Here is a 72089-nt window from a genome sequence, read left to right as displayed (position 1 = left end):
TTTGGAGGTGTGCGCCAAATTTCAAGCCTCTATAAACTTTCCAAGCCCCTCAAAAGCCACTTCATCTTTCATGATGAACCGCGTTGCCACCAGGGTGCGCCGTTCAGTTTAAAGTCACAATTTTTGCACTGAAGCATCACGAGGGACTGATGGTGATATTCACCGCTTTTGAGGTGGCCACGATGAACCTGTGAAAATCAGTACAACAAAGTTAAAGCCATGACATTTCCTGTTGCCACTAGGTGGCGCTGTCCGTATTTCCGACAATGGGCACATCAATCTGTTCAGGGCGGGTCTGACATCATGCCTGTAAAGTCTGGTACTGATCAGACTGGATTTCATTGAGTTATACTAATTTGTTTCTTCATGGCGTGACATCAAAGTTCGCCATGCTGCTGGGGTCACACCCTTTCGTGAAAAGTCACAGTTTTCACTGTAACCCAAGACCAACTCCTTAAGGCTTTCCTGGAGAAATTTGAGGCTGCAGATGTCACCCATCACAATACTGTACCCCAAAGTGTAAAACATGACATTTCCTGTTCCCACTAGGTGGCGCTGTCCCTGGTGTCAAATATGGCAGTTGAAATATGTTCAGGGGTGGAGCCTTATCATATGTGTTCACTTTGGTCAAGGTCAGAAAATGTATGACAAAATGAGAGGCAATAAGATTTTCATGGCGAGTCATCAAAATTCGCCATGGCGCCACGGCCTCATAGTATTGTGAAAACTCAAAAGCTCCGCAATTTAACATGGCACAAGGGTGTAGTTGACACTGTCCAAATTTGAAGCTTATACGCCCAAATCCCAAGGAGGAGTTCGCAAAAGTTCGAGGCATGGAAATGGCAAAATTAGAGCCAAAATGTCACCTTCTCTTCCAAATGGCGGACTTCCTGTTGGGTTTGCGTCAATGGGCCCACTGACTTTTTTGTTCGTCTTGGCATGATACACATGTGTGCCAAATTTCATACATGTAGCCCAAAGGATGTGGTCGTAGGGCTGCATTTAACAAGGCATAGGTGGCGCTGTAGAGCCATTTCCCAGTGCTCATATGTAAAACCATTAAAATACAAAATTTTTCACCAGACCTGGCATGTGTGCAAAATTTCATGAGTTTTTGAGCATGTTTAGGCCCTCAAAAAGGTCCTTGTTTGGGGTGAATAATAATAATAATAATAATAATAATTAAAGCTGCAAGCAGCGTTATGAGGGCCCTCGCACCCCCGGCACGTCGAGCCACTGCCAACACCTCAAACCGGCACGTCCGATGTGATGTCACATTGATGGATTTCATGCTTTTAATCACCAGCTAACATTTCATCTTATTCAACCAGGATTATAGTCATGCCACTAGGTGGCGCTCTAACCATTATTGACAAATAGCATAACAAACATTTCCAAGCTCGAGTCTCATCACACCTGCGACCTTTGGGAGAGATTGGACATTGTGTTTTTTAGTGACAGCAGATTACTGCTTTTTGCGAGTGATTGAAACTCTACGTGCCGCCATGACCACCCCGTTTCCCTGAACGGAAAAAGCTTCGCAATTTAACATCACAAAGGTCTTTAGATTCTACACCCTGAAGAATGCTTCAATATGATGAAATCCCTTGGAGGAGTTCGTCAAAGTATGAGGCCTGAAAAGGGGGGAAAATGTCATCAAAATTACACATTAATTTTAAAATGGCTGACTTCCTGTTGGATTTGGGATATTGCTCCAAGAGACTTTTTTGTACATCTTGATATCTTACACAAGCTTACCAAGTGTCAGACTCATAGATGAAACACAGAGCAGGGGCTGATGTTTTGAAATATTGTAGGGGGCGCTGTGGAGCCATTTTGCGCTATTCAAGGAAAATGGTTACATAACAACAATGCCTTCATCCATTTGGAGGTGTGTGCCAAATTTCAAGCCTCTATAAACTTTCCAAGCCCCTCAAAAGCCACTTCATCTTTCATGGTGAACCGCATTGCCACCAGGGTGCGCCGTTCAGTGTAAAGTCACAATTTTTGCACTGAAGCATCACGAGGGACTGATGGTGATATTCACCGCTTTTGAGGTGGCCACGATCAACCTGTGAAAATCAGTACAACAAAGTTAAAGCCATGACATTTCCTGTTGCCACTAGGTGGCGCTGTCCGTATTTCCGACAATGGGCACGTCAATCTGTTCAGGGCGGGTCTGACATCATGCCTGTAAAGTCTGGTACTGATCAGACTGGATTTCATTGAGTTATACTAATTTGTTTCTTCATGGCGTGACATCAAAGTTCGCCATGCTGCTGGGGTCACACCCTTTCGCGAAAACTCACAGTTTTCACTGTAACCCAAGACCAACTCCTTAAGGCTTTCCTGGAGAAATTTGAGGCTGCAGATGTCACCCATCACTATACTGTACCCCAAAGTGTAAAACATGACATTTCCTGTTCCCACTAGGTGGCGCTGTCCTTGAGGTCAAATATGGCAGTTGAAATATGTTCAGGGGTGGAGCCTTATCATATGTGTTCACTTTGGTCAAGGTCAGAAGATGTATGACAAAATGAGAGGCAATAAGATTTTCATGGCGAGTCATCGAAATTCGCCATGGCGCCACGGCCTCATAGTATTGTGAAAACTCAAAAGCTCCGCAATTTAACATGGCACAAGGGTGTAGTTGACACTGTCCAAATTTGAAGTTTATAGGACCAAATCCCAAGGAGGAGTTCGTTAAAGTTCGAGGCATGGAAATGGCAAAATTAGAGCCAAAATGTCACCTTCTCTTCCAAATGGCGGACTTCCTGTTGGGTTTGCGTCAATGGGCCCACTGACTTTTTTGTTCGTCGTGGCATGATACACATGTGTGCCAAATTTCATACATGTAGCTCAAACGATGTGGTCGTAGGGCTGCATTTAACAAGGCATAGGTGGCGCTGTAGAGCCATTTCCCAGTGCTCATATGTAAAACCATTAAAATACAAAATTTTTCACCAAACCTGGCATGTGTGCAAAATTTCATGAGTTTTTGAGCATGTTTAGGCCCTCAAAAAGGCCCTTGTTTGGGGTGAATAATAATAATAATAATAATAATAATAATAATAATAATAATAATAATAATAATAATAAGAAACGGAGCAGATACAATAGGGCCTTCGCACTCTCGGTGCTCGGGCCCTAATAATAATAATAAGAAACGGAGCAGATACAATAGGGCCTTCGCACTCTCAGTGCTCGGGCCCTAATTAAAGCTGCAAGCAGCGTTATGAGGGCCCTCGCACCCCGGCGTGTCGAGCCACGCCCAACACCTAAAACCAGCACGTCCGATCTCATGTCACATTGATGGAATTCATGCATTTAACCACCAGCTAACATTTCAACTCATTCATTCATGATTAGTTAGTCGTTCCACTAGGTGGCGCTCTAACCATTATGTACAAATGGCATAACAAACACTTCTGAGCTCGAGTCTCATCACACCTGAGACGTTTGGGAGAGATTGGACATTGTGTTTTTGAGTGACAGCAGATTACTGCTTTTTGGCGAGTGATTCAAACTCTAAGTGCCGCCATAACCACCCCGTTTCACTGAACGTAAAAAGCTTCGCAATTTAACATCACAAAGGTCTTTAGATTCCACACACTGGAGATTGGTTCAATATGATGAAATCCCTTGGAGGAGTTCGTCAAAGAACGGTGCCTGGAAAGAGGGGAAAATGTTGCCAAAATTACACATTAATTTTAAAATGGCTGACTTCCTGTTGGATTTGGGATATTGCTCCAAGAGACTTTTTTGTACATCTTGATACTTTCCATAAGCTTACCAGGTTTCAGACTCATAGATGAAACACAGAGCTGGGGCTGATGTTTTGAAATTTTGTAGGGGGCGCTGTGGAGCAATTTCGCGCTATTCAATGAAAATGATCACATGACAACAAAGCCTACATCCATTTGGAGGTGTGTGCCTAATTTCAAGCCTCTATAAACTTTCCAAGCCCCTCAAAAGCCACTTCATCTTTCATGGTGAACCGCGTTGCCACCAGGGTGCGCCGTTCAGTTTAAAGTCACAATTTTTGCACTGAAGCATCACGAGGGACTGATGTTGATATTCACCGTTTTTGAGGTGGCCACGATGAACCTGTGAACATCAGTACAACAAAATTAAAGCCATGACATTTCCTGTTGCCACTAGGTGGCGCTGTCCGTATTTCCGACAATGGGCACATCAATCTGTTCAGGGCGGGTCTGACATCATGCCTGTAAAGTCTGGTACTGATCAGACTGGATTTCATTGAGTTATACTAATTTGTTTCTTCATGGCGTGACATCAAAGTTCGCCATGCTGCTGGGGTCACACCCTTTGGCAAAAACTCACAGTTTTCACTGTAACCCAAGACCAACTCCTTAAGGCTTTCCTGGAGAAATTTGAGGCTGCAGATGTCACCCTTCACTATACTGTACCCCAAAGTGTAAAACATGACATTTCCTGTTCCCACTAGGTGGCGCTGTCCTTGATGTCAAATATGGCAGTTGAAATATGTTCAGGGGTGGAGCCTTATCATATGTGTGCTCTTTGGTCCAGATCGGAACATGTATGACAGAATGAGAGGAAATAAGATTTTCATGGCGAGTCATCGAAATTCGCCATGGCGCCACGGCCTCATAGTATTGTGAAAACTCAAAAGCTCCGCAATTTAACATGGCACAAGGGTGTAGTTGACACTGTCCAAATTTGAAGCTTATACGACCAAATCCCAAGGAGGAGTTCGTTAAAGTTCGAGGCATGGAAATGGCAAAATTAGAGCCAAAATGTCACCTTCTCTTCCAAATGGCGGACTTCCTGTTGGGTTTGCGTCAATGGGCCCACAGACTTTTTTGTTCGTCTTGGCATGATACACATGTGTGCCAAATTTCATACATGTAGCTCAAACGATGTGGTCGTAGGGCTGCATTTAACAAGGCATAGGTGGCGCTCTAGAGCCATTTCCCAGTGCTCATATGTAAAACCATTAAAATACGTAAATTTTCACCAGACCTGACGCGTGCGCAAAATTTCAAGAGTTTTCGAGCATGTTTAGGCCCTCAAAAGGCCGATTCATTTGCCGGAATAATAATAATAATAATAATAATTAAAGCTGCAAGCAGCGTTATGAGGGCCCTCGCACCCCCGGCGCGTCGAGCCACGCCCAACACCTAAAACCAGCACGTCCGATCGATGTCACATTGATGGAATTCATGCATTTAACCACCAGCTAACATTTCAACTCATTCATTCATGATTAGCTAGTCGTTCCACTAGGTGGCACTCTAACCATTATGTACAAATGGCATAACAAACATTTCCGAACTCGAGTCTCATTATGCCTGCGACCTTTGGGTGAGATTGGACATTGTGTTTTTGAGTAACAGCAGATTACTGCGTTTTGGCGAGTGATTGAGAGTCTACGTGCCGCCATAACCACCCCGTTTCCCTGAACGTAAAAAGCTTCGCAATTTAACAACACAAAGGTCTTTGGATTCCACACACTGAAGAATAGTGCAATATGATGAAATCCCTTGGAGGAGTTCGTCAAAGAACGATGCCTGAAAAGAGGGGAAAATGTTGCCAAAATTGCACATTAATTTTAAAATGGCTGACTTCCTGTTGGATTTGGGATATTGCTCCAAGAGACTTTTTTGTACATCTTGATATCTCCTATAAGCTTACCAGGTTTCAGACTCATACATAAAACACAGAGCAGGGGCTGTGATTTTGAAATTTTGTAGGGGGCGCTGTGGAGCCATTTTGGGATATTCAATGAAAATGATCACATAACAACAAAGCCTTATCCACATTGGAGGTGTGCGCCAAATTTCAAGACTTTTTAAACTTTCCAAGCCCCTCAAAAGCCACTTCATCTTTCATGGTGAACCGCGTTGCCACCAGGGTGCGGCGTTCAGTTTAAAGTCACAATTTTTGCACTGAAGCATCACAAGGGACTGATGGTGATATTCACCGCTTTTGAGGTGGCCACGATGAACCTGTGAAAATCAGTACAACAAAATTAAAGCCATGACATTTCCTGTTGCCACTAGGTGGCGCTGTACGTATTCCCGACAATGGGCACATCAATCTGTTCAGGGCGGGTCTGACATCATGCCTGTAAAGTCTGGTACTGAACAGACTGGATTTCATTGAGTTATACTAATTTGTTTCTTCATGGCGTGACATCAAAGTTCGCCATGCTGCTGGGGTCACACCCTTTTGCGAAAAGTCACAGTTTTCACTGTAACCCAAGACCAACTCCTTAAGGCTTTCCTGGAGAAATTTGAGGCTGCAGGTGTCACCCATCACTATACTGTACCCCAAAGTGTAAAACATGACATTTCCTGTTCCCACTAGGTGGCGCTGTCCCTGGTGTCAAATATGGCAGTTGAAATATGTTCAGGGGTGGAGCCTTATCATATGTGTTCACTTTGGTCAAGGTCAGAAAATGTATGACAAAATGAGAGGCAATAAGATTTTCATGGCGAGTCATCGAAATTCGCCATGGCGCCACGGCCTCATAGTATTGTGAAAACTCAAAAGCTCCGCAATTTAACATGGCCCAGGTGTGTAGTTGACACTGACCAAAGATGAAGCTTATACAACCAAATCCCAAGGAGGAGTTCGCAAAAGTTCGAGGCATGGAAATGGCAAAATTAGAGCCAAAATGTCACCTTCTCTTCCAAATGGCGGACTTCCTGTTGGGTTTGCATCAATGGGCCCACTGACTTTTTTGTTCGTCTTGGCATGATACACATGTGTGCCAAATTTCATACATGTAGCTCAAACCATGTGGTCGTAGGGCTGCATTTTACAAGGCATAGGTGGCGCTGTAGAGCCATTTCCCAGTGCTCATATGTAAAACCATTAAAATACAAAATTTTTCACCAGACCTGGCATGTGTGCAAAATTTCATGAGTTTTTGAGCATGTTTAGGCCCTCAAAAAGGCCCTTGTTTGGGGTGAATAATAATAATAATAATAATAATAAGAAACGGAGCAGATACAATAGGGCCTTCGCACTCTCAGTGCTCGGGCCCTAATTAAAGCTGCAAGCAGCGTTATGAGGGCCCTCGCACCCCCGGCGCGTCGAGCCACGCCCAACACCTAAAACCAGCACGTCCGATCTGATGTCACATTGATGGAATTCATGCATTTAACCACCAGCTAACATTTCAACTCATTCATTCATGATTAGTTAGTCGTTCCACTAGGTGGCGCTCTAACCATTATGTACAAATGGCATAACAAACACTTCCAAGCTCGAGTCTCATCACACCTGAGACGTTTGGGAGAGATTGGACATTGTGTTTTTGAGTGACAGCAGATTACTGCTTTTTGGCGAGTGATTGAAACTCCACGTGCCGCCATAACCACCCCGTTTCCCTGGACGTAAAAAGCTTCGCAATTTAACATCACAAAGGTCTTTAGATTCCACAAACTGCAGATCGGTCCAATCTGATGAAATCCCTTGGAGGAGTTCGTCAAAGAACGATGCCTGAAAAGAGGGGAAAATGTTGCCAAAATTGCACATTAATTTTAAAATGGCTGACTTCCTGTTGGATTTGGGATATTGCTCCAAGAGACTTTTTTGTACATCTTGATATCTCCTATAAGCTTACTAGGTTTCAGACTCATACATAAAACACAGAGCAGGGGCTGTGATTTTGAAATTTTGTAGGGGGCGCTGTGGAGCCATTTTGGGATATTCAATGAAAATGATCACATAACAAGAAAGCCTTAACCACATTGGAGGTGTGCGCCAAATTTCAAGCCTCTATAAACTTTCCAAGCCCCTCAAAAGCCACTTCATCTTTCATGGTGAACCGCGTTGCCACCAGGGTGCGCCGTTCAGTTTAAAGTCACAATTTTTGCACTGAAGCATCACGAGGGACTGATGTTGATATTCACCGCTTTTGAGGTGGCCACGATGAACCTGTGAAAATCAGTACAACAAAATTAAAGCCATGACATTTCCTGTTGCCACTAGGTGGCGCTGTCCGTATTTCCGACAATGGGCACATCAATCTGTTCAGGGCGGGTCTGACATCATGCCTGTAAAGTCTGGTACTGATCAGACTGGATTTCATTGAGTTATACTAATTTCTTTCTTCATGGCGTGACATCAAAGTTCGCCATGCTGCTGGGGTCACACCCTTTCGCGAAAACTCACAGTTTTCACTGTAACCCAAGACCAACTCCTTAAGGCTTTTCTGGAGAAATTTGAGGCTGCAGATGTCACCCATCACTATACTGTACCCCAAAGTTTAAAACATGACATTTCCTGTTCCCACTAGGTGGCGCTGTCCTTGATGTCAAATATGGCAGTTGAAATATGTTCAGGGGTGGAGCCTTATCATATGTGTGCTCTTTGGTCCAGATCGGAACATGTATGAAAGAATGAGAGGCAATAAGATTTTCATGGCGAGTCATCAAAATTCGCCATGGCGCCACGGCCTCATACTATTGTGAAAACTCAAAAGCTCCGCAATTTAACATGGCACAAGGGTGTAGTTGACACTGTCCAAATTTGAAGTTTATAGGACCAAATCCCAAGGAGGAGTTCGTTAAAGTACAAGGCATGGAAACGGTAAAATCAGACCCAAAATGTCACCTTCAATCCAAAATGGCGGACTTCCTGTTGGGTTTAGGACATTGCCATAATAGACTTTTTTGTTCGACTCTGAACGTTATATAGGTGTACCGACTTTCAAACATGTAGGTCATACCCATACCGGGGGCTCGCGTTTTTCATTTTTCTAGGTGGCGCTACTGAGCTAATTTTCCCTGGCCATGTCTGAGAACATTAAAATACGTAAATTTTCACCAGACCTGACGCGTGTGCAAAATTTCATGAGTTTTCGAGCATGTTTAGGCCCTCAAACGGCCAATTCATTTGCCGGAATAATAATAATAATAATAATAATAATAATTAAAGCTGCAAGCAGCGTTATGAGGGCCCTCGCACCCCATTGCGTCGAGCTACGCCCAAAACCTACAACCAGCACCTCCGATCTGATGTCACATTGATGAAATTCATGCATTCAACCACCAGCTAACATTTCATCTCATTCAATCATGATTATAGTCGTCCCACTAGGTGGCGCTCTAACCATTACTGACAAATGGCATAACAAACATTTCCGAGCTCGAGTCTCATCACGCCTGCGACCTTTGGGACATATTGGACATTTTGATTTTGAGTGACAGCAGATTCCTGCTTTTTGGCGAGTGACTGAAACTCCACGTGCCGCCATGACCACCCCGTTTCCCTGAACGTAAAAGCCTTCGCAATTTAACATCACAAAGGTCTTTAGATTCCACACACTGGAGATTGGTTCAATATGATGAAATCCCTTGGAGGAGTTCGTCAAAGAACGATGCCTGGAAAGAGGGGAAAATGTCACAAAAATTACACATTAATTTTAAAATGGCTGACTTCCTGTTGGATTTGGGATATTGCTCCAAGAGACTTTTTTGTACATCTTGATATCTCCTATAAGCTTACCAGGTTTAAGACTCATACATAAAACACAGAGCTGGGGCTGATGTTTTGAAATATTGTAGGGGGCGCTGTGGAGCCATTTTGCGCTATTCAATGAAAATGATCACATCACAACAAAGCCTTCATATATTTGGAGGTGTGTGCCAACTTTCAAGCCTCTATAAACTTTCCAAGCCCCTCAAAAGCCACTTCATCTTTCATGGTGAACCGCGTTACCACCAGGGTGCGCCGTTCAGTTTAAAGTCACAATTTTTGCACTGAAGCATCACGAGGGACTGATGTTGATATTCACCGCTTTTGAGGTGGCCACGATGAACCTGTGAAAATCAGTACAACAAAATTAAAGCCATGACATTTCCTGTTGCCACTAGGTGGCGCTGTCCGTATTTCCGACAATGGGCACATCAATCTGTTCAGGGCGGGTCTGACATCATGCCTGTAAAGTCTGGTACTGATCAGACTGGATTTCATTGAGTTATACTAATTTGTTTCTTCATGGCGTGACATCAAAGTTCGCCATGCTGCTGGGGTCACACCCTTTCGTGAAAAGTCACAGTTTTCACTGTAACCCAAGACCAACTCCTTAAGGCTTTCCTGGAGAAATTTGAGGCTGCAGATGTCACCCATCACAATACTGTACCCCAAAGTGTAAAACATGACATTTCCTGTTCCCACTAGGTGGCGCTGTCCCTGGTGTCAAATATGGCAGTTGAAATATGTTCAGGGGTGGAGCCTTATCATATGTGTTCACTTTGGTCAAGGTCAGAAAATGTATGACAAAATGAGAGGCAATAAGATTTTCATGGCGAGTCATCGAAATTCGCCATGGCGCCACGGCCTCATAGTATTGTGAAAACTCAAAAGCTCCGCAATTTAACATGGCACAAGGGTGTAGTTGACACTGTCCAAATTTGAAGGTTATGAAATCAAACCCCAAGGAGGAGTTCGCAAAAGTTCGAGGCATGGAAATGGCAAAATTAGAGCCAAAATGTCACCTTCTCTTCCAAATGGCGGACTTCCTGTTGGGTTTGCGTCAATGGGCCCACAGACTTTTTTGTTCGTCTTGGCATGATACATATGTGTGCCAAATTTCATACATGTAGGTCATACTCATACCGGGGGCTCGCGTTTTTCATTTTTCTAGGTGGCGCTACTGAGCTAATTTTCCCTGGTCATGTCTGAGAACATTAAAATACGTAAATTTTCACCAGACCTGACGCGTGTGCAAAATTTCATGAGTTTTAGAGCATGTTTAGGTCCTCAAAAGGCCGATTCATTTGCCGAAATAATAATAATAATAATAAGAAACAGAGCAATTACAATAGGGCCTTCGCACTCTCAGTGCTCGGGCCCTAATAATAATAATAATAATAATAATAATAATAATAATAATAATAAACAGAGCAATTACAATAGGGCCTTCGCACTGTCAGTGCTCGGGCCCTAATAAACAGAGCAATTACAATAGGGCCTTCGCACTGTCAGTGCTCGGGCCCTAATTAAAGCTGCAAGCAGCGTTATGAGGGCCCTCGCACCCCCGGCACGTCGAGCCACTGCCAACACCTCAAACCGGCACGTCCGATGTGATGTCACATTGATGGATTTCATGCTTTTAATCACCAGCTAACATTTCATCTTATTCAACCAGGATTATAGTCATGCCACTAGGTGGCGCTCTAACCATTATTGACAAATAGCATAACAAACATTTCCAAGCTCGAGTCTCATCACACCTGCGACCTTTGGGAGAGATTGGACATTGTGTTTTTTAGTGACAACAGATTACTGCTTTTTGCGAGTGATTGAAACTCTACGTGCCGCCATGACCACCCCGTTTCCCTGAACGGAAAAACCTTCGCAATTTAACATCACAAAGGTCTTTAGATTCTACACACTGAAGAATGCTTCAATATGATGAAATCCCTTGGAGGAGTTCGTCAAAGTATGAGGCCTGAAAAGGGGGGAAAATGTCATCAAAATTACACATTAATTTTAAAATGGCTGACTTCCTGTTGGATTTGGGATATTGCTCCAAGAGACTTTTTTGTACATCTTGATATCTTACACAAGCTTACCAAGTGTCAGACTCATAGATGAAACACAGAGCAGGGGCTGATGTTTTGAAATATTGTAGGGGGCGCTGTGGAGCCATTTTGCGCTATTCAAGGAAAATGGTTACATAACAACAATGCCTTCATCCATTTGGAGGTGTGTGCCAAATTTCAAGCCTCTATAAACTTTCCAAGCCCCTCAAAAGCCACTTCATCTTTCATGATGAACCGCGTTGCCACCAGGGTGCGCCGTTCAGTTTAAAGTCACAATTTTTGCACTGAAGCATCACGAGGGACTGATGGTGATATTCACCGCTTTTGAGGTGGCCACGATCAACCTGTGAAAATCAGTACAACAAAGTTAAAGCCATGACATTTCCTGTTGCCACTAGGTGGCGCTGTCCGTATTTCCGACAATGGGCATATCAATCTGTTCAGGGCGGGTCTGACATCATGCCTGTAAAGTCTGGTACTGATCAGACTGGATTTCATTGAGTTATACTAATTTGTTTCTTCATGGCGTGACATCAAAGTTCGCCATGCTGCTGGGGTCACACCCTTTCGTGAAAAGTCACAGTTTTCACTGTAACCCAAGACCAACTCCTTAAGGCTTTCCTGGAGAAATTTGAGGCTGCAGATGTCACCCATCACAATACTGTACCCCAAAGTGTAAAACATGACATTTCCTGTTCCCACTAGGTGGCGCTGTCCCTGGTGTCAAATATGGCAGTTGAAATATGTTCAGGGGTGGAGCCTTATCATATGTGTTCACTTTGGTCAAGGTCAGAAAATGTATGACAAAATGAGAGGCAATAAGATTTTGATGGCGAGTCATCGAAATTCGCCATGGCGCCACGGCCTCATAGTATTGTGAAAACTCAAAAGCTCCGCAATTTAACATGGCACAAGGGTGTAGTTGACACTGTCCAAATTTGAAGCTTATACGCCCAAATCCCAAGGAGGAGTTCGAAAAAGTTCGAGGCATGGAAATGGCAAAATTAGAGCCAAAATGTCACCTTCACGTCCAAATGGCGGACTTCCTGTTGGGTTTGCGTCAATGGGCCCCCAGACTTTTTTGTTCGTCTTGGCATGATACACATGTGTGCCAAATTTCATACATGTAGCTCAAACGATGTGGTCGTAGGGCTGCATTTAACAAGGCATAGGTGGCGCTCTAGAGCCATTTCCCAGTGCTCATATGTAAAACCATTAAAATACAAAATTTTTCACCAGACCTGGCATGTGTGCAAAATTTCATGAGTTTTTGAGCATGTTTAGGCCCTCAAAAAGGCCCTTGTTTTGCCTGAATAATAATAATAATAATTAAAGCTGCAAGCAGCGTTATGAGGGCCCTCGCACCCCCGGCGTGTCGAGCCACGCCCAACACCTAAAACCAGCACCTCCGATCTGATGTCACATTAATGGAATTCATGCATTTAACCACCAGCTAACATTTCAACTCATTCATTCATGATTAGTTAGTCGTCCCACTAGGTGGCGCTCTAACCATTACTGACAAATGGCATAACAAACATTTCCAAGCTCGAGTCTCATCACGCCTGCGACCTTTGGGAGAATTTGGACATTTAGATTTTGAGTGACAGCAGATTACTGCTTTTTGGCGAGTGATTGAAATTCCACGTGCCACCATGACCACCCCGTTTCCCTGAACGTAAAAAGCTTCGCAATTTAACATCACAAAGGTCTTTAGATTCCACAAACTTCAGATCGGTCCAATCTGATGAAATCCCTTGGAGGAGTTCGTCAAAGTATGAAGCCTGAAAAGAGGGGAAAATGTCGCCAAAATTACACATTAATTTTAAAATGGCTGACTTCCTGTTGGATTTGGGATATTGCTCCAAGAGACTTTTTTGTACATCTTGATATCTCCTATAAGCCTACCAGGTTTCAGATTCATACATAAAACACAGAGCTGGGGCTGTGGTTTTGAAATTTTGTAGGGGGCGCTGTGGAGCCATTTTGGGATATTCAATGAAAATTATCACATGACAACAAAGCCTTCGTCACATTGGAGGTGTGTGCCAAATTTCAAGCCTCTATACACTTGCCAAGACCCTCAAAAGCCACTTCATCTTTCATGGTGAACTGCGCTGCCACCAGGGTGCGCCATTCAGTTTAAAGTCACAATTTTCGCACTGAACCATCACGAAGGACTGATGGTGATATTCACCGCTTTTGAGGTGGCCACAATGAACCTGTGAAAATCAGTACAACAAAATTAAAGCCATGACATTTCCTGTTGCCACTAGGTGGCGCTGTCCGTATTTCCGACAATGGGCACATCAATCTGTTCAGGGCGGGTCTGACATCATGCCTGTAAAGTCTGGTACTGATCAGACTGGATTTCATTGAGTTATACTAATTTGTTTCTTCATGGCGTGACATCAAAGTTCGCCATGCTGCTGGGGTCACACCCTTTCGCGAAAAGTCACAATTTTCACTGTAACCCAAGACCAACTCCTTAAGGCTTTCCTGGAGAAATTTGAGGCTGCAGATGTCACCCATCACTATACTGTACCCCAAAGTGTAAAACATGACATTTCCTGTTCCCACTAGGTGGCGCTGGCCCTTATGTCAAATATGGCAGTTGAAATATGTTCAGGGGTGGAGCCTTATCATATGTCTTCACTTTGGTCAAGGTCAGAAAATGTATGACAAAATGAGAGGCAATAAGATTTTCATGGCGAGTCATCGAAATTCGCCATGGCGCCACGGCCTCATAGTATTGTGAAAACTCAAAAGCTCCGCAATTTAACATGGCACAAGGGTGTAGTTGACACTGACCAAATATGAAGCTTATACAACCAAATCCCAAGGAGGAGTTCGTTAAAGTTCGAGGCATGGAAATGGCAAAATTAGAGCCAAAATGTCACCTTCACTTCCAAATGGCGGACTTCCTGTTGGGTTTAGGACATTGCCATAATAGACTTTTTTGTTCGTCTTGGCATGATACACATGTGTGCCAAATTTCATACATGTAGCTGAAACGATGTGGTCGTAGGGCTGCATTTAACAAGGCATAGGTGGCGCTGTAGAGCCATTTCCCAGTGCTCATATGTAAAACCATTAAAATACAAAATTTTTCACCAAACCTGGCATGTCTGCAAAATTTCATGAGTTTTTGAGCATGTTTAGGCCCTCAAAAAGGCCCTTGTTTGGGGTGAATAATAATAATAATAATAATAATTAAAGCTGCAAGCAGCGTTATGAGGGCCCTCGCACCCCCAGCGCGTCGAGCCACGCCCAACACCTAAAACCAGCTCATCTGATCTGATGTCACATTGATGGAATTCATGCATTTAACCACCAGCTAACATTTCAACTCATTCATTCATGATTAGTTAGTCGTTCCACTAGGTGGCGCTCTAACCATTATGTACAAATGACATAATAAACATTTCTGAGCTCGAGTCTCATCACTCCTATGAGCTTTGGGAGAGATTGGACATTGTGTCTTTGAGTGACAGCAGATTACTGCTTTTTGGCGAGTGATTCAAACTCCACGTGCCGCCATAACCACCCCGTTTCCCTGAATGTAAAAAGCTTCGCAATTTAACATCACAAAGGTCTTTAGATTCCACACACAGGAGATCGCTTCAATCTGATGAAATCCCTTGGAGGAGTTCGTCAAAGAACGGTGCCTGGAAAGAGGGGAAAATGTTGCTAAAATTGCACATTAATTTTAAAATGGCTGACTTTCTGTTGGATTTTGGATATTGCTCCAAGAGACTTTTTTGTACATCTTGATATCTCCTATAAGCTTACCAGGTTTCAGACTCATACATAAAACACAGAGCTGGGGCTGTGGTTTTGAAATTTTGTAGGGGGCGCTGTGGAGCCATTTCGCGCTATTCAATAAAAATGATCACATGACAACAAAGCCTTCACCCATTTGGAGGGGTGTGCTAAATTTAAAGCCTCTATATACTTTCCAAGCCCCTCAAAAGCCACTTCATCTTTCATGGTGGACCGCGTTGCCACCAGGGTGCGCCGTTCAGTTTAAAGTCACAATTTTTGCACTGAAGCATCACGAGGGACTGATGTTGATATTCACCGCTTTTGAGGTGGCCACGATGAACCTGTGAAAATCAGTACAACAAAATTAAAGCCATGACATTTCCTGTTGCCACTAGGTGGCGCTGTACGTATTTCCGACAATGGGCACATCAATCTGTTCAGGGCGGGTCTGACATCATGCCTGTAAAGTCTGGTACTGAACAGACTGGATTTCATTGAGTTATACTAATTTGTTTCTTCATGGCGTGACATCAAAGTTCGCCATGATGCTGGGGTCACACCCTTTTGCGAAAAGTCACAGTTTTCACTGTAACCCAAGACCAACTCCTTAAGGCTTTCCTGGAGAAATTTGAGGCTGCAGATGTCACCCATCACTATACTGTACCCCAAAGTGTAAAACATGACATTTCCTGTTCCCACTAGGTGGCGCTGTCCTTGATGTCAAATATGGCAGTTGAAATATGTTCAGGGGTGGAGCCTTATCATATGTGTGCTCTTTGGTCCAGATCGGAACATGTATGACAGAATGAGAGGCAATAAGATTTTCATGGCGAGTCATCGAAATTCGCCATGGCGCCACGGCCTCATAGTATTGTGAAAACTCAAAAGCTCCGCAATTTAACATGGCACAAGGGTGTAGTTGAGACTGTCCAAATTTGAAGTTTATAGGACCAAATCCCAAGGAGGAGTTCGTTAAAGTACAAGGCATGGAAACGGTAAAATCAGACCCAAAATGTCACCTTCAATCCAAAATGGCGGACTTCCTGTTGGGTTTAGGACATTGCCATAATAGACTTTTTTGTTCGACTCTGAACGTTATATAGGTGTACCGACTTTCAAACATGTAGGTCATACCCATACCGGGGGCTCGCGTTTTTCATTTTTCTAGGTGGCGCTACTGAGCTAATTTTCCCTGGCCATGTCTGGGAACATTAAAATACGTAAATTTTCACCAGACCTGACGCGTGTGCAAAATTTCATGAGTTTTCGAGCATGTTTAGGCCCTAAAACGGCCAATTCATTTGCCGGAATAATAATAATAATAATAATAATAATAATAATAAACAGAGCAATTACAATAGGGCCTTCGCACTGTCAGTGCTCGGGCCCTAATAATAATAATAATAATAATAATAATAATAATAATAATAATAATAATAAGAAACGGAGCAGATACAATAGGGCCTTCGCACTCTCGGTGCTCGGGCCCTAATAATAATAATAATAATAATAATAATAATAATAATAATAAACAGAGCAATTACAATAGGGCCTTCGCACTGTCAGTGCTCGGGCCCTAATTAAAGCTGCAAGCAGCGTTATGAGGGCCCTCGCACCCCCGGCGCGTTGAGCCACGCCCAACACCTAAAACCAGCACGTCCGATCTGATGTCACATTGATGGAATTCATGCATTTAACCACCAGCTAACATTTCAACTCATTCATTCATGATTAGTTAGTCGTTCCACTAGGTGGGGCTCTAACCATTATGTAAAAATGGCATAACAAACATTTCCGAGCTCGAGTCTCATCACGCCTATGAGCTTTGGGAGAGATTGGACATTGTGTTTTTGAGTGACAGCAGATTACTGCTTTTTGGCGAGTGATTGAAACTATACGTGCCGCCATGACCACCCCGTTTCCCTGAACGTAAAAAGCTTCGCAATTTAACATCACAAAGGTCTTTAGATTCCACACACTGGAGAATGGTTCAATATGATGAAATCCCTTGGAGGAGTTCGTCAAAGTATGAAGCCTGAAAAGAGGGGAAAATGTTGCCAAAATTACACATTAATTTTAAAATGGCTGACTTCCTGTTGGATTTGGGATATTGCTCCAAGAGACTTTTTTGTACATCTTGATATTTTCCATAAGTTTACCAGGTTTCAGACTCATAGATGAAACACAGAGCAGGGGCTGTTGTTTTGAAATTTTGTAGGGGGCGCTGTGGAGCAATTTCGTGCTATTCAATGAAAATGATCACATGACAACAAAGCCTACATCCATTTGGAGGTGTGTGCCAAATTTCAAGCCTCTATAAACTTTCCAAGCCCCTCAAAAGCCACTTCATCTTTCATGGTGAACCGCGTTACCACCAGGGTGCGCCGTTCAGTTTAAAGTCACAATTTTTGCACTGAAGCATCACGAGGGACTGATGTTGATATTCACCGCTTTTGAGGTGGCCACGATGAACCTGTGAAAATCAGTACAACAAAATTAAAGCCATGACATTTCCTGTTGCCACTAGGTGGCGCTGTCCGTATTTCCGACAATGGGCACATCAATCTGTTCAGGGTGGGTCTGACATCATGCCTGTAAAGTCTGGTACTGATCAGACTGGATTTCATTGAGTTATACTAATTTGTTTCTTCATGGCGTGACATCAAAGTTCGCCATGCTGCTGGGGTCACACCCTTTCGCGAAAAGTCACAGTTTTCACTGTAACCCAAGACCAACTCCTTAAGGCTTTCCTGGAGAAATTTGAGGCTGCAGATGTCACCCATCACAATACTGTACCCCAAAGTGTAAAACATGACATTTCCTGTTCCCACTAGGTGGCGCTGTCCCTGATGTAAAATATGGCAGTTGTAATATGTTCAGGGGTGGAGCCTTATCATATGTGTTCACTTTGGTCAAGGTCAGAAAATGTATGACAGAATGAGAGGCAATAAGATTTTCATGGCGAGTCATCGAAATTCGCCGTGGCGCCACGGCCTCATGGTATTGTGAAAACTCAAAAGCTCCGCAATTTAACATGGCATAAGGGTGTAGTTGGCACTGACCAAATATGAAGGTTATGAAATCAAACCCCAAGGAGGAGTTCGTTAAAGTTCGAGGCATGGAAACGGTAAAATCAGAGCCAAAATGTCACATTCAATCCAAAATGGCGGACTTCCTGTTGGGTTTAGGACATTGCCATAATAGACTTTTTTGTTCGACTCTGAACGTTATATAGGTGTACCGACTTTCAAACATGTAGGTGATACCCCACTGAAGCATCACGAGGGACTGATGTTGATATTCACCGCTTTTGAGGTGGCCACGATGAACCTGTGAAAATCAGTACAACAAAATTAAAGCCATGACATTTCCTGTTGCCACTAGGTGGCGCTGTCCGTATTTCCGACAATGGGCACATCAATCTGTTCAGGGTGGGTCTGACATCATGCCTGTAAAGTCTGGTACTGATCAGACTGGATTTCATTGAGTTATACTAATTTGTTTCTTCATGGCGTGACATCAAAGTTCGCCATGCTGCTGGGGTCACACCCTTTCGCGAAAAGTCACAGTTTTCACTGTAACCCAAGACCAACTCCTTAAGGCTTTCCTGGAGAAATTTGAGGCTGCAGATGTCACCCATCACAATACTGTACCCCAAAGTGTAAAACATGACATTTCCTGTTCCCACTAGGTGGCGCTGTCCCTGATGTAAAATATGGCAGTTGTAATATGTTCAGGGGTGGAGCCTTATCATATGTGTTCACTTTGGTCAAGGTCAGAAAATGTATGACAGAATGAGAGGCAATAAGATTTTCATGGCGAGTCATCGAAATTCGCCGTGGCGCCACGGCCTCATGGTATTGTGAAAACTCAAAAGCTCCGCAATTTAACATGGCATAAGGGTGTAGTTGGCACTGACCAAATATGAAGGTTATGAAATCAAACCCCAAGGAGGAGTTCGTTAAAGTTCGAGGCATGGAAACGGTAAAATCAGAGCCAAAATGTCACATTCAATCCAAAATGGCGGACTTCCTGTTGGGTTTAGGACATTGCCATAATAGACTTTTTTGTTCGACTCTGAACGTTATATAGGTGTACCGACTTTCAAACATGTAGGTGATACCCATACCGGGGGCTCGCATTTTTCATTTTTCTAGGTGGCGCTACTGAGCTAATTTTCCCTGGCCATGTCTGAGAACATTAAAATACGTAAATTTTCACCAGACCTGACGCGTGTGCAAAATTTCATGAGTTTTCGAGCATGTTTAGGTCCTCAAAAGGCCGATTCATTTGCCGAAATAATAATAATAATAATAATAATAATAATAATAAACGGAGCAATTACAATAGGGCCTTCGCACTGTCAGTGCTCGGGCCCTAATAATAATAATAATAAACAGAGCAATTACAATAGGGCCTTCGCACTGTCAGTGCTCGGGCCCTAATAATAAACGGAGCAATTACAATAGGGCCTTCGCACTGTCAGTGCTCGGGCCCTAATAATAATAATTAAAGCTGCAAGCAGCGTTATGAGGGCCCTCGCACCCCATCGCGTCGAGCTACGCCCAACACCTACAACCAGCACCTCCGATCTGATGTCACATTGATGAAATTCATGCATTCAACCACCAGCTAACATTTCATCTCATTCAATCATTATTATAGTCGTCCCACTAGGTGGCGCTCTAACCATTACTGACAAATGGCATAACAAACATTTCCGAGCTCGAGTCTCATCACGCCTGCGACCTTTGGGACATATTGGACATTTTGATTTTGAGTGACAGCAGATTACTGCTTTTTGGCGAGTGACTGAAACTCCACATGCCGCCATGACCACCCCGTTTCCCTGAACGTAAAAAGCTTCGCAATTTAACATCACAAAGGTCTTTAGATTCCACACACTGGAGATTGGTTCAATATGATGAAATCCCTTGGAGGAGTTCGTCAAAGAACGGTGCCTGGAAAGAGTGGAAAATATCACAAAAATTACACATTAATTTTAAAATGGCTGACTTCCTGTTGGATTTGGGATATTGCTCCAAGAGACTTTTTTGTACATCTTGATATCTCCTATAAGCTTACCAGGTTTCAGACTCATAGATAAAACACAGAGCTGGGGCTGATGTTTTGAAATTTTGTAGGGGGCGCTGTGGAGCCATTTTGCGCTATTCAATGAAAATGATCACATAACAACAAAGCCTGAAGCACAATGGAGGTGTGCGCCAAATTTCAAGCCTCTATAAACTTTCCAAGCCCCTCAAAAGCCACTTCATTTTTCACGGTGAACAGCGTTGCCACCAGGGTGCGCCGTTCAGTTTAAAGTCAAAATTTTTGCACTAAAGCATCATCAAGGACTGATGGTGATATTCACCGCTTTTGAGGTGGCCACGATGAACCTGTGAAAATCAGTACAACAAAGTGTAAGACATGACATTTCCTCTTCCCACTAGGTGGCGCTCTTCATATTCCTGACAATGGGCACATCAATCTGTTCAGGGCGGGTGTGACATCATGCCTGTAAAGTCTGGTACTAATCAGACTGGATTTCATTGAGTTATACTAATTTGTTTCTTCATGGCGTGACATCAAAGTTCGCCATGCTGCTGGTGTCACACCCTTTGGCGAAAAGTCACAGTTTTCACTGTAACCCAAGACCAACTCCTTAAGGCTTTCCTGGAGAAATTTGAGGCTGCAGATGTCACCCATCACAATACTGTACCCCAAAGTGTAAAACATGACATTTCCTGTTCCCACTAGGTGGCGCTGTCCTTGATGTCAAATATGGCAGTTGAAATATGTTCAGGGGTGGAGCCTTATCATATGTGTTCACTTTGGTCAAGGTCAGAAAATGTATGACAAAATGAGAGGCAATAAGATTTTCATGGCGAGTCATCGAAATTCGCCATGGCGCCACGGCCTCATAGTATTGTGAAAACTCAAAAGCTCCGCAATTTAACATGGCACAAGGGTGTAGTTGACACTGTCCAAATTTGAAGCTTATAGGACCAAATGCCAAGGAGGAGTTCGTTAAAGTTCGAGGCATGGAAACGGTAAAATCAGAGCCAAAATGTCACATTCAATCCAAAATGGCGGACTTCCTGTTGGGCTTAGGACATTGCCATAATAGACTTTTTTGTCCGACTCTGAACGTTATATTGGTGTACCGACTTTCAAACATGTAGGTCATACCCATACCGGGGGCTCGCGTTTTTCATTTTTCTAGGTGGCGCTACTGAGCTAATTTTCCCAGGCCATGTCTGAGAACATTAAAATACGTAAATTTTCACCAGACCTGACGCGTGTGCAAAATTTCATGAGTTTTCGAGCATGTTTAGGCCCTCAAACGGCCAATTCATTTGCCGAAATAATAATAATAATAATAATTAAAGCTGCAAGCAGCGTTATGAGGGCCCTCGCACCCCCGGCGCGTCGAGCCACGCCCAACACCTAAAACCAGCACGTCCGATCGATGTCACATTGATGGAATTCATGCATTTAACCACCAGCTAACATTTCAACTCATTCATTCATGATTAGCTAGTCGTTCCACTAGGTGGCGCTCTAACCATTATGTACAAATGGCATAACAAACATTTCCGAACTCGAGTCTCATTATGCCTGCGACCTTTGGGTGAGATTGGACATTGTGTTTTTGAGTGACAGCATATTACTGCGTTTTGGCGAGTGATTGAGAGTCTACGTGCCGCCATAACCACCCCGTTTCCCTGAACGTAAAAAGCTTCGCAATTTAACAACACAAAGGTCTTTAGATTCCACACACTGAAGAATAGTGCAATATGATGAAATCCCTTGGAGGAGTTCGTCAAAGAACGATGCCTGGAAAGAGGGGAAAATGTTGCCAAAATTGCACATTAATTTTAAAATGGCTGACTTCCTGTTGGATTTGGGATATTGCTCCAAGAGACTTTTTTGTACATCTTGATATCTCCTATAAGCTTACCAGGTTTCAGACTCATACATAAAACACAGAGCAGGGGCTGTGATTTTGAAACTTTGTAGGGGGCGCTGTGGAGAAATTTCGCGCTATTCAATGAAAATGATCACATGACAACAAAGCCTTCATCCATTTGGGGGTGTGTGCCAAATTTAAAGCCTCTATAAACTTTCCAAGCCCCTCAAAAGCCACTTCATCTTTCATGTTGAACCGCGTTGCCACCAGGGTGCGCCGTTCAGTGTAAAGTCACAATTTTTGCACTGAAGCATCACGAGGGACTGATGGTGATATTCACCGCTTTTGAGGTGGCCACGATGAACCTGTGAAAATCAGTACAACAAAATTAAAGCCATGACATTTCCTGTTGCCACTAGGTGGCGCTGTCCGTATTTCCGACAATGGGCACGTCAATCTGTTCAGGGCGGGTCTGACATCATGCCTGTAAAGTCTGGTACTGATCAGACTGGATTTCATTGAGTTATACTAATTTGTTTCTTCATGGCGTGACATCAAAGTTCGCCATGCTGCTGGGGTCACACCCTTTTGCGAAAAGTCACAGTTTTCACTGTAACCCAAGACCAACTCCTTAAGGCTTCCCTGGAGAAATTTGAGGCTGCAGGTGTCACCCATCACTATACTGTACCCCAAAGTGTAAAACATGACATTTCCTGTTCCCACTAGGTGGCGCTGTCCCTGGTGTCAAATATGGCAGTTGAAATATGTTCAGGGGTGGAGCCTTATCATATGTGTTCACTTTGGTCAAGGTCAGAAAATGTATGACAAAATGAGAGGCAATAAGATTTTGATGGCGAGTCATCGAAATTCGCCATGGCGCCACGGCCTCATAGTATTGTGAAAACTCAAAAGCTCCGCAATTTAACATGGCACAAGGGTGTAGTTGACACTGTCCAAATTTGAAGGTTATGAAATGAAACCCCAAGGAGGAGTTCGCAAAAGTTCGAGGCATGGAAATGGCAAAATTAGAGCCAAAATGTCACCTTCTCTTCCAAATGGCGGACTTCCTGTTGGGTTTGCGTCAATGGGCCCCCAGACTTTTTTGTTCGTCTTGGCATGATACACATGTGTGCCAAATTTCATACATGTAGCTCAAACGATGTGGTCGTAGGGCTGCATTTAACAAGGCATAGGTGGCGCTCTAGAGCCATTTCCCAGTGCTCATATGTAAAACCATTAAAATACAAAATTTTTCACCAGACCTGGCATGTGTGCAAAATTTCATGAGTTTTTGAGCATGTTTAGGCCCTCAAAAAGGCCCTTGTTTCGCCTGAATAATAATAATAATAATAATAATAATAATAAGAAACGGAGCAGATACAATAGGGCCTTCGCACTCTCGGTGCTCGGGCCCTAATAATAATAATTAAAGCTGCAAGCAGCGTTATGAGGGCCCTCGCACCCCCGGCACGTCGAGCCACTGCCAACACCTCAAACCGGCACGTCCAATGTGATGTCACATTGATGGATTTCATGCTTTTAATCACCAGCTAACATTTCATCTTATTCAACCAGGATTATAGTCATGCCACTAGGTGGCGCTCTAACCATTATTGACAAATAGCATAACAAACATTTCCAAGCTCGAGTCTCATCACACCTGCGACCTTTGGGAGAGATTGGACATTGTGTTTTTTAGTGACAGCAGATTACTGCTTTTTGCGAGTGATTGAAACTCTACGTGCCGCCATGACCACCCCGTTTCCCTGAACGGAAAAAGCTTCGCAATTTAACATCACAAAGGTCTTTAGATTCTACACACTGAAGAATGCTTCAATATGATGAAATCCCTTGGAGGAGTTCGTCAAAGTATGAGGCCTGAAAAGGGGGGAAAATGTCATCAAAATTACACATTAATTTTAAAATGGCTGACTTCCTGTTGGATTTGGGATATTGCTCCAAGAGACTTTTTTGTACATCTTGATATCTTACACAAGCTTACCAAGTGTCAGACTCATAGATGAAACACAGAGCAGGGGCTGATGTTTTGAAATATTGTAGGGGGCGCTGTGGAGCCATTTTGCGCTATTCAAGGAAAATGGTTACATAACAACAATGCCTTCATCCATTTGGAGGTGTGGGCCAAATTTCAAGCCTCTATAAACTTTCCAAGCCCCTCAAAAGCCACTTCATCTTTCATGATGAACCGCGTTGCCACCAGGGTGCGGCGTTCAGTTTAAAGTCACAATTTTTGCACTGAAGCATCACGAGGGACTGATGGTGATATTCACCGCTTTTGAGGTGGCCACGATCAACCTGTGAAAATCAGTACAACAAAGTTAAAGCCATGACATTTCCTGTTGCCACTAGGTGGCGCTGTCCGTATTTCCGACAATGGGCATATCAATCTGTTCAGGGCGGGTCTGACATCATGCCTGTAAAGTCTGGTACTGATCAGACTGGATTTCATTGAGTTATAGTAATTTGTTTCTTCATGGCGTGACATCAAAGTTCGCCATGCTGCTGGGGTCACACCCTTTCGTGAAAAGTCACAGTTTTCACTGTAACCCAAGACCAACTCCTTAAGGCTTTCCTGGAGAAATTTGAGGCTGCAGATGTCACCCATCACAATACTGTACCCCAAAGTGTAAAACATGACATTTCCTGTTCCCACTAGGTGGCGCTGTCCCTGGTGTCAAATATGGCAGTTGAAATATGTTCAGGGGTGGAGCCTTATCATATGTGTTCACTTTGGTCAAGGTCAGAAAATGTATGACAAAATGAGAGGCAATAAGATTTTCATGGCGAGTCATCGAAATTCGCCATGGCGCCACGGCCTCATAGTATTGTGAAAACTCAAAAGCTCCGCAATTTAACATGGCACAAGGGTGTAGTTGACACTGTCCAAATTTGAAGCTTATAGGACCAAATCCCAAGGAGGAGTTCGTTAAAGTTCGAGGCATGGAAACGGTAAAATCAGAGCCAAAATGTCACCTTCAATCCAAAATGGCGGACTTCCTGTTGGGTTTAGGACATTGCCATAATAGACTTTTTTGTTCGACTCTGAAAGTTATATAGGTGTACCGACTTTCAAACATGTAGATCATACCCATACCGGGGGCTCGCGTTTTTCATTTTTCTAGGTGGCGCTACTGAGCTAATTTTCCCTGGCCATGTCTGAGAACATTAAAATACGTAAATTTTCACCAGACCTGACGCGTGTGCAAAATTTCATGAGTTTTCGAGCATGTTTAGGCCCTCAAAAGGCCAATTCATTTGCCGAAATAATAATAATAATAATTAAAGCTGCAAGCAGCGTTACGAGGGCCCTCGCACCCCCGGCTCGTCGAGCCAAGCCCAACACCTAAAACCAGCACCTCCGATCTGATGTCACATTGATGGAATTCATGCATTTAACCACCAGCTAACATTTCAACTCATTCATTCATGATTAGTTAGTCGTTCCACTAGGTGGCGCTCTAACCATTATGTACAAATGGCATAACAAACATTTCCGAGCTCGAGTCTCATCACGCCTATGAGCTTTGGGAGAGATTGGACATTGTGTTTTTGAGTGACAGCAGATTACTGCTTTTTGGCGAGTGATTCAAACTCTAAGTGCCACCATAACCACCCCGTTTCCCTGAACGTAAAAAGCTTCGCAATTTAACATCACAAAGGTCTTTAGATTCCACACACTGGAGATTGGTTCAATATGATGAAATCCCTTGGAGGAGTTCGTCAAAGAACGGTGCCTGGAAAGAGGGGAAAATGTTGCCAAAATTACACATTAATTTTAAAATGGCTGACTTCCTGTTGGATTTGGGATATTGCACCAAGAGACTTTTTTGTACATCTTGATATCTCCTATAAGCTTACCAGGTTTCAGAATCATACATAGAACACAGAGCAGGGGCTGTGGTTTGGAAATTTTGTAGGGGGCGCTGTGGAGCAATTTCTCGCTATTCAATGAAAATGATCACATGCCAACAAAGCCTTCATCCATTTGGAGGTGTGTGCCAAATTTCAAGCCTCTATAAACTTGCCAAGACCCTCAAAAGCCACTTCATCTTTCATGTTGAACAGCGTTGCCACCAGGGTGCGCCGTTCAGTTTAAACTCACAATTTTTGCACTGAAGCATCACGAGGGACTGATGGTGATATTCACCGCTTTTGAGGTGGCCAAGATGAACCTGTGAAAATCAGTACAACAAAATTAAAGCCATGACATTTCCTGTTGCCACTAGGTGGCGCTGTCCGTATTCCCGACAATGGGCACATCAATCTGTTCAGGGCGGGTCTGACATCATGCCTGTAAAGTCTGGTACTGATCAGACTGGATTTCATTGAGTTATACTAATTTGTTTCTTCATGGCGTGACGTCAAAGTTCGCCACGCCGCTGGGGTCACACCCTTTTGCGAAAAGTCACAGTTTTCACTGTAACCCAAGACCAACTCCTTAAGGCTTTCCTGGAGAAATTTGAGGCTGCAGATGTCACCCATCACTATACTGTACCCCAAAGTGTAAAACATGACATTTCCTGTTCCCACTAGGTGGCGCTGTCCTTGATGTCAAATATGGCAGTTGAAATATGTTCAGGGGTGGAGCCTTATCATATGTGTGCTCTTTGGTCCAGATCGGAACATGTATGACAGAATGAGAGGCAATAAGATTTTCATGGCGAGTCATCGAAATTCGCCATGGCGCCACGGCCTCATAGTATTGTGAAAACTCAAAAGCTCCGCAATTTAACATGGCACAAGGGTGTAGTTGGCACTGACCAAATATGAAGGTTATGAAATCAAACCCCAAGGAGGAGTTCGTTAAAGTTCGAGGCATGGAAACGGTAAAATCAGAGCCAAAATGTCACCTTCAATCCAAAATGGCGGACTTCCTGTTGGGTTTAGGACATTGCCATAATAGACTTTTTTGTTCGAATCTGAACGATATATAGGTGTACCGACTTTCAAACATGTATGTCATACCAATATCGGGGGCTCGCGTTTTTCATTTTTCTAGGTGGCGCTACTGAGCTAATTTTCCCTGGCCATGTCTGAGAACATTAAAATACGTAAATTTTCACCAGACCTGACGCGTGTGCAAAATTTCATGAGTTTTCGAGCATGTTTAGGCCCTCAAACAGCCAATTCATTTGCCGGAATAATAATAATAATAATAATTAAAGCTGCAAGCAGCGTTATGAGGGCCCTCGCACCCCCGGCACGTCGAGCCACTGCCAACACCTCAAACCGGCACGTCCGATGTGATGTCACATTGATGGATTTCATGCTTTTAATCACCAGCTAACATTTCATCTTATTCAACCAGGATTATAGTCATGCCACTAGGTGGCACTCTAACCATTATTGACAAATAGCATAACAAACATTTCCAAGCTCGAGTCTCATCACACCTGCGACCTTTGGGAGAGATTGGACATTGTGTTTTTTAGTGACAGCAGATTACTGCTTTTTGCGAGTGATTGAAACTCTACGTGCCGCCATGACCACCCCGTTTCCCTGAACGTAAAAAGCTTCGCAATTTAACATCACAAAGGTCTTTAGATTTTACACACTGAAGAATGCTTCAATATGATGAAATCCCTTGGAGGAGTTCGTCAAACTATGAGGCCTGAAAAGGGGGGAAAATGTCATCAAAATTACACATTAATTTTAAAATGGCTGACTTCCTGTTGGATTTGGGATATTGCACCAAGAGACTTTTTTGTACATCTTAATATCTTCCATGAGCTTACCAAGTGTCAGACTCATAGATGAAACACAGAGCAGGGGCTGATGTTTTGAAATATTGTAGGGGGCGCTGTGGAGCCATTTTGCGCTATTCAAGGAAAATGGTTACATAACAACAATGCCTTCATCCATTTGGAGGTGTGTGCCAAATTTCAAGCCTCTATAAACTTTCCAAGCCCCTCAAAAGCCACTTCATCTTTCATGATGAACCGCGTTGCCACCAGGGTGCGCCGTTCAGTTTAAAGTCACAATTTTTGCACTGAAGCATCACGAGGGACTGATGGTGATATTCACCGCTTTTGAGGTGGCCACGATCAACCTGTGAAAATCAGTACAACAAAGTTAAAGCCATGATATTTCCTGTTGCCACTAGGTGGCGCTGTCCGTATTTCCGACAATGGGCACATCAATCTGTTCAGGGCGGGTCTGACATCATGCCTGTAAAGTCTGGTACTGATCAGACTGGATTTCATTGAGTTATACTAATTTGTTTCTTCATGGCGTGACATCAAAGTTCGCCATGCTGCTGGGGTCACACCCTTTCGCGAAAACTCACAGTTTTCACTGTAACCCAAGACCAACTCCTTAAGGCTTTCCTGGAGAAATATGAGGCTGCAGATGTCACCCATAACAATACTGTACCCCAAAGTGTAAAACATGACATTTCCTGTTCCCACTAGGTGGCGCTGTCCCTTATGTCACATATGGCAGTTGAAATATGTTCAGGGGTGGAGCCTTATCATATGTGTGCTCTTTGGTCAAGGTCAGAAAATGTATGACAAAATGAGAGGCAATAAGATTTTCATGGCGAGTCATCGAAATTCGCCATGGCGCCACGGCCTCATAGTATTGTGAAAACTCAAAAGCTCCGCAATTTAACATGGCACAAGGGTGTAGTTGGCACTGACCAAATATGAAGGTTATGAAATCAAACCCCAAGGAGGAGTTCGTTAAAGTTCGAGGCATGGAAACGGTAAAATCAGAGCCAAAATGTCACCTTCAATCCAAAATGGCGGACTTCCTGTTGGGTTTAGGACATTGCCATAATAGACTTTTTTGTTCGACTCTGAACGTTATATAGGTGTACCGACTTTCAAACATGTAGGTCATACCCATATCGGGGGCTCGCGTTTTTCATTTTTCTAGATGGCGCTACTGAGCTAATTTTCCCTGGCCATGTCTGAGAACATTAAAATACGTAAATTTTCACCAGACCTGACGCGTGTGCAAAATTTCATGAGTTTTCGAGCATGTTTAGGCCCTCAAACGGCCAATTCATTTGCCGGAATAATAATAATAATAATAATAATAATAATAATAATAATAATAATAATAATTAAAGCTGCAAGCAGCGTTATGAGGGCCCTCGCACCCCCATCGCGTCGAGCCACGCCCAACACCTAAAACCAGCACGTCCGATCTGATGTCACATTGATGGAATTCATGCATTTAACCACCAGCTAACATTTCAACTCATTCATTCATGATTAGTCAGTCGTTCCACTAGGTGGCGCTCTAACCATTATGTACAAATGGCATAACAAACACTTCCAAGCTCGAGTCTCATCACACCTGAGACGTTTGGGAGAGATTGGACATTGTGTTTTTGAGTGACAGCAGATTACTGCTTTTTGGCGAGTGATTCAAACTCTAAGTGCCGCCATAACCACCCCGTTTCCCTGGACGTAAAAAGCTTCGCAATTTAACATCACAAAGGTCTTTAGATTCCACACACTGGAGAATGGTTCAATATGATGAAATCCCTTGGAGGAGTTCGTCAAAGTATGAAGCCTGAAAAGAGGGGAAAATGTCGCCAAAATTGCACATTAATTTTAAAATGGCTGACTTCCTGTTGGATTTGGGATATTGCTCCAAGAGACTTTTTTGTACATCTTGATATCTCCTATAAGCTTACCAGGTTTCAGATTCATACATAAAACACAGAGCTGGGGCTGTGGTTTTGAAATTTTGTAGGGGGCGCTGTGGAGCCATTTTGGGATATTCAATGAAAATGATCACATAACAACAAAGCCTTCGTCACATTGGAGGTGTGTGCCAAATTTCAAGCCTCTATAAACTTGCCAAGACCCTCAAAAGCCACTTCATCTTTCATGGTGAACAGCGTTGCCACCAGGGTGCGCCGTTCAGTTTAAAGTCACAATTTTTGCACTGAAGCATCACGAGGGACTGATGGTGATATTCACCGCTTTTGAGGTGGCCAAGATGAACCTGTGAAAATCAGTACAACAAAATTAAAGCCATGACATTTCCTGTTGCCACTAGGTGGCGCTGTCCGTATTTCCGACAATGGGCACATCAATCTGTTCAGGGCGGGTGTGACATCATGCCTGTAAAGTCTGGTACTGATCAGACTGGATTTCATTGAGTTATACTAATTTGTTTCTTCATGGCGTGACATCAAAGTTCGCCACGCCGCTGGGGTCACACCCTTTTGCGAAAAGTCACAGTTTTCACTGTAACCCAAGACCAACTCCTTAAGGATTTCCTGGAGAAATTTGAGGCTGCAGATGTCACCCATCACTATACTGTACCCCAAAGTGTAAAACATGACATTTCCTGTTCCCACTAGGTAGCGCTGTCCTTGATGTCAAATATGGCAGTTGAAATATGTTCAGGGGTGGAGCCTTATCATATGTGTGCTGTTTGGTCCAGATCGGAACATGTATGACAGAATGAGAGGCAATAAGATTTTCATGGCGAGTCATCGAAATTCGCCATGGCGCCACGGCCTCATAGTATTGTGAAAACTCAAAAGCTCCGCAATTTAACATGGCACAAGGGTGTAGTTGACACTGTCCAAATTTGAAGTATATAGGACCAAATCCCAAGGAGGAGTTCGTTAAAGTACAAGGCATGGAAACGGTAAAATCAGAGCCAAAATGTCACCTTCAATCCAAAATGGCGGACTTCCTGTTGGGTTTAGGACATTGCCATAATAGACTTTTTTGTTCGACTCTGAACGTTATATAGGTGTACCGACTTTCAAACATGTAGGTCATACCCATACCGGGGGCTCGCGTTTTTCATTTTTCTAGGTGGCGCTACTGAGCTAATTTTCCCTGGCCATGTCTGAGAACATTAAAATACGTAAATTTTCACCAGACCTGACGCGTGTGCAAAATTTCATGAGTTTTCGAGCATGTTTAGGCCCTCAAAAGGCCGATTCATTTGCCGGAATAATAATAATAATAATTAAAGCTGCAAGCAGCGTTATGAGGGCCCTCGCACCCCCGGCGCGTCGAGCCACGCCCAACACCTAAAACCAGCACGTCCGATCTGATGTCACATTGATGGAATTCATGCATTTAACCACCAGCTAACATTTCAACTCATTCATTCATGATTAGTTAGTCGTTCCACTAGGTGGCGCTCTAACCATTATGTACAAATGGCATAACAAACATTTCCGAGCTCGAGTCTCATCACGCCTATGAGCTTTGGGAGAGATTGGACATTGTGTTTTTGAGTGACAGCAGATTACTGCTTTTTGGCGAGTGATTCAAACTCTAAGTGCCACCATAACCACCCCGTTTCACTGAACGTAAAAAGCTTCGCAATTTAACATCACAAAGGTCTTTAGATTCCACACACTGGAGATTGGTTCAATATGATGAAATCCCTTGGAGGAGTTCGTCAAAGAACGGTGCCTGGAAAGAGGGGAAAATGTTGCCAAAATTACACATTAATTTTAAAATGGCTGACTTCCTGTTGGATTTGGGATATTGCACCAAGAAACTTTTTTGTACATCTTGATATCTCCTATAAGCTTACCAGGTTTCAGAATCATACATAGAACACAGAGCAGGGGCTGTGGTTTTGAAATTTTGTAGGGGGCGCTGTGGAGCAATTTCGCGCTATTCAATGAAAATGATCACATGCCAACAAAGCCTTCATCCATTTGGAGGTGTGTGCCAAATTTCAAGCCTCTATAAACTTGCCAAGCCCCTCAAAAGCCACTTCATCTTTCATGTTGAACAGCGTTGCCACCAGGGTGCGCCGTTCAGTTTAAAGTCACAATTTTTGCACTGAAGCATCACGAGGGACTGATGGTGATATTCACCGCTTTTGAGGTGGCCAAGATGAACCTGTGAAAATCAGTACAACAAAATGAAAGCCATGACATTTCCTGTTGCCACTAGGTGGCGCTGTCCGTATTTCCGACAATGGGCACATCAATCTGTTCAGGGCGGGTCTGTCATCATGCCTGTAAAGTCTGGTACTGATCAGACTGGATTTCATTGAGTTATACTAATTTGTTTCTTCATGGCGTGACATCAAAGTTCGCCATGCCGCTGGTGTCACACCCTTTTGCGAAAAGTCACAGTTTTCACTGTAACCCAAGACCAACTCCTTAAGGCTTTCCTGGAGAAATTTGAGGCTGCAGATGTCACCCATAACAATACTGTACCCCAAAGTGTAAAACATGACATTTCCTGTTCCCACTAGGTGGCGCTGTCCCTGGTGTCAAATATGGCAGTTGAAATATGTTCAGGGGTGGAGCCTTATCATATGTGTTCACTTTGGTCAAGGTCAGAAAATGTATGACAAAATGAGAGGCAATAAGATTTTCATGGCGAGTCATCGAAATTCGCCATGGCGCCACGGCCTCATAGTATTGTGAAAACTCAAAAGCTCCGCAATTTAACATGGCACAAGGGTGTAGTTGACACTGACCAAATATGAAGGTTATGAAATCAAACCCCAAGGAGGAGTTCGCAAAAGTTCGAGGCATGGAAATGGCAAAATTAGAGCCAAAATGTCACCTTCTCTTCCAAATGGCGGACTTCCTGTTGGGTTTGCGTCAATGGGCCTACTGACTTTTTTGTTCGTCTTGGCATGATACATATGTGTGCCAAATTTCATACATGTAGCTCAAACGATGTGGTCGTAGGGCTGCATTTAACAAGGCATAGGTGGCGCTCTAGAGCCATTTCCCAGTGCTCATATGTAAAACCATTAAAATACAAAATTTTTCACCAGACCTGGCATGTGTGCAAAATTTCATGAGTTTTTGAGCATGTTTAGGCCCTCAAAAAGGCCCTTGTTTCGCCTGAATAATAATAATAATAATAATAATAATAATAAGAAACGGAGCAGATACAATAGGGCCTTCGCACTCTCGGTGCTCGGGCCCTAATAATAATTAAAGCTGCAAGCAGCGTTATGAGGGCCCTCGCACCCCCGGCACGTCGAGCCACTGCCAACACCTCAAACCGGCACGTCCGATGTGATGTCACATTGATGGATTTCATGCTTTTAATCACCAGCTAACATTTCATCTTATTCAACCAGGATTATAGTCATGCCACTAGGTGGCGCTCTAACCATTATTGACAAATAGCATAACAAACATTTCCAAGCTCGAGTCTCATCACACCTGCGACCTTTGGGAGAGATTGGACATTGTGTTTTTTAGTGACAGCAGATTACTGCTTTTTGCGAGTGAATGAAACTCTACGTGCCGCCATGACCACCCCGTTTCCCTGAACGGAAAAAGCTTCGCAATTTAACATCACAAAGGTCTTTAGATTCTACACACTGAAGAATGCTTCAATATGATGAAATCCCTTGGAGGAGTTCGTCAAAGTATGAGGCCTGAAAAGGGGGGAAAATGTCATCAAAATTACACATTAATTTTAAAATGGCTGACTTCCTGTTGGATTTGGGATATTGCTCCAAGAGACTTTTTTGTACATCTTGATATCTTACACAAGCTTACCAAGTGTCAGACTCATAGATGAAACACAGAGCAGGGGCTGATGTTTTGAAATATTGTAGGGGGCGCTGTGGAGCCATTTTGCGCTATTCAAGGAAAATGGTTACATAACAACAATGCCTTCATCCATTTGGAGGTGTGTGCCAAATTTCAAGCCTCTATAAACTTTCCAAGCCCCTCAAAAGCCACTTCATCTTTCATGATGAACAGCGTTGCCACCAGGGTGCGCCGTTCAGTTTAAACTCACAATTTTTGCACTGAAGCATCACGAGGGACTGATGGTGATATTCACCGCTTTTGAGGTGGCCAAGATGAACCTGTGAAAATCAGTACAACAAAATTAAAGCCATGACATTTCCTGTTGCCACTAGGTGGCGCTGTCCGTATTTCCGACAATGGGCACATCAATCTGTTCAGGGCGGGTCTGAGATCATGCCTGTAAAGTCTGGTACTGATCAGACTGGATTTCATTGAGTTATACTAATTTGTTTCTTCATGGCGTGACATCAAAGTTCGCCATGCTGCTGGGGTCACACCCTTTTGCGAAAACTCACAGTTTTCACTGTAACCCAAGACCAACTCCTTAAGGCTTTCCTGGAGAAATTTGAGGCTGCAGATGTCACCCATCACTATACTGTACCCCAAAGTGTAAAACATGACATATCCTGTTCCCACTAGGTGGCGCTGTCCTTGATGTCAAATATGGCAGTTGAAATATGTTCAGGGGTGGAGCCTTATCATATGTGTGCTCTTTGGTCCAGATCGGAACATGTATGACAGAATGAGAGGCAATAAGATTTTCATGGCGAGTCATCGAAATTCGCCATGGCGCCACGGCCTCATAGTATTGTGAAAACTCAAAAGCTCCGCAATTTAACATGGCACAAGGGTGTAGTTGACACTGTCCAAATTTGAAGTTTATAGGCCCAAATCCCAAGGAGGAGTTCGTTAAAGTACAAGGCATGGAAACGGTAAAATCAGACCCAAAATGTCACCTTCAATCCAAAATGGCGGACTTCCTGTTGGGTTTAGGACATTGCCATAATAGACTTTTTTGTTCGAATCTGAACGTTATATAGGTGTACCGACTTTCAAACGTGTAGGTCATACCCATACCGGGGGCTCGCGTTTTTAATTTTTGTAGGTGGCGCTACTGAGCTAATTTTCCCTGGCCATGTCTGGGAACATTAAAATACGTAAATTTTCACCAGACCTGACGCGTGTGCAAAATTTCATGAGTTTTCGAGCATGTTTAGGCCCTCAAACGGCCAATTCATTTGCCGGAATAATAATAATAATAATAATAATAATAATAATTAAAGCTGCAAGCAGCGTTATGAGGGCCCTCGCACCCCATCGCGTCGAGCCACGCCCAACACCTAAAACCAGCACCTCCGATCTGATGTCATATTGATGGAATTCATGCATTTAACCACCAGCTAACATTTCATCTCATTCAATCATCATTATAGTCGTCCCACTAGGTGGCGCTCTAACCATTACTGACAAATGGCATAACAAACATTTCCAAGCTCGAGTCTCATCACGCCTGCGACCTTTGGGAGAATTTGCACATTTAGATTTTGAGTGACAGCAGATTACTGCTTTTTGGCGAGTGATTGAAACTCCACGTGCCACCATGACAACCCCGTTTCCCTGAACGTAAAAAGCTTCGCAATTTAACATGACAAAGGTCTTTAGATTCCACACACTGGAGATTGGTTCAATATGATGAAATCCCTTGGAGGAGTACGTCAAAGAACGGTGCCTAAAAAGAGGGGAAAATGTTGCCAAAATTGCACATTAATTTTAAAATGGCTGACTTCCTGTTGGATTTGGGATATTGCTCCAAGAGACTTTTTTGTACATCTTGATATCTCCTATAAGCCTACCAGGTTTCAGAGTCATACATAAAACACAGAGCTGGGGCTGTGGTTTTGAAATTTTGTAGGGGGCGCTGTGGAGCCATTTTGGGATATTCAATGAAAATGATCACATGACAACAAAGCCTTCATCACATTGGAGGTGTGTGCCAAATTTCAAGCCTCTATAAACTTGCCAAGACCCTCAAAAGCCACTTCATCTTTCATGGTGAACAGCGTTGCCACCAGGGTGCGCCGTTCAGTTTAAAGTCACAATTTTTGCACTGAAACATCACGAGGGACTGATGTTGATATTCACCGCTTTTGAGGTGGCCACGATGAACCTGTGAAAATCAGTACAACAAAGTGTAAGACATAACATTTCCTGTTCCCACTAGGTGGCGCTCTTCATATTCCTGACAATGGGCACATCAATCTGTTCAGGGCGGGTCTGACATCACGCCTGTAAAGTCTGGTACTGATCAGACTGGATTTCATTGAGTTATACTAATTTGTTTCTTCATGGCGTGACATCAAAGTTCGCCATGCTGCTGGGGTCACACCCTTTCGCGAAAACTCACAGTTTTCACTGTAACCCAAGACCAACTCCTTAAGGCTTTCCTGGAGAAATTTGAGGCTGCAGATGTCACCCATCACTATACTGTACCCCAAAGTGTAAAACATGACATTTCCTGTTCCCACTAGGTGGCGCTGTCCTTGAGGTCAAATATGGCAGTTGAAATATGTTCAGGGGTGGAGCCTTATCATATGTGTTCACTTTGGTCAAGGTCAGAAAATGTATGACAAAATGAGAGGCAATAAGATTTTCATGGCGAGTCATCGAAATTCGCCATGGCGCCACGGCCTCATAGTATTGTGAAAACTCAAAAGCTCCGCAATTTAACATGGCACAAGGGTGTAGTTGACACTGTCCAAATTTGAAGGTTATGAAATGAAACCCCAAGGAGGAGTTCGTTAAAGTTCGAGGCATGGAAATGGCAAAATTAGAGCCAAAATGTCACCTTCTCTTCCAAATGGCGGACTTCCTGTTGGGTTTGCGTCAATGGGCCCACAGACTTTTTTGTTCGTCTTGGCATGATACACATGTGTGCCAAATTTCATACATGTAGCTCAAACGATGTGGTCGTAGGGCTGCATTTAACAAGGCATAGGTGGCGCTGTAGAGCCATTTCCCAGTGCTCATATGTAAAACCATTAAAATACAAAATTTTTCACCAGACCTGGCATGTGTGCAAAATTTCATGAGTTTTTGAGCATGTTTAGGCCCTCAAAAAGGCCCTTGTTTGGGGTGAATAATAATAATAATAATAATTAAAGCTGCAAGCAGCGTTATGAGGGCCCTCGCACCCCGGCGTGTCGAGCCACGCCCAACACCTAAAACCAGCACGTCCGATGTGATGTCACATTGATGGAATTCATGCATTTAACCACCAGCTAACATTTCATCTCATTGAACCATGATTATAGTCGTCCCACTAGGTGGCGCTCTAACCATTACTGACAAATGGCATAACAAACATTTCCGAGCTCGAGTCTCATCACACCTGAGACGTTTGGGAGAGATTGGACATTGTGTTTTTGAGTGACAGCAGATTACTGCTTTTTGGCGAGTGACTGAAACTCCACGTGCCGCCATAACCACCCCGTTTCCCTGGACGTAAAAACCTTCGCAATTTAACATCACAAAGGTCTTTAGATTCCACAAACTGCAGATCGGTCCAATCTGATGAAATCCCTTGGAGGAGTTCGTCAAAGAACGATGCCTGAAAAGAGGGGAAAATGTTGCCAAAATCGCACATTAATTTTAAAATGGCTGACTTCCTGTTGGATTTGGGATATTGCTCCAAGAGACTTTTTTGTACATCTTGATATCTCCTATAAGCTTACCAGGTTTCAGACTCATACATAAAACACAGAGCAGGGGCTGTGATTTTGAAATTTTGTAGGGGGCGCTGTGGAGCCATTTTGGGATATTCAATGAAAATGATCACATAACAACAAAGCCTTAACCACATTGGAGGTGTGCGCCAAATTTCAAGACTTTTTAAACTTTCCAAGCCCCTCAAAAGCCACTTCATCTTTCATGGTGAACAGCGTTGCCACCAGGGTGCACCATTCAGTTTAAAGTCACAATTTTTGCACTGAAGCATCACAAGGGACTGATGGTGATATTCACCGCTTTTGAGGTGGCCACGATGAACCTGTGAAAATCAGTACAACAAAATTAAAGCCATGACATTTCCTGTTCCCACTAGGTGGCGCTGTCCGTATTCCCGACAATGGGCACATCAATCTGTTCAGGGCGGGTCTGTCATCATGCCTGTAAAGTCTGGTACTGATCAGACTGGATTTCATTGAGTTATACTAATTTGTTTCTTCATGGCGTGACATCAAAGTTCGCCATGCTGCTGGGGTCACACCCTTTTGCGAAAAGTCACAGTTTTCACTGTAACCCAAGACCAACTCCTTAAGGCTTTTCTGGAGAAATTTGAGGCTGCAGATGTCACCCATCACTATACTGTACCCCAAAGTGTAAAACATGACATTTCCTGTTCCCACTAGGTGGCGCTGTCCTTGATGTCAAATATGGCAGTTGAAATATGTTTAGGGGTGGAGCCTTATCATATGTGTTCACTTTGGTCAAGGTCAGAAAATGTATGACAAAATGAGAGGCAATAAGATTTTCATGGCGAGTCATCGAAATTCGCCATGGCGCCACGGCCTCATAGTATTGTGAAAACTCAAAAGCTCCGCAATTTAACATGGCACAAGGGTGTAGTTGACACTGACCAAATATGAAGGTTATGAAATGAAACCCCAAGGAGGAGTTCGCAAAAGTTCGAGGCATGGAAATGGCAAAATTAGAGCCAAAATGTCACCTTCTCTTCCAAATGGCGGACTTCCTGTTGGGTTTGCGTCAATGGGCCCACTGACTTTTTTGTTCGTCTTGGCATGATACACATGTGTGCAAAATTTCATACATGTAGCTCAAACGATGTGGTCGTAGGGCTGCATTTAACAAGGCATAGGTGGCGCTCTAGAGCCATTTCCCAGTGCTCATATGTAAAACCATTAAAATACAAAATTTTTCACCAGACCTGGCATGTGTGCAAAATTTCATGAGTTTTTGAGCATGTTTAGGCCCTCAAAAAGGCCCTTGTTTGGGGTGAATAATAATAATAATAATAATAATAATAATAATAATAATAATAATAATAATAATAATAATAAGAAACGGAGCAGATACAATAGGGCCTTCGCACTCTCAGTGCTCGGGCCCTAATTAAAGCTGCAAGCAGCGTTATGAGGGCCCTCGCACCCCGGCGTGTCGAGCCACACCCAACACCTAAAACCAGCACGTCCGATCTGATGTCACATTGATGGAATTCATGCATTTAACCAACAGCTAACCTTTCATCTCATTCAATCATGATTATAGTCGTCCCACTAGGTGGCGCTCTAACCATTAATGACAAATGGCATAACAAACATTTCCGAGCTTGAGTCTCATCATGCCTGCGACCTTTGGGAGCGATTGGACATTGTGTTTTTGAGTGACAGCAGATTACTGCTTTTTGGCGAGTGATTGAGACTCCACGTGCCGCCATAACCACCCCGTTTCCCTGGACGTAAAAAGCTTCGCAATTTAACAACACAAAGGTCTTTGGATTCGACACACTGAAGAATAGTTCAATCTGATGAAATCCCTTGGAGGAGTTCGTGAAAGTATGAGGCCTGAAAAGAGGAGAAAATGTCGCCAAAATTACACATTAATTTTAAAATGACTGACTTCCTGTTGGATTTGGGATATTGCTCCAAGAGACTTTTTTGTAGATCTTGATATCTCCTATAAGCTTACCAAGTTTCAGACTCATAGATAAAACACAGAGCAGGGGCTGATATTTTGGAATATTGTAGGGGGCGCCGTGGAGCCATTTTGCGCTATTCAAGGAAAATGGTCACATGACAACAAAGCCTTGATCCATTTGGAGGTGTGTGCTAAATTTAAAGCCTCTATAAACTTTCCAAGCCCCTCAAAAGCCACTTCATCTTTCATGGTGGACCGCGTTGCCACCAGGGTGCGCCGTTCAGTTTAAAGTCACAATTTTGGCACTGAAGCATCACGAGGGACTGATGGTGATATTCACCGCTTTTGAGGTGGCCACGATGAACCTGTGAAAATCAGTACAACAAAATTAAAGCCATGACATTTCCTGTTGCCACTAGGTGGCGCTGTCCGTATTTCTGACAATGGGCACATCAATCTGTTCAGGGCGCGTCTGACATCATGCCTGTAAAGTCTGGTACTGATCAGACTGGATTTCATTGAGTTATACTAATTTGTTTCTTCATGGCGTGACATCAAAGTTCGCCATGCCGCTGGGGTCACACCCTTTTGCGAAAAGTCACAGTTTTCACTGTAACCCAAGACCAACTCCTTAAGGCTTTCCTGGAGAAATTTGAGGCTGCAGATGTCACCCATCACAATACTGTACCCCAAAGTGTAAAACATGACATTTCCTGTTCCCACTAGGTGGCGCTGTCCCTGATGTAAAATATGGCAGTTGTAATATGTTCAGGGGTGGAGCCTTATCATATGTGTTCACTTTGGTCAAGGTCAGAAAATCTATGACAGAATGAGAGGCAATAAGATTTTCATGGCGAGTCATCGAAATTCGCCGTGGCGCCACGGCCTCATAGTATTGTGAAAACTCAAAAGCTCCGCAATTTAACATGGCATAAGGGTGTAGTTGGCACTGACCAAATATGAAGGTTATGAAATCAAACCCCAAGGAGGAGTTCGTTAAAGTTCGAGGCATGGAAACGGTAAAATCAGAGCCAAAATGTCACATTCAATCCAAAATGGCGGACTTCCTGTTGGGTTTAGGACATTGCCATAATAGACTTTTTTGTTCGACTCTGAACGTTATATAGGTGTACCGACTTTCAAACATGTAGGTCATACCCATACCGGGGGCTCGCGTTTTTCATTTTTCTAGGTGGCGCTACTGAGCTAATTTTCCCTGGCCATGTCTGAGAACATTAAAATACGTAAATTTTCACCAGACCTGACGCGTGTGCAAAATTTCATGAGTTTTCGAGCATGTTTAGGTCCTCAAAAGGCCGATTCATTTGCCGAAATAATAATAATAATAATAATAATAATAATAATTAAAGCTGCAAGCAGCGTTATGAGGGCCCTCGCACCCCCGGCGCGTCGAGCCACGCCCAACACCTAAAACCAGCACGTCCGATCGATGTCACATTGATGGAATTCATGCATTTAACCACCAGCTAACATTTCAACTCATTCATTCATGATTAGTTAGTCGTTCCACTAGGTGGCGCTCTAACCATTATGTACAAATGGCATAACAAACATTTCCGAACTCGAGTCTCATTATGCCTGCGACCTTTGGGTGAGATTGGACATTGTGTTTTTGAGTGACAGCATATTACTGCGTTTTGGCGAGTGATTGAGAGTCTACGTGCCGCCATAACCACCCCGTTTCCCTGAACGTAAAAAGCTTCGCAATTTAACAACACAAAGGTCTTTAGATTCCACACACTGAAGAATAGTGCAATATGATGAAATCCCTTGGAGGAGTTCGTCAAAGAACGATGCCTGGAAAGAGGGGAAAATGTTGCCAAAATTGCACATTAATTTTAAAATGGCTGACTTCCTGTTGGATTTGGGATATTGCTCCAAGAGACTTTTTTGTACATCTTGATATCTCCTATAAGCTTACCAGGTTTCAGACTCATACATAAAACACAGAGCAGGGGCTGTGATTTTGAAACTTTGTAGGGGGCGCTGTGGAGAAATTTCGCGCTATTCAATGAAAATGATCACATGACAACAAAGCCTTCATCCATTTGGGGGTGTGTGCCAAATTTAAAGCCTCTATAAACTTTCCAAGCCCCTCAAAAGCCACTTCATCTTTCATGTTGAACCGCGTTGCCACCAGGGTGCGCCGTTCAGTGTAAAGTCACAATTTTTGCACTGAAGCATCACGAGGGACTGATGGTGATATTCACCGCTTTTGAGGTGGCCACGATGAACCTGTGAAAATCAGTACAACAAAATTAAAGCCATGACATTTCCTGTTGCCACTAGGTGGCGCTGTCCGTATTTCCGACAATGGGCACGTCAATCTGTTCAGGGCGGGTCTGACATCATGCCTGTAAAGTCTGGTACTGATCAGACTGGATTTCATTGAGTTATACTAATTTGTTTCTTCATGGCGTGACATCAAAGTTCGCCATGCTGCTGGGGTCACACCCTTTTGCGAAAAGTCACAGTTTTCACTGTAACCCAAGACCAACTCCTTAAGGCTTCCCTGGAGAAATTTGAGGCTGCAGGTGTCACCCATCACTATACTGTACCCCAAAGTGTAAAACATGACATTTCCTGTTCCCACTAGGTGGCGCTGTCCCTGGTGTCAAATATGGCAGTTGAAATATGTTCAGGGGTGGAGCCTTATCATATGTGTTCACTTTGGTCAAGGTCAGAAAATGTATGACAAAATGAGAGGCAATAAGATTTTGATGGCGAGTCATCGAAATTCGCCATGGCGCCACGGCCTCATAGTATTGTGAAAACTCAAAAGCTCCGCAATTTAACATGGCACAAGGGTGTAGTTGACACTGTCCAAATTTGAAGGTTATGAAATGAAACCCCAAGGAGGAGTTCGCAAAAGTTCGAGGCATGGAAATGGCAAAATTAGAGCCAAAATGTCACCTTCTCTTCCAAATGGCGGACTTCCTGTTGGGTTTGCGTCAATGGGCCCCTAGACTTTTTTGTTCGTCTTGGCATGATACACATGTGTGCCAAATTTCATACATGTAGCTCAAACGATGTGGTCGTAGGGCTGCATTTAACAAGGCATAGGTGGCGCTCTAGAGCCATTTCCCAGTGCTCATATGTAAAACCATTAAAATACAAAATTTTTCACCAGACCTGGCATGTGTGCAAAATTTCATGAGTTTTTGAGCATGTTTAGGCCCTCAAAAAGGCCCTTGTTTCGCCTGAATAATAATAATAATAATAATAATAATAATAAGAAACGGAGCAGATACAATAGGGCCTTCGCACTCTCGGTGCTCGGGCCCTAATTAAAGCTGCAAGCAGCGTTATGAGGGCCCTCGCACCCCATCGCGTCGAGCTACGCCCAACACCTACAACCACAACCTCGGATCTGATGTCACATTGATGGAATTCATGCATTTAACCACCAGCTAACATTTCAACTCATTCATTCATGATTAGTTAGTCGTTCCACTAGGTGGCGCTCTAACCATTATGTACAAATGACATAATAAACATTTCTGAGCTCGAGTCTCATAACTCCTATGAGCTTTTGGAGAGATTGGACATTGTGTCTTTGAGTGACAGCAGATTACTGCTTTTTGGCGAGTGATTGAAACTCCACGTGCCGCCATGACAACCCCGTTTCCCTGAACGTAAAAAGCTTCGCAATTTAACATCACAAAGGTCTTTAGATTCCTCACACTGGAGATTGGTTCAATCTGATGAAATCCCTTGGAGGAGTTCGTCAAAGAAGGGTGCCTGGAAAGAGGGCAAAATGTTGCCAAAATTGCACATTCATTTTAAAATGGCTGACTTCCTGTTGGATTTTGGATATTGCTCCAAGAGACTTTTTTGTACATCTTGATATCTCCTATAAGCTTACCAGGTTTCAGACTCATACATAAAACACAGAGCAGGGGCTGTGGTTTTGAAAGTTTGTAGGGGGCGCTGTGGAGCCACTTCGCACTATTTAATGAAAATGATCACATGACAACAAAGCCTTCATCCATTTGGAGGTGTGTGCTAAATTTAAAGCCTCTATATTCTTTCCAAGCCCCTCAAAAGCCACTTCATCTTTCATGTTGAACAGCGTTGCCACCAGGGTGCGCCGTTCAGTTTAAAGTCACAATTTTTGCACTGAAGCATCATGAGGGACTGATGGTGATATTCACCGCTTTTGAGGTGGCCACGATCAACCTGTGAAAATCAGTACAACAAAATTAAAGCCATGACATTTCCTGTTGCCACTAGGTGGTGCTGTCCGTATTTCCGACAATGGGCACATCAATCTGTTCAGGGCGCGTCTGACATCATGCCTGTAAAGTCTGGTACTGATCAGACTGGATTTCATTGAGTTATACTAATTTGTTTCTTCATGGCGTGACATCAAAGTTCGCCATGCTGCTGGGGTCACACCCTTTCGCGAAAACTCACAGTTTTCACTGTAACCCAAGACCAACTCCTTAAGGCTTTCCTGGAGAAATTTGAGGCTGCAGATGTCACCCATCACTATACTGTACCCCAAAGTGTAAAACATGACATTTCCTGTTCCCACTAGGTGGCGCTGTCCTTGATGTCAAATATGGCAGTTGAAATATGTTCAGGGGTGGAGCCTTATCATATGTGTGCTCTTTGGTCCAGATCGGAACATGTATGACAGAATGAGAGGCAATAAGATTTTCATGGCGAGTCATCAAAATTCGCCATGGCGCCACGGCCTCATGGTATTGTGAAAACTCAAAAGCTCCGCAATTTAACATGGCACAAGGGTGTAGTTGACACTGTCCAAATTTGAAGGTTATGAAATCAAACCCCAAGGAGGAGTTCGTTAAAGTTCGAGGCATGGAAACGGTAAAATCAGAGCCAAAATGTCACCTTCAATCCAAAATGGCGGACTTCCTGTTGGGTTTAGGACATTGCCATAATAGACTTTTTTGTTCGACTCTGAACGTTATATAGGTGTACCGACTTTCAAACATGTAGGTCATACCCATATCGGGGGCTCGCGTTTTTCATTTTTCTAGGTGGCGCTACTGAGCTAATTTTCCCTGGCCATGTCTGAGAACATTAAAATACGTAAATTTTCACCAGACCTGACGCGTGTGCAAAATTTCATGAGTTTTCGAGCATGTTTAGGCCCTCAAAAGGCCGATTCATTTGCCGGAATAATAATAATAATAATTAAAGCTGCAAGCAGCGTTATGAGGGCCCTCGCACCCCCGGCGTGTCGAGCCACGCCCAACACCTACAACCAGCACCTCCGATCTGATGTCACATTGATGGAATTCATGCATTTAACCACCAGCTAACATTTCAACTCATTCATTCATGATTAGTTAGTCGTTCCACTAGGTGGCGCTCTAACCATTATGTACAAATGGCATAACAAACACTTCCGAGCTCGAGTCTCATCACACCTTAGACGTTTGGGAGAGATTGGACATTGTGTTTTTGAGTGACAGCAGATTACTGCTTTTTGGCGAGTGATTCAAACTCTAAGTGCCACCATAACCACCCCGTTTCACTGAACGTAAAAAGCTTCGCAATTTAACATCACAAAGGTCTTTAGATTCCACACACTGGAGATTGGTTCAATATGATGAAATCCCTTGGAGGAGTTCGTCAAAGAACGGTGCCTGGAAAGAGGGGAAAATGTTGCCAAAATTACACATTAATTTTAAAATGGCTGACTTCCTGTTGGATTTGGGATATTGCACCAAGAGACTTTTTTGTACATCTTGATATCTCCTATAAGCTTACCAGGTTTCAGAATCATACATAGAACACAGAGCAGGGGCTGTGGTTTTGAAATTTTGTAGGGGGCGCTGTGGAGCCACTTCGCGCTATTCAATGAAAATGATCACATGCCAACAAAGCGTTCATCCATTTGGAGGTGTGTGCCAAATTTCAAGCCTCTATAAACTTGCCAAGACCCTCAAAAGCCACTTCATCTTTCATGTTGAACAGCGTTGCCACCAGGGTGCGCCGTTCAGTTTAAACTCACAATTTTTGCACTGAAGCATCACGAGGGACTGATGGTGATATTCACCGCTTTTGAGGTGGCCAAGATGAACCTGTGAAAATCAGTACAACAAAATTAAAGCCATGACATTTCCTGTTGCCACTAGGTGGCGCTGTCCGTATTTCCGACAATGGGCACATCAATCTGTTCAGGGCGGGTCTGACATCATGCCTGTAAAGTCTGGTACTGATCAGACTGGATTTCATTGAGTTATACTAATTTGTTTCTTCATGGCGTGACATCAAAGTTCGCCATGCTGCTGGGGTCACACCCTTTCGTGAAAAGTCACAGTTTTAACTGTAACCCAAGACCAACTCCTTAAGGCTTTCCTGGAGAAATTTGAGGCTGCAGATGTCACCCATCACAATACTGTACCCCAAAGTGTAAAACATGACATTTCCTGTTCCCACTAGGTGGCGCTGTACCTGGTGTCAAATATGGCAGTTGAAATATGTTCAGGGGTGGAGCCTTATCATATGTGTTCACTTTGGTCAAGGTCAGAAAATGTATGACAAAATGAGAGGCAATAAGATTTTCATGGCGAGTCATCGAAATTCGCCATGGCGCCACGGCCTCATAGTATTGTGAAAACTCAAAAGCTCCGCAATTTAACATGGCACAAGGGTGTAGTTGACACTGACCAAATATGAAGGTTATGAAATCAAACCCCAAGGAGGAGTTCGCAAAAGTTCGAGGCATGGAAATGGCAAAATTAGAGCCAAAATGTCACCTTCTCTTCCAAATGGCGGACTTCCTGTTGGGTTTGCGTCAATGGGCCCAATGACTTTTTTGTTCGTCTTGGCATGATACATATGTGTGCCAAATTTCATACATGTAGCTCAAACGATGTGGTCGTAGGGCTGCATTTAACAAGGCATAGGTGGCGCTCTAGAGCCATTTCCCAGTGCTCATATGTAAAACCATTAAAATACAAAATTTTTCACCAGACCTGGCATGTGTGCAAAATTTCATGAGTTTTTGAGCATGTTTAGGCCCTCAAAAAGGCCCTTGTTTCGCCTGAATAATAATAATAATAATAATAATAATAATAATTAAAGCTGCAAGCAGCGTTATGAGGGCCCTCGCACCCCCGGCATGTCGAGCCACGCCCAACACCTAAAACCAGCACCTCCGATCTGATGTCACATTGATGGAATTCATGCATTTAACCACCAGCTAACATTTCAACTCATTCATTCATGATTAGTTAGTCGTTCCACTAGGTGGCGCTCTAACCATTATGTACAAATGGCATAACAAACATTTCCGAGCTCGAGTCTCATCACGCCTGCGACCTTTGGGAGAGATTGGATATTGTGTTTTTGAGTGACAGCAGATTACTGCTTTTTGGCGAGTGATTCAAACTCTAAGTGCCGCCATAACCACCCCGTTTCCCTGGACGTAAAAAGCTTCGCAATTTAACATCACAAAGGTCTTTAGATTCCACACACTGGAGAATGGTTCAATATGATGAAATCCCTTGGAGGAGTTCGTCAAAGTATGAAGCCTGAAAAGAGGAGAAAATGTCGCCAAAATTGCACATTAATTTTAAAATGGCTGACTTCCTGTTGGATTTGGGATATTGCTCCAAGAGACTTTTTTGTACATCTTGATATCTCCTATAAGCCTACCAGGTTTCAGATTCATACATAAAACACAGAGCTGGGGCTGTGGTTTTGAAATTTTGTAGGGGGCGCTGTGGAGCCATTTTGGGATATTCAATGAAAATGATCACATAACAACAAAGCCTTCGTCACATTGGAGGTGTGTGCCAAATTTCAAGCCTCTATAAACTTGCCAAGACCCTCAAAAGCCACTTCATCTTTCATGGTGAACAGCGTTGCCACCAGGGTGCGCCGTTCAGTTTAAAGTCACAATTTTTGCACTGAAGCATCAGGAGAGACTGATGGTGATATTCACCGCTTTTGAGGTGGCCACGATGAACCTGTGAAAATCAGTACAACAAAATTAAAGCCATGACATTTCCTGTTGCCACTAGGTGGCGCTGTCCGTATTTCCGACAATGGGCACATCAATCTGTTCAGGGCGCGTCTGACATCATGCCTGTAAAGTCTGGTACTGATCAGACTGGATTTCATTGAGTTATACTAATTTGTTTCTTCATGGCGTGACATCAAAGTTCGCCATGCTGCTGGGGTCACACCCTTTCGCGAAAACTCACAGTTTTCACTGTAACCCAAGACCAACTCCTTAAGGCTTTCCTGGAGAAATTTGAGGCTGCAGATGTCACCCATCACTATACTGTACCCCAAAGTGTAAAACATGACATTTCCTGTTCCCACTAGGTGGCGCTGTCCTTCATGTCAAATATGGCAGTTGAAATATGTTCAGGGGTGGAGCCTTATCATATGTGTTCACTTTGGTCAAGGTCAGAAAATGTATGACAAAATGAGAGGCAATAAGATTTTCATGGCGAGTCATCGAAATTCGCCATGGCGCCACGGCCTCATAGTATTGTGAAAACTCAAAAGCTCCGCAATTTAACATGGCACAAGGGTGTAGTTGACACTGTCCAAATTTGAAGGTTAAGAAATGAAACCCCAAGGAGGAGTTCGCAAAAGTTCGAGGCATGGAAATGGCAAAATTAGAGCCAAAATGTCACCTTCTCTTCCAAATGGCGGACTTCCTGTTGGGTTTGCGTCAATGGGCCCCTAGACTTTTTTGTTCGTCTTGGCATGATACACATGTGTGCCAAATTTCATACATGTAGCTCAAACGATGTGGTCGTAGGGCTGCATTTAACAAGGCATAGGTGGCGCTGTAGAGCCATTTCCCAGTGCTCATATGTAAAACCATTAAAATACAAAATTTTTCACCAGACCTGGCATGTGTGCAAAATTTCATGAGTTTTTGAGCATGTTTAGGCCCTCAAAAAGGCCCTTGTTTCGCCTGAATAATAATAATAATAATAATAATAATTAAAGCTGCAAGCAGCGTTATGAGGGCCCTCGCACCCCCGGCACGTCGAGCCACTGCCAACACCTCAAACCGGCACGTCCGATGTGATGTCACATTGATGGATTTCATGCTTTTAATCACCAGCTAACATTTCATCTTATTCAACCAGGATTATAGTCATGCCACTAGGTGGCGCTCTAACCATTATTGACAAATAGCATAACAAACATTTCCAAGCTCGAGTCTCATCACACCTGCGACCTTTGGGAGAGATTGGACATTGTGTTTTTTAGTGACAGCAGATTACTGCTTTTTGCGAGTGATTGAAACTCTACGTGCCGCCATGACCACCCCGTTTCCCTGAACGGAAAAAGCTTCGCAATTTAACATCATAAAGGTCTTTAGATTCTACACACTGAAGAATGCTTCAATATGATGAAATCCCTTGGAGGAGTTCGTCAAAGTATGAGGCCTGAAAAGAGGGGAAAATGTCATCAAAATTACACATTAATTTTAAAATGGCTGACTTCCTGTTGGATTTGGGATATTGCTCCAAGAGACTTTTTTGTACATCTTGATATCTTACACAAGCTTACCAAGTGTCAGACTCATAGATGAAACACAGAGCAGGGGCTGATGTTTTGAAATATTGTAGGGGGCGCTGTGGAGCCATTTTGCGCTATTCAAGGAAAATGGTTACATAACAACAATGCCTTCATCCATTTGGAGGTGTGTGCCAAATTTCAAGCCTCTATAAACTTTCCAAGCCCCTCAAAAGCCACTTCATCTTTCATGAAGAACCGCGTTGCCACCAGGGTGCGCCGTTCAGTTTAAAGTCACAATTTTTGCACTGAAGCATCACGAGGGACTGATGGTGATATTCACCGCTTTTGAGGTGGCCATGATCAACCTGTGAAAATCAGTACAACAAAGTTAAAGCCATGACATTTCCTGTTGCCACTAGGTGGCGCTGTCCGTATTTCCGACAATGGGCATATCAATCTGTTCAGGGCGGGTCTGACATCATGCCTGTAAAGTCTGGTACTGATCAGACTGGATTTCATTGAGTTATACTAATTTGTTTCTTCATGGCGTGACATCAAAGTTCGCCATGCTGCTGGGGTCACACCCTTTCGTGAAAAGTCACAGTTTTCACTGTAACCCAAGACCAACTCCTTAAGGCTTTCCTGGAGAAATTTGAGGCTGCAGATGTCACCCATCACAATACTGTACCCCAAAGTGTAAAACATGACATTTCCTGTTCCCACTAGGTGGCGCTGTCCTTGATGTCAAATATGGCAGTTGAAATATGTTCAGGGGTGGAGCCTTATCATATGTGTGCTCTTTGGTCCAGATCGGAACATGTATGACAAAATGAGAGGCAATAAGATTTTCATGGCGAGTCATCAAAATTCGCCATGGCGCCACGGCCTCATACTATTGTGAAAACTCAAAAGCTCCGCAATTTAACATGGCACAAGGGTGTAGTTGACACTGTCCAAATTTGAAGCTTATAGGACCAAATCCCAAGGAGGAGTTCGTTAAAGTTCGAGGCATGGAAACGGCAAAATTAGGGCCAAAATGTCACCTTCACGTCCAAATGGCGGACTTCCTGTTGGGTTTGCGTCAATGGGCCCACTGACTTTTTTGTTTGTCTTGACATGATACACATGTGTGCCAAATTTCATACATGTAGCCCAAACGATGTGGTCGTAGGGCTGCATTTTACAAGGCATAGGTGGCGCTGTAGAGCCATTTCCCAGTGCTCATATGTAAAACCATTAAAATACAAAATTTTTCACCAGACCTGGCATGTGTGCAAAATTTCATGAGTTTTTGAGCATGTTTAGGCCCTCAAAAAGGCCCTTGTTTGGGGTGAATAATAATAATAATAATAATTAAAGCTGCAAGCAGCGTTATGAGGGCCCTCGCACCCCCGGCGCGTCGAGCCACGCCCAACACCTAAAACCAGCACGTCCGATCGATGTCACATTGATGGAATTCATGCATTTAACCACCAGCTAACATTTCAACTCATTCATTCATGATTAGCTAGTCGTTCCACTAGGTGGCACTCTAACCATTATGTACAAATGGCATAACAAACATTTCCGAACTCGAGTCTCATTATGCCTGCGACCTTTGGGTGAGATTGGACATTGTGTTTTTGAGTAACAGCAGATTACTGCGTTTTGGCGAGTGATTGAGAGTCTACGTGCCGCCATAACCACCCCGTTTCCCTGAACGTAAAAAGCTTCGCAATTTAACAACACAAAGGTCTTTGGATTCCACACACTGAAGAATAGTGCAATATGTTGAAATCCCTTGGAGGAGTTCGTCAAAGAACGATGCCTGAAAAGAGGGGAAAATGTTGCCAAAATTGCACATTAATTTTAAAATGGCTGACTTCCTGTTGGATTTGGGATATTGCTCCAAGAGACTTTTTTGTACATCTTGATATCTCCTATAAGCTTACCAGGTTTCAGACTCATACATAAAACACAGAGCAGGGGCTGTGATTTTGAAATTTTGTAGGGGGCGCTGTGGAGCCATTTTGGGATATTCAATGAAAATGATCACATAACAACAAAGCCTTAACCACATTGGAGGTGTGCGCCAAATTTCAAGACTTTTTAAACTTTCCAAGCCCCTCAAAAGCCACTTCATCTTTCATGGTGAACTGCGTTGCCACCAGGGTGCGGCGTTCAGTTTAAAGTCACAATTTTTGCACTGAAGCATCACAAGGGACTGATGGTGATATTCACCGCTTTTGAGGTGGCCACGATGAACCTGTGAAAATCAGTACAACAAAATTAAAGCCATGACATTTCCTGTTCCCACTAGGTGGCGCTGTCCGTATTCCCGACAATGGGCACATCAATCTGTTCAGGGCGGGTCTGACTTCATGCCTGTAAAGTCTGGTACTGATCAGACTGGATTTCATGGAGTTATACTAATTTGTTTCTTCATGGCGTGACATCAAAGTTCGCCATGCTGCTGGGGTCACACCCTTTCGTGAAAAGTCACAGTTTTCACTGTAACCCAAGACCAACTCCTTAAGGCTTTCCTGGAGAAATTTGAGGCTGCAGATGTCACCCATCACTATACTGTACCCCAAAGTGTAAAACATGACATTTCCTGTTCCCACTAGGTGGCGCTGTCCTTGATGTCAAATATGGCAGTTGAAATATGTTCAGGGGTGGAGCCTTATCATATGTGTGCTCTTTGGTCCAGATCGGAACATGTATGACAAAATGAGAGGCAATAAGATTTTCATGGCGAGTCATCGAAATTCGCCATGGCGCCACGGCCTCATAGTATTGTGAAAACTCAAAAGCTCCGCAATTTAACATGGCACAAGGGTGTAGTTGACACTGTCCAAATTTGAAGGTTATGTAATGAAACCCCAAGGAGGAGTTCGCAAAAGTTCGAGGCATGGAAATGGCAAAATTAGAGCCAAAATGTCACCTTCTCTTCCAAATGGCGGACTTCCTGTTGGGTTTGCGTCAATGGGCCCACAGACTTTTTTGTTCGTCTTGGCATGATACACATGTGTGCCAAATTTCATACATGTAGCTCAAACCATGTGGTCGTAGGGCTGCATTTAACAAGGCATAGGTGGCGCTCTAGAGCCATTTCCCAGTGCTCATATGTAAAACCATTAAAATACAAAATTTTTCACCAGACCTGGCATGTGTGCAAAATTTCATGAGTTTTTGAGCATGTTTAGGCCCTCAAAAAGGCCCTTGTTTGGGGTGAATAATAATAATAATAATAATAATTAAAGCTGCAAGCAGCGTTATGAGGGCCCTCGCACCCCCGGCGCGTCGAGCCACGCCCAACACCTAAAACCAGCATGTCCGATCGATGTCACATTGATGGAATTCATGCATTTAACCACCAGCTAACATTTCAACTCATTCATTCATGATTAGCTAGTCGTTCCACTAGGTGGCACTCTAACCATTATGTACAAATGGCATAACAAACATTTCCGAACTCGAGTCTCATTATGCCTGCGACCTTTGGGTGAGATTGGACATTGTGTTTTTGAGTAACAGCAGATTACTGCGTTTTGGCGAGTGATTGAGAGTCTACGTGCCGCCATAACCACCCCGTTTCCCTGAACGTAAAAAGCTTCGCAATTTAACAACACAAAGGTCTTTGGATTCCACACACTGAAGAATAGTGCAATATGATGAAATCCCTTGGAGGAGTTCGTCAAAGAACGATGCCTGAAAAGAGGGGAAAATGTTGCCAAAATTGCACATTAATTTTAAAATGGCTGACTTCCTGTTGGATTTGGGATATTGCTCCAAGAGACTTTTTTGTACATCTTGATATCTCCTATAAGCTTACCAGGTTTCAGACTCATACATAAAACACAGAGCAGGGGCTGTGATTTTGAAATTTTGTAGGGGGCGCTGTGGAGCCATTTTGGGATATTCAATGAAAATGATCACATAACAACAAAGCCTTAACCACATTGGAGGTGTGCGCCAAATTTCAAGACTTTTTAAACTTTCCAAGCCCCTCAAAAGCCACTTCATCTTTCATGGTGAACTGCGTTGCCACCAGGGTGCGGCGTTCAGTTTAAAGTCACAATTTTTGCACTGAAGCATCACAAGGGACTGATGGTGATATTCACCGCTTTTGAGGTGGCCACGATGAACCTGTGAAAATCAGTACAACAAAATTAAAGCCATGACATTTCCTGTTGCCACTAGGTGGCGCTGTCCGTATTCCCGACAATGGGCACATCAATCTGTTCAGGGCGGGTCTGACTTCATGCCTGTAAAGTCTGGTACTGATCAGACTGGATTTCATGGAGTTATACTAATTTGTTTCTTCATGGCGTGACATCAAAGTTCGCCATGCTGCTGGGGTCACACCCTTTTGCGAAAAGTCACAGTTTTCACTGTAACCCAAGACCAACTCCTTAAGGCTTTTCTGGAGAAATTTGAGGCTGCAGATGTCACCCATCACTATACTGTACCCCAAAGTGTAAAACATGACATTTCCTGTTCCCACTAGGTGGCGCTGTCCTTCATGTCAAATATGGCAGTTGAAATATGTTTAGGGGTGGAGCCTTATCATATGTGTTCACTTTGGTCAAGGTCAGAAAATGTATGACAAAATGAGAGGCAATAAGATTTTCATGGCGAGTCATCGAAATTCGCCATGGCGCCACGGCCTCATAGTATTGTGAAAACTCAAAAGCTCCGCAATTTAACATGGCACAAGGGTGTAGTTGACACTGTCCAAATTTGAAGGTTATGAAATGAAACCCCAAGGAGGAGTTCGCAAAAGTTCGAGGCATGGAAATGGCAAAATTAGAGCCAAAATGTCACCTTCTCTTCCAAATGGCGGACTTCCTGTTGGGTTTGCGTCAATGGGCCCACAGACTTTTTTGTTCGTCTTGGCATGATACACATGTGTGCCAAATTTCATACATGTAGCTCAAACGATGTGGTCGTAGGGCTGCATTTAACAAGGCATAGGTGGCGCTCTAGAGCCATTTCCCAGTGTTCATATGTAAAACCATTAAAATACAAAATTTTTCACCAGACCTGGCATGTGTGCAAAATTTCATGAGTTTTTGAGCATGTTTAGGCCCTCAAAAAGGCCCTTGTTTGGGGTGAATAATAATAATAATAATAATTAAAGCTGCAAGCAGCGTTATGAGGGCCCTCGCACCCTGGCGTGTCGAGCCACGCCCAACACCTAAAACCAGCACGTCCAATGTGATGTCACATTGATGGAATTCATGCATTTAACCACCAGCTAACATTTCATCTCATTGAACCATGATTATAGTCGTCCCACTAGGTGGCGCTCTAACTATTACTGACAAATGGCATAACAAACATTTCCGAGCTCGAGTCTCATCACACCTGCGACGTTTGGGAGAGATTGGATATTGTGTTTTTGAGTGACAGCAGATTACTGCTTTTTGGCGAGTGATTGAAACTCTAAGTGCCGCCATGACCACCCCGTTTCCCTGAACGTAAAAAGCTTCGCAATATAACATCACAAAGGTCTTTAGATTCCACAAACTTCAGATCGGTCCAATCTGATGAAATCCCTTGGAGGAGTTCGTCAAAGTATGAAGCCTGAAAAGAGGGGAAAATGTCGCCAAAATTACACATGAATTTTAAAATGGCTGACTTCCTGTTGGATTTGGGATATTGCTCCAAGAGACTTTTTTGTACATCTTAATATCTTCCATGAGCTTACCAAGTTTCAGACTCATAGATAAAACACAGAGCAGGGGCTGATATTTTGAAACTTTGTAGGGGGCGCTGTGGAGCAATTTCGCGCTATTCAATGAAAATGATCATATGACAACAAAGCCTTCATCCATTTGGGGGTGTGTGCCAAATTTAAAGCCTCTATAAACTTTCCAAGCCCCTCAAAAGCCACTTCATCTTTCATGTTGAACCGCGTTGCCACCAGGGTGCGCCGTTCAGTGTAAAGTCACAATTTTTGCACTGAAGCATCACGAGGGACTGATGGTGATATTCACCGCTTTTGAGGTGGCCACGATGAACCTGTGAAAATCAGTACAACAAAATTAAAGCCATGACATTTCCTGTGGCCACTAGGTGGCGCTGTCCGTATTTCCGACAATGGGCACGTCAATCTGTTCAGGGCGGGTCTGACATCATGCCTGTAAAGTTTGGTACTGATCAGACTGGATTTCATTGAGTTATACTAATTTGTTTCTTCATGGCGTGACATCAAAGTTCGCCATGCTGCTGGGGTCACACCCTTTTGCGAAAAGTCACAGTTTTCACTGTAACCCAAGACCAACTCGTTAAGGCTTTCCTGGAGAAATTTGAGGCTGCAGGTGTCACCCATCACTATACTGTACCCCAAAGTGTAAAACATGACATTTCCTGTTCCCACTAGGTGGCGCTGTCCCTGGTGTCAAATATGGCAGTTGAAATATGTTCAGGGGTGGAGCCTTATCATATGTGTTCACTTTGGTCAAGGTCAGAAAACGTATGACAAAATGAGAGGCAATAAGATTTTCATGGCGAGTCATCGAAATTCGCCATGGCGCCACGGCCTCATAGTATTGTGAAAACTCAAAAGCTCCGCAATTTAACATGGCACAAGGGTGTAGTTGACACTGTCCAAATTTGAAGGTTATGAAATGAAACCCCAAGGAGGAGTTCGCAAAAGTTCGAGGCATGGAAATGGCAAAATTAGAGCCAAAATGTCACCTTCTCTTCCAAATGGCGGACTTCCTGTTGGGTTTGCGTCAATGGGCCCACTGACTTTTTTGTTCGTCTTGGCATGATACACATGTGTGCCAAATTTCATACATGTAGCTCAAACGATGTGGTCGTAGGGCTGCATTTAACAAGGCATAGGTGGCGCTCTAGAGCCATTTCCCAGTGCTCATATGTAAAACCATTAAAATACAAAATTTTTCACCAGACCTGGCATGTGTGCAAAATTTCATGAGTTTTTGAGCATGTTTAGGCCCTCAAAAAGGCCCTTGTTTCGCCTGAATAATAATAATAATAATAATAATAATAATAATAATAATAATAAGAAACGGAGCAGATACAATAGGGCCTTCGCACTCTCGGTGCTCGGGCCCTAATAATTAAAGCTGCAAGCAGCGTTATGAGGGCCCTCGCACCCCCGGCACGTCGAGCCACTGCCAACAACTCAAACCGGCACGTCCGATGTGATGTCACATTGATGGATTTCATGCTTTTAATCACCAGCTAACATTTCATCTTATTCAACCAGGATTATAGTCATGCCACTAGGTGGCGCTCTAACCATTATTGACAAATAGCATAACAAACATTTCCAAGCTCGAGTCTCATCACACCTGCGACCTTTGGGAGAGATTGGACATTGTGTTTTTTAGTGACAGCAGATTACTGCTTTTTGCGAGTGATTGAAACTCTACGTGCCGCCATGACCACCCCGTTTCCCTGAACGGAAAAAGCTTCGCAATTTAACATCACAAAGGTCTTTAGATTCTACACACTGAAGAATGCTTCAATATGATGAAATCCCTTGGAGGAGTTCGTCAAAGTATGAGGCCTGAAAAGGGGGGAAAATGTCATCAAAATTACACATTAATTTTAAAATGGCTGACTTCCTGTTGGATTTGGGATATTGCTCCAAGAGACTTTTTTGTACATCTTGATATCTCCTATAAGCTTACCAGGTTTCAGAATCATACATAGAACACAGAGCAGGGGCTGTGGTTTTGAAATATTGTAGGGGGCGCTGTGGAGCCATTTCGCGCTATTCAATGAAAATGATCACATGCCAACAAAGCCTTCATCCATTTGGAGGTGTGTGCCAAATTTCAAGCCTCTATAAACTTGCCAAGACCCTCAAAAGCCACTTCATCTTTCATGTTGAACAGCATTGCCACCAGGGTGCGCCGTTCAGTTTAAAGTCACAATTTTTGCACTGAAGCATCACGAGGGACTGATGGTGATATTCACCGCTTTTGAGGTGGCCAAGATGAACCTGTGAAAATCAGTACAACAAAATTAAAGCCATGACATTTCCTGTTGCCACTAGGTGGCGCTGTCCGTATTTCCGACAATGGGCACATCAATCTGTTCAGGGCGGGTCTGACATCATGCCTGTAAAGTCTGGTACTGATCAGACTGGATTTCATTGAGTTATACTAATTTGTTTCTTCATGGCGTGACATCAAAGTTCGCCATGCTGCTGGGGTCACACCCTTTCGCGAAAACTCACAGTTTTCACTGTAACCCAAGACCAACTCCTTAAGGCTTTCCTGGAGAAATTTGAGGCTGCAGATGTCACCCATCACTATACTGTACCCCAAAGTGTAAAACATGACATTTCCTGTTCCCACTAGGTGGCGCTGTCCTTGATGTCAAATATGGCAGTTGAAATATGTTCAGGGGTGGAGCCTTATCATATGTGTGCTCTTTGGTCCAGATCGGAACATGTATGACAGAATGAGAGGCAATAAGATTTTCATGGCGAGTCATCGAAATTCGCCATGGCACCACGGCCTCATAGTATTGTGAAAACTCAAAAGCTCCGCAATTTAACATGGCACAAGGGTGTAGTTGACACTGTCCAAATTTGAAGCTTATAGGACCAAATCCCAAGGAGGAGTTCGTTAAAGTTCGAGGCATGGAAATGGCAAAATTAGAGCCAAAATGTCACCTTCTCTTCCAAATGGCGGACTTCCTGTTGGGTTTGCGTCAATGGGCCCACAGACTTTTTTGTTCGTCTTGGCATGATACACATGTGTGCCAAATTTCATACGTGTAGCTCAAACGATGTGGTCGTAGGGCTGCATTTAACAAGGCATAGGTGGCGCTGTAGAGCCATTTCCCAGTGCTCATAAGTAAAACCATTAAAATACAAAATTTTTCACCAGACCTGGCATGTGTGCAAAATTTCATGAGTTTTTGAGCATGTTTAGGCCCTCAAAAAGGCCCTTGTTTGGGGTGAATAATAATAATAATAATAATAATAATAATAATTAAAGCTGCAAGCAGCGTTATGAGGGCCCTCGCACCCCCGGCGCGTCGAGCCACGCCCAACACCTAAAACCAGCACGTCCGATCGATGTCACATTGATGGAATTCATGCATTTAACCACCAGCTAACATTTCAACTCATTCATTCATGATTAGCTAGTCGTTCCACTAGGTGGCACTCTAACCATTATGTACAAATGGCATAACAAACATTTCCGAACTCGAGTCTCATTATGCCTGCGACCTTTGGGTGAGATTGGACATTGTGTTTTTGAGTAACAGCAGATTACTGCGTTTTGGCGAGTGATTGAGAGTCTACGTGCCGCGATTACCACCCCGTTTCCCTGAACGTAAAAAGCTTCGCAATTTAACAACACAAAGGTCTTTAGATTCCACAAACTTCAGATCGGTCCAATCTGATGAAATCCCTTGGAGGAGTTCGTCAAAGTATGAAGCCTGAAAAGAGGGGAAAATGTTGCCAAAATTACACATTAATTTTAAAATGGCTGACTTCCTGTTGGATTTGGGATATTGCTCCAAGAGACTTTTTTGTACATCTTGATATCTCCTATAAGCCTACCAGGTTTCAGATTCATACATAAAACACAGAGCTGGGGCTGTGGTTTTGAAATTTTGTAGGGGGCGCTGTGGAGCCATTTTGGGATATTCAATGAAAATGATCACATGACAACAAAGCCTTCATCACATTGGAGGTGTGTGCCAAATTTCAAGCCTCTATAAACTTGCCAAGACCCTCAAAAGCCACTTCATCTTTCATGGTGAACAGCGTTGCCACCAGGGTGCGCCGTTCAGTTTAAAGTCACAATTTTTGCACTGAAACATCACGAGGGACTGATGTTGATATTCACCGCTTTTGAGGTGGCCACGATGAACCTGTGAAAATCAGTACAACAAAGTGTAAGACATGACATTTCCTGTTCCCACTAGGTGGCGCTCTTCATATTCCTGACAATGGGCACATCAATCTGTTCAGGGCGGGTCTGACATCACGCCTGTAAAGTCTGGTACTGATCAGACTGGATTTCATTGAGTTATACTAATTTGTTTCTTCATGGCGTGACATCAAAGTTCGCCATGCTGCTGGGGTCACACCCTTTCGCGAAAACTCACAGTTTTCACTGTAACCCAAGACCAACTCCTTAAGGCTTTCCTGGAGAAATTTGAGGCTGCAGATGTCACCCATCACTATACTGTACCCCAAAGTGTAAAACATGACATTTCCTGTTCCCACTAGGTGGCGCTGTCCTTGAGGTCAAATATGGCAGTTGAAATATGTTCAGGGGTGGAGCCTTATCATATGTGTTCACTTTGGTCAAGATCAGAAAATGTATGACAAAATGAGAGGCAATAAGATTTTCATGGCGAGTCATCGAAATTCGCCATGGCGCCACGGCCTCATAGTATTGTGAAAACTCAAAAGCTCCGCAATTTAACATGGCACAAGGGTGTAGTTGACACTGTCCAAATTTGAAGGTTATGAAATGAAACCCCAAGGAGGAGTTCGCAAAAGTTCGAGGCATGGAAATGGCAAAATTAGAGCCAAAATGTCACCTTCTCTTCCAAATGGCGGACTTCCTGTTGGGTTTGCGTCAATGGGCCCACAGACTTTTTTGTTCGTCTTGGCATGATACACATGTGTGCCAAATTTCATACATGTAGCTCAAACGATGTGGTCGTAGGGCTGCATTTAACAAGGCATAGGTGGCGCTGTAGAGCCATTTCCCAGTGCTCATATATAAAACCATTAAAATACAAAATTTTTCACCAGACCTGGCATGTGTGCAAAATTTCATGAGTTTTTGAGCATGTTTAGGCCCTCAAAAAGGCCCTTGTTTCGCCTGAATAATAATAATAATAATAATAATAATAATAAGAAACGGAGCAGATACAATAGGGCCTTCGCACTCTCGGTGCTCGGGCCCTAATAATAATTAAAGCTGCAAGCAGCGTTATGAGGGCCCTCGCACCCCCGGCGCGTCGAGCCACGCCCAACACCTAAAACCAGCACCTCCGATCTCATGTCACATTGATGGAATTCATGCATTTAACCACCAGCTAACATTTCAACTCATTCATTCATGATTTGTTAGTCGTTCCACTAGGTGGCGCTCTAACCCTTATGCACAAATGGCATAACAAACATTTCCGAGCTCGAGTCTCATCACGCCTATGAGCTTTGGGAGAGATTGGACATTGTGTTTTTGAGTGACAGCAGATTACTGCTTTTTGGCGAGTGATTCAAACTCTAAGTGCCACCATAACCACCCCGTTTCACTGAACGTAAAAAGCTTCGCAATTTAACATCACAAAGGTCTTTAGATTCCACACACTGGAGATTGGTTCAATATGATGAAATCCCTTGGAGGAGTTCGTCAAAGAACGGTGCCTGGAAAGAGGGGAAAATGTTGCCAAAATTGCACATTAATTTTAAAATGGCTGACTTCCTGTTGGATTTTGGATATTGCTCCAAGAGACTTTTTTGTACATCTTGATATCTCCTATAAGCTTACCAGGTTTCAGACTCATACATAAAACACAGAGCTGGGGCTGTGGTTTTGAAATTTTGTAGGGGGCGCTGTGGAGCCATTTCGCGCTATTCAATAAAAATGATCACATGACAACAAAGCCTTCATCCATTTGGAGGGGTGTGCTAAATTTAAAGCCTCTATATACTATCCAAGCCCCTCAAAAGCCACTTCATCTTTCATGGTGGACCGCGTTGCCACCAGGGTGCGCCGTTCAGTTTAAAGTCACAATTTTTGCACTGAAGCATCACGAGGGACTGATGTTGATAGTCACCGCTTTTGAGGTGGCCACGATGAACCTGTGAAAATCAGTACAACAAAATTAAAGCCATGACATTTCCTGTTGCCACTAGGTGGCGCTGTACGTATTCCCGACAATGGGCACATCAATCTGTTCAGGGCGGGTCTGACATCATGCCTGTAAAGTCTGGTACTGAACAGACTGGATTTCATTGAGTTATACTAATTTGTTTCTTCATGGCGTGACATCAAAGTTCGCCATGCTGCTGGGGTCACACCCTTTTGCGAAAACTCACAGTTTTCACTGTAACCCAAGACCAACTCCTTAAGGCTTTCCTGGAGAAATTTGAGGCTGCAGATGTCACCCATCACAATACTGTACCCCAAAGTGTAAAACATGACATTTCCTGTTCCCACTAGGTGGCGCTGTCCCTGGTGTCAAATATGGCAGTTGAAATATATTCAGGGGTGGAGCCTTATCATATGTGTTCACTTTGGTCAAGGTCAGAAAATGTATGACAAAATGAGAGGCAATAAGATTTTCATGGCGAGTCATCGAAATTCGCCATGGCGCCACGGCCTCATAGTATTGTGAAAACTCAAAAGCTCCGCAATTTAAAATGGCACAAGGGTGTAGTTGACACTGTCCAAATTTGAAGGTTATGACATGAAACCCCAAGGAGGAGTTCGCAAAAGTTCGAGGCATGGAAATGGCAAAATTAGAGCCAAAATGTCACCTTCTCTTCCAAATGGCGGACTTCCTGTTGGGTTTGCGTCAATGGGCCCACAGACTTTTTTGTTCGTCTTGGCATGATACACATGTGTGCCAAATTTCATACATGTAGCTCAAACCATGTGGTCGTAGGGCTGCATTTAACAAGGCATAGGTGGCGCTGTAGAGCCATTTCCCAGTGCTCATATGTAAAACCATTAAAATACAAAATTTTTCACCAGACCTGGCATGTGTGCAAAATTTCATGAGTTTTTGAGCATGTTTAGGCCCTCAAAAAGGCCCTTGTTTGGGGTGAATAATAATAATAATAATAATAATAATAATAATAATAATAATAATAATAATAATAAGAAACGGAGCAGATACAATAGGGCCTTCGCACTCTCGGTGCTCGGGCCCTAATAATAATAATAATAATAATAATAAGAAACGGAGCAGATACAATAGGGCCTTCGCACTGTCGGTGCTCGGGCCCTAATAAGAAACGGAGCAGATACAATAGGGCCTTCGCACTCTCAGTGCTCGGGCCCTAATTAAAGCTGCAAGCAGCGTTATGAGGGCCCTCGCACCCCCGGCACGTCGAGCCACGCCCAACACCTCAAACCGGCACGTCCGATGTGATGTCACATTGATGGATTTCATGCTTTTAATCACCAGCTAACATTTCATCTTATTCAACCAGGATTATAGTCATGCCACTAGGTGGCGCTCTAACCATTATTGACAAATAGCATAACAAACATTTCCAAGCTCGAGTCTCATCACACCTGCGACCTTTGGGAGAGATTGGACATTGTGTTTTTTAGTGACAGCAGATTACTGCTTTTTGCGAGTGATTGAAACTCTACGTGCCGCCATGACCACCCCGTTTCCCTGAACGGAAAAAGCTTCGCAATTTAACATCACAAAGATCTTTAGATTCTACACACTGAAGAATGCTTCAATATGATGAAATCCCTTGGAGGAGTTCGTCAAAGTATGAGACCTGAAAAGGGGGGAAAATGTCGTCAAAATTACACATTAATTTTAAAATGGCTGACTTCCTGTTGGATTTGGGATATTGCTCCAAGAGACTTTTTTGTACACCTTGATATTTTACACAAGCTTACCAAGTGTCAGACTCATAGATGAAACACAGAGCAGGGGCTGATGTTTTGAAATATTGTAGGGGGCGCTGTGGAGCCATTTTGCGCTATTCAAGGAAAATGGTTACATAACAACAATGCCTTCATCCATTTGGAGGTGTGTGCCAAATTTCAAGCCTCTATAAACTTTCCAAGACCCTCAAAAGCCACTTCATCTTTCATGATGAACCGCGTTGCCACCAGGGTGCGCCGTTCAGTTTAAAGTCACAATTTTTGCACTGAAGCATCACGAGGGACTGATGGTGATATTCACCGCTTTTGAGGTGGCCACGATCAACCTGTGAAAATCAGTACAACAAAGTTAAAGCCATGACATTTCCTGTTGCCACTAGGTGGCGCTGTCCGTATTTCCGACAATGGGCATATCAATCTGTTCAGGGCGGGTCTGACATCATGCCTGTAAAGTCTGGTACTGATCAGACTGGATTTCATTGAGTTAGACTAATTTGTTTCTTCATGGCGTGACATCAAAGTTCGCCATGCTGCTGGGGTCACACCCTTTCGTGAAAAGTCACAGTTTTCACTGTAACCCAAGACCAACTCCTTAAGGCTTTCCTGGAGAAATTTGAGGCTGCAGATGTCACCCATCACAATACTGTACCCCAAAGTGTAAAACATGACATTTCCTGTTCCCACTAGGTGGCGCTGTCCTTGATGTCAAATATGGCAGTTGAAATATGTTCAGGGGTGGAGCCTTATCATATGTGTGCTCTTTGGTCCAGATCGGAACATGTATGACAGAATGAGAGGCAATAAGATTTTCATGGCGAGTCATCAAAATTCGCCATGGCGCCACGGCCTCATACTATTGTGAAAACTCAAAAGCTCCGCAATTTAACATGGCACAAGGGTGTAGTTGACACTGTCCAAATTTGAAGCTTATAGGACCAAATCCCAAGGAGGAGTTCGTTAAAGTTCGAGGCATGGAAATGGCAAAATTAGAGCCAAAATGTCACCTTCTCTTCCAAATGGCGGACTTCCTGTTGGGTTTGCGTCAATGGGCCCACAGACTTTTTTGTTCGTCTTGGCATGATACACATGTGTGCCAAATTTCATACATGTAGCTCAAACGATGTGGTCGTAGGGCTGCATTTAACAAGGCATAGGTGGCGCTGTAGAGCCATTTCCCAGTGCTCATATGTAAAACCATTAAAATACAAAATTTTTCACCAGACCTGGCATGTGTGCAAAATTTCATGAGTTTTTGAGCATATTTAGGCCCTCAAAAAGGCCCTTGTTTGGGGTGAATAATAATAATAATAATAATAATTAAAGCTGCAAGCAGCGTTATGAGGGCCCTCGCACCCCCGGCACGTCGAGCCACTGCCAACACCTCAAACCGGCACGTCCGATGTGATGTCACATTGATGGATTTCATGCTTTTAATCACCAGCTAACATTTCATCTTATTCAACCAGGATTATAGTCATGCCACTAGGTGGCGCTCTAACCATTATTGACAAATAGCATAACAAACATTTCCAAGTTCGAGTCTCATCACACCTGCGACCTTTGGGAGAGATTGGACATTGTGTTTTTTAGTGACAGCAGATTACTGCTTTTTGCGAGTGATTGAAACTCTACGTGCCGCCATGACCACCCCGTTTCCCTGAACGGAAAAAGCTTCGCAATTTAACATCACAAAGGTCTTTAGATTCTACACACTGAAGAATGCTTCAATATGATGAAATCCCTTGGAGGAGTTCGTCAAAGTATGAAGCCTGAAAAGAGGGGAAAATGTCATCAAAATTACACATTAATTTTAAAATGGCTGACTTCCTGTTGGATTTGGGATATTGCTCCAAGAGACTTTTTTGTACATCTTGATATCTTACACAAGCTTACCAAGTGTCAGACTCATAGATGAAACACAGAGCAGGGGCTGATGTTTTGAAATATTGTAGGGGGCGCTGTGGAGCCATTTTGCGCTATTCAAGGAAAATGGTTACATAACAACAATGCTTTCATCCATTTGGAGGTGTGTGCCAAATTTCAAGCCTCTATAAACTTTCCAAGCCCCTCAAAAGCCACTTCATCTTTCATGATGAACTGCGTTGCCACCAGGGTGCGCCGTTCAGTTTAAAGTCACAATTTTTGCACTGAAGCATCACGAGGGACTGATGGTGATATTCACCGCTTTTGAGGTGGCCACGATCAACCTGTGAAAATCAGTACAACAAAGTTAAAGCCATGACATTTCCTGTTGCCACTAGGTGGCGCTGTCCGTATTTCCGACAATGGGCATATCAATTTGTTCAGGGCGGGTCTGACATCATGCCTGTAAAGTCTGGTACTGATCAGACTGGATTTCATTGAGTTATACTAATTTGTTTCTTCATGGCGTGACATCAAAGTTCGCCATGCTGCTGGGGTCACACCCTTTCGTGAAAAGTCACAGTTTTCACTGTATCCCAAGACCAACTCCTTAAGGCTTTCCTGGAGAAATTTGAGGCTGCAGATGTCACCCATCACAATACTGTACCCCAAAGTGTAAAACATGACATTTCCTGTTCCCACTAGGTGGCGCTGTCCCTGGTGTCAAATATGGCAGTTGAAATATGTTCAGGGGTGGAGCCTTATCATATGTGTTCACTTTGGTCAAGGTCAGAAAATGTATGACAAAATGAGAGGCAATAAGATTTTCATGGCGAGTCATCGAAATTCGCCATGGCGCCACGGCCTCACCGTATTGTGAAAACTCAAAAGCTCCGCAATTTAACATGGCACAAGGGTGTAGTTGACACTGACCAAATATGAAGGTTATGAAATGAAACCCCAAGGAGGAGTTCGCAAAAGTTCGAGGCATGGAAATGGCAAAATTAGAGCCAAAATGTCACCTTCTCTTCCAAATGGCGGACTTCCTGTTGGGTTTGCGTCAATGGGCCCACAGACTTTTTTGTTCGTCTTGGCATGATACACATGTGTGCCAAATTTCATACATGTAGCTCAAACGATGTGGTCGTAGGGCTGCATTTAACAAGGCATAGGTGGCGCTGTAGAGCCATTTCCCAGTGCTCATATGTAAAACCATTAAAATACAAAATTTTTCACCAGACCTGGCATGTGTGCAAAATTTCATGAGTTTTTGAGCATGTTTAGGCCCTCAAAAAGGCCCTTGTTTGGGGTGAATAATAATAATAATAATAATAATAATAATTAAAGCTGCAAGCAGCGTTATGAGGGCCCTCGCACCCCCGGCGCGTCGAGCCACGCCCAACACCTAAAACCAGCACCTCCGATGTGATGTCACATTGATGGATTTCATGCTTTTAATCACCAGCTAACATTTCATCTTATTCAACCAGGATTATAGTCATGCCACTAGGTGGCGCTCTAACCATTATTGACAAATAGCATAACAAACATTTCCAAGCTCGAGTCTCATCACACCTGCGACCTTTGGGAGAGATTGGACATTGTGTTTTTTAGTGACAGCAGATTACTGCTTTTTGCGAGTGATTGAAACTCTACGTGCCGCCATGACCACCCCGTTTCCCTGAACGTAAAAAGCTTCGCAATTTAACATCACAAAGGTCTTTAGATTCTACACACTGAAGAATGCTTCAATATGATGAAATCCCTTGGAGGAGTTCGTCAAAGTATGAAGCCTGAAAAGAGGGGAAAATGTCATCAAAATTACACATTAATTTTAAAATGGCTGACTTCCTGTTGGATTTGGGATATTGCTCCAAGAGACTTTTTTGTACATCTTGATATCTTACACAAGCTTACCAAGTGTCAGACTCATAGATGAAACACAGAGCAGGGGCTGATGTTTTGAAATATTGTAGGGGGCGCTGTGGAGCCATTTTGCGCTATTCAAGGAAAATGGTTACATAACAACAATGCCTTCATCCATTTGGAGGTGTGTGCCAAATTTCAAGCCTCTATAAACTTGCCAAGACCCTCAAAAGCCACTTCATCTTTCATGATGAACTGCGTTGCCACCAGGGTGCGCCGTTCAGTTTAAAGTCACAATTTTTGCACTGAAGCATCACGAGGGACTGATGGTGATATTCACCGCTTTTGAGGTGGCCACGATCAACCTGTGAAAATCAGTACAACAAAGTTAAAGCCATGACATGTCCTGTTGCCACTAGGTGGCGCTGTCCGTATTTCCGACAATGGGCATATCAATTTGTTCAGGGCGGGTCTGACATCATGCCTGTAAAGTCTGGTACTGATCAGACTGGATTTCATTGAGTTATACTAATTTGTTTCTTCATGGCGTGACATCAAAGTTCGCCATGCTGCTGGGGTCACACCCTTTCGTGAAAAGTCACAGTTTTCACTGTAACCCAAGACCAACTCCTTAAGGCTTTCCTGGAGAAATTTGAGGCTGCAGATGTCACCCATCACAATACTGTACCCCAAAGTGTAAAACATGACATTTCCTGTTCCCACTAGGTGGCGCTGTCCCTGGTGTCAAATATGGCAGTTGAAATATGTTCAGGGGTGGAGCCTTATCATATGTGTTCACTTTGGTCAAGGTCAGAAAATGTATGACAAAATGAGAGGCAATAAGATTTTCATGGCGAGTCATCGAAATTCGCCATGGCGCCACGGCCTCACCGTATTGTGAAAACTCAAAAGCTCCGCAATTTAACATGGCACAAGGGTGTAGTTGACACTGACCAAATATGAAGGTTATGAAATCAAACCCCAAGGAGGAGTTCGCAAAAGTTCGAGGCATGGAAATGGCAAAATTAGAGCCAAAATGTCACCTTCTCTTCCAAATGGCGGACTTCCTGTTGGGTTTGCGTCAATGGGCCCACTGACTTTTTTGTTCGTCTTGGCATGATACACATGTGTGCCAAATTTCATACATGTAGCTCAAAAGATGTGGTCGTAGGGCTGCATTTAACAAGGCATAGGTGGCGCTCTAGAGCCATTTCCCAGTGCTCATATGTAAAACCATTAAAATACAAAATTTTTCACCAGACCTGGCATGTGTGCAAAATTTCATGAGTTTTTGAGCATGTTTAGGCCCTCAAAAAGGCCCTTGTTTCGCCTGAATAATAATAATAATAATAATAATAAGAAACGGAGCAGATACAATAGGGCCTTCGCACTGTCAGTGCTCGGGCCCTAATAATAATAATAATAATAATAATAATAATAAGAAACGGAGCAGATACAATAGGGCCTTCGCACTCTCAGTGCTCGGGCCCTAATAAACAGAGCAATTACAATAGGGCCTTCGCACTGTCAGTGCTCGGGCCCTAATAAACGGAGCAATTACAATAGGGCCTTCGCACTGTCAGTGCTCGGGCCCTAATAAACAGAGCAATTACAATAGGGCCTTCGCACTATCAGTGCTCGGGCCCTAATAATAATAATAAACAGAGCAATTACAATAGGGCCTTCGCACTGTCAGTGCTCGGGCCCTAATAAACAGAGCAATTACAATAGGGCCTTCGCACTGTCAGTGCTCGGGCCCTAATAAACAGAGCAATTACAATAGGGCCTTCGCACTGTCAGTGCTCGGGCCCTAATAAGAAACGGAGCAGATACAATAGGGCCTTCGCACTGTCAGTGCTCGGGCCCTAATAATAATAATAATAATAAACAGAGCAATTACAATAGGGCCTTCGCACTCTCAGTGCTCGGGCCCTAATAAGAAACAGAGCAGATACAATAGGGCCTTCGCACAGTCAGTGCTCGGGCCCTAATAATAATAATAATAATAATAATAATAATAATAATAAGAAGAAGAAGAAGAAACGGAGCAGATACAATAGGGCCTTCGCACTCTCAGTGCTCGGGCCCTAATAAGAAACGGAGCAGATACAATAGGGCCTTCGCACTCTCAGTGCTCGGGCCCTAATAATAATAATAAGAAACGGAGCAGATACAATAGGGCCTTCGCACTCTCAGTGCTCGGGCCCTAATAAGAAACGGAGCAGATACAATAGGGCCTTCGCACTCTCGGTGCTCGGGCCCTAATAAGAAACGGAGCAGATACAATAGGGCCTTCGCACAGTCAGTGCTCGGGCCCTAATAATAATAAGAAACGGAGCAGATACAATAGGGCCTTCGCACTCTCAGTGCTCGGGCCCTAATAAGAAACGGAGCAGATACAATAGGGCCTTCGCACTCTCAGTGCTCGGGCCCTAATAATAATAATAATAATAATAATAATAATAATAATAATAATAATAATAATAATAAGAAACAGAGCAGATACAATAGGGCCTTCGCACTCTCGGTGCTCGGGCCCTAATAATAATAAGAAACGGAGCAGATACAATAGGGCCTTCGCACTCTCAGTGCTCGGGCCCTAATAAGAAACAGAGCAGATACAATAGGGCCTTCGCACTCTCGGTGCTCGGGCCCTAATAATAATAAATGGAGCAATTACAATAGGGCCTTCGCACTATCAGTGCTCGGGCCCTAATAATAATAATAAACAGAGCAATTACAATAGGGCCTTCGCACTGTCAGTGCTGGGGCCCTAATAAACAGAGCAATTACAATAGGGCCTTCGCACTACCAGTGCTCGGGCCCTAATAATAATAATAATAAACGGAGCAATTACAATAGGGCCTTCGCACTGTCAGTGCTCGGGCCCTAATAAACAGAGCAATTACAATAGGGCCTTCGCACTATCAGTGCTCGGGCCCTAATAATAAGAAGAAACAGAGCAGATACAATAGGGCCTTCGCACTCTCGGTGCTCGGGCCCTAATAAGAAACGGAGCAGATACAATAGGGCCTTCGCACTCTCGGTGTTTGGGCCCTAATTAAAGCTGCAAGCAGCGTTATGAGGGCCCTCGCACCCCTGGCGCGTCGAGCCACGCCCAACACCTACAACCAGCACCTCCGATGTGACGTCACATTGATGAATTTCATGCTTTTAATCACCAGCTAACATTTCATCTTATTCAACCAGGATTATAGTCATCCCACTAAGATAAGATAAGATAACCTTTATTAGTCCCACACGTGGGAAATTTGTTTTGTCACAGCAGGAAGTGGACAGTGCAAAAGTTATGAGGCAAAAATTAGAATACAATAAGAATAAATACAGTACACAACTGTACAGAATAGAATAAAATAAAATACTATATACAGTAGAATAAAATAAAATAAATATACAATAAGATAAAAATAGAATACAAATACAAATACTATATACAACTGAGTAAAAATACAACGATGACAGAAAGGATTATTGCACTTAGTATTATTGCATATGTATGGATGTGTGTGCTTGATCAGTTAAAGTCTTTATTATGGAGTCTGACAGCAGTGGGGAGGAAAGACCTGCGAAATCTCTCCGTCCCACACCGTGGGTGCCGCAGTCTCCCACTGAAGGAGCTGCTCAGTGCTGTCACAGTCTGCTGCATGGGGTGGGAGATGTTGTCCATCAGGGATGACAGCTTAGCCGCCGTTCTCCTGTCACTCACCACCTCCACTGGGTCCAGAGGGCATCCTAGAACAGAGCTGGCCCTTCGGATCACCCTGTTCAGTCTCTTCCTGTCCCCAGCAGAGATGCCGCCGCCCCAGCAGACCACGCCATAAAAGATAGCAGAAGCCACAACAGAGTCATAGAATTTCTTCAGGAGTGGGCCCTCCACTCCAAACGACCTGAGTCTCCGCAGCAGGTACAGCCTGCTCTGCCCTTTCCTGTAGAGGGCGTCTGAGTTATGAGTCCAGTCCAGTCTATTGTTCAGATGAACACCAAGGTACCTGTAGCTGTCCACAGCCTCAATGTCCATACCTTGGATGTTCAGTGGTTGCAGTGGAGAATGCTTGTGCCTGCGGAAGTCTACCACCAGTTCCTTGGTTTTACTGGCGTTGATCTGGAGGTAGTTCAGCTGGCACCAGTCCACAAAGTCTTGGGTCAGACCTCTGTACTCCTTGTCGTCCCCATCAGTGATGAGGCCGACTATTGCAGAGTCATCAGAGAACTTCTGCAGGAAGCACTGGGTGGAATTGTGGGAGAAGTCTGCAGTGTAGATGGTGAAGAGGAACGGAGCCAGAACCGTTCCCTGTGGGGCCCCCGTACTGCAGACGACCCTGTCCGACACACAGCCCTGAGTCCTCACATACTGTGGTCGGTCGGTGAGGTAGTCCAGGATCCAGGTAGTGAGGTGATGGTCCACTCCAGAGTTCACCAGCTTGTCCTTTAGAACCGAGGGAAGAATGGTGTTGAAGGCACTGGAGAAATCAAAGAACATGATTCTCACAGTGCTTCCAGCGGTCTCCAGGTGAGCGAGGGAACGATGTAGGAGGTGAATGACGGCATCATCCGCTCCAATGCCAGGCTGGTAGGCAAACTGAAGTGGGTCCAGTGATGAGCTTATTAGGTGCCGAAGCTGAGCCAGGACCAACCGCTCCAGGGTCTTCATCAGGTGGGATGTCAGAGCCACCGGCCTGTAGCTGTTGAGGTCCTTGGGGCGTGAAGTCTTTGGCACTGGTACAACACAGGAGGTTTTCCAGAGCTGTGGGACTCTTCCCAACCTCAGGCTCAGGTTGAAGAGGTGCTCCATCACCCCACACAGTTGGTCCGCGCAGGACCTGACGACCCTCGAGCTGATGCCATCTGGACCCGCTGCCTTCTTGCCATTAATCCTCCTCAGTTCCCTCCTAACCTGGGTGGTTGAGAGAGACAGGCTGGAGCCTTGTGTTGAGTGTGTATTGGATGCTGTTGTTGGGGGTGGGGGGGAGTGAGCAGGGTGAATAGAGGAGGTGTGAAGTGTCTGAGGTGGAACAGCAGCAGTGGGGGTGGGTGAGTCTGCAGCCGATGTTGCAGACTGCCTCATGGCTGAGTCAAATCTGTTGAAGAAATGATTCAGTTCATTTGCCCATCTCACATCCCTCCCAGGCAGAGAGTTCTGCTAGGTGGCGCCACTAGGTGGTGCTCTAACCATTATGTACAAATGGCATAACAAACATTTCCGAGCTCGAGTCTCATCACACCTGCAACCTTTGGGAGGGATTGGGCATTGTGTTTTGGAGTGACAGCAGATTACTGCTTTTTGGCGAGTGATTGAAACTCCACGTGCCGCCATGACCACCCCGTTTCCCTGAATGTGAAAAGCTTCGCAATTTAACATCACAAAGGTCTTTAGATTCCACACACTGGAGAATGGTTCAATATGATGAAATCCCTTGGAGGAGTTCGTCAAAGAACGGTGCCTGAAAAGAGGGGAAAATGTCGCCAAAATTACACATTCGTTTTAAAATGGCTGACTTCCTGTTGGATTTGGGATATTGCTCCAAGATACTTTTTTGTACATCTTGATATCTTGTATAAGTTTACCAGGTTTCAGACTGATAAATAAAACACAGAGCTGGGGCTGATGTTTTGAAATTTATTTAAATCCAGGTTGAAGACTCACCTATTCTCAGCTGCATTTGAATAAAGCACCAAATCCACACTTTTAAGCTTAAATTTCAAAACTTACACTAACTACTGATCTTATCTATTTCTGATTTTATCTGTTTTGATTTTATATACTGTTTTGTTTGTTTGTTTGTTTGTTTGTTTGTTAAGTGGGTTTAGAGCTCTGGGTAGCTCCCCAGCTGGGTCTAGACTGGGTCTAGAGAGTATTTTAAATTCAGGGAATT

Source organism: Maylandia zebra, linkage group LG4 (assembly GCF_041146795.1).
Source record: "Maylandia zebra isolate NMK-2024a linkage group LG4, Mzebra_GT3a, whole genome shotgun sequence".
NCBI classification, from domain to species: Eukaryota; Metazoa; Chordata; class Actinopteri; order Cichliformes; family Cichlidae; genus Maylandia; species Maylandia zebra.
This window is presented reverse-complemented; position numbering follows the sequence as displayed.